A 60948-nucleotide genomic window follows, 5' to 3' on the forward strand; every position below is an offset into this window, starting at 1 on the left:
ATAACAATGAATTTGTTCTTAATGCACCAACGACGTTTTTGCTGCAAGGAGTTCCTGGCGAGGTGCTGTGGAGCGCTGCCAACCGCACGCGGGCGGAGAGAATCATCGTTTCCCGTTTTTGTAAACGCCCCCTACGTTCGGAAGTGAGCAGCCAAGCGGCGCCGTCTCTCTGCGCAATCGAACCTCGTAGGCGCACCCTTTACCAATGGCAGAGCCAGGGTTTTCAGGTAGGGGGGGGGGGGCAACCCCTCCAGCAATGAAAAATGATAGAGGAGTTGTTAGTAAGTAAGGACTTGTCCCTTGCTTTTTATTCGACGCGCGTGCGGCGATGGCGCAGCCATCGATCGAGGGTCGAATTCGAACCGCGTTGTGTGATCGGCATCGCGCTCGCTGAAGGTGTTTGCCTTCAGGGAAGTCGTGGACTGTAAACGCAACTGCGCACAATTCTGAGTCACTTATAACCGCTTTGCCGTTACTTATTGCCAATTATGGACTCAGTCTATTGTCCTATCATCTCATAGAGTCCCTGTTACGTAATAATATGCTACACAGTGGCAGTGGGGGTCGCAAAATACCGATTTATTACTAATAAACCCCAATGATCTTATCGAAATTAGGGATTTCGATTGGATCATTGGGGGGAAAGTACCACCCCCCCCCCCCCACTGGCTCCGTCAGTGCCCTTTACAAAGCTTCACCCTCTCCACGATATCTCTCATCAATTCCAGTTCGGAGTAGTGTTGCCTGATCTAAGGTACATAAAAACCGGGACATAGCTACGGGAAGAAGACTGCCTCGCAATCCTCGAAGATGGCAGCACTACGTGTGGAGTGGTGCGTCGTTACACAACTGACAAAGCCGGGAGATTAAATTATTAACGCCCCCGGAAAGACATGCTTCTCAGGGCAGCCGTCTCAACAAAAGGATAGTCCTGGGAAAATCGAGGCAGGTGGTGATGCTCACCTCCGATGAGCACGGTTGGCATCATACTGTGCGAAAGAAGTTCTACGTACGTACGTACACATACGACGCCTTAGTTCGAAGCCGGGGGACTGGGAGGCTCCGTAGCGTGATGCAATTGTGATGCGGTGGCGCGATTGTGATGCCGGCGTTTCCTCCGCAGCCTCCTCCATCCTGCACCCGGCCGAAGCGTCAGCGCGGCAAGAGCGTGCGCTTCGGCCAGGTGACGGTGTTCCACTTCCCGCGGCGCCAGGGCTTCACCAGCGTGCCCAGCCAGGGCGGCAGCACGCTGGGCATGGCGAGCCGCCACGACCACGTCGCCGTCTACTCGCTGGGCGAGTTTGCGCGCGAGCGCGAGAACGTGCACCAGCACGTGCTGCGCCAGCACCTCAAGGAGGAGAGGCCTCAACGCCCTCCGCACGCAGGTACGCGTGCGCCGCCGCCGGCACGTTGCGACTTATTTTCGCGCCGTACGTAGCCCACCGCACGGGTCGGAGGTGCCGGGGAAAGGCAACGGGCTGAACGCGCAAAAGCGGTTTTTAAGGAAATGAGTTTGTCGATGTTGATGATGTGAAAGTGCGCAACTCCAGTGGCTTCCTGACATCGGAAGAGCATTCCAGACGGGCCGCAGGAGCCTCGTCCGAAAGCGACCGTCGAGTGAGGCACTGGGAGCGGGCGGCACAAGGGGGGGGAGGGCGGGGGGGGAGGGCGGGGGGGGGGCGGGGGGGGAGGGCGAGGGGGGGGCGGGGGGGGGAGGGCGAGGGGGGGGGCGGGGGGGGAGGGCGAGGGGGGGGCGGCGGGGGGGGAGGGGCGAGGGGGGGGCGGGGGGGGAGGGCGAGGGGGGGGGCGGGGGGGGGGCGAGGGGTGGGGGCGAGGGGGGAGGGTGCGAGGGGGGGGGGCGAGGGGGGGGGGGGCTGAGGGGGGGGGAGGGCGAGGGGGGAGGGCGAGGGGGGAGGGCGAGGGGGGAGGGCGAGGGGGGGAGGGCGAGGGGGGAGGGCGAGGGGGGGGAGGGCGAGGGGGAGGCGAGGGGGGAGGGCGAGGGGCGGGCGAGGGGGGACGGCGAGGGGGGAGGGCTCAGGGGGGGGGGGGGCAGCAGCTGCTGCTGCTTTCGCTCGTCTCTTCACAAAACGATCTCGCCCACTCGGTGATCAGCACGAGAGATGCACAGGCACCGTTTTATTTTCTGTTTGTTTGTTTGCCAGGAAAGCCTCACTGAGTCTCGTGACTCTTGCTGAGCTTCTTAGCTCATCGGATTTCTCCATTATATTTCTTTGTCAGGAGGGTCCTGCCGAGTTTTAAAAAGCAAGGAGTGATGATTGCGACCGTATATTCGAATTGAGTAACGTGGTAATTAAAAAAAATAATAATTGCACCGTGGCGCTTGGGCACGCAGTGGCCTGCTCTTGTGAATCCCGTCACAGGATCGTTAACGTCCACAGCGTAGCAGACAGCGCGTAGCGTTTATAAGATTAATGCGCATCGCGGTATTACCCAGGGCGGCCGCTGGAATTCGAACCGTCGCGCTTGGGCAAGAACGACGAGCGGCGTCGCTTCGAGGGTGGCTCTTCAATGCGCCCGGGCGTACGGTGTTACAGTGTACGTGCGTTGAACTTTTTTTCGCGCCGTACGTGGCCAGCCGTGCTCATCGGAGGTGCGGGGGGGAGGGCAGGACGACGAACTAAACACACGGAGAAAAAAGAAATGAGGAAGTCGACACGAGCCGGGTGGGGTGCTGTGTGCCGCCCCTCCACTCCCGCATCGACGGGCAATGTGGGATCAACCAGAAAGGCGGATCGACGTAACTACACCGAGCGTGCGAATGAAGAGCCCGGCACGAGAGCGTGCTTCTTCGCATGGCAGAGAGAATGCCCCAAACACCGCGTGTGTGTGGCCAGGCAGCACAAGCGCTGCTCCGGCAGCAGCACAAGCGCACAGTGGAGACAGTCACATGGCAACAGCAGCTGACGGCGCGTAGGGGAAGGGGAGGTGGGAGGGAGGGGGGGAGGATCGGTCCGCAACTGCTCCACCCCATCCCTCCCTCCCTCCCTCCCCCCCTCCATCTCGGCCGAGTGTCACGACCTTCAACCCCAACCCGGCACCCCAAAGACAAAGGTCCCCCGTGTCGCCTCGACAGACTGTAGGGGCAAGTGCTGTTAGCGACCACCTGGGAAGGCCGGCATGGCACACGATGGGGTGGGTGGCCAGCACCACGCCCGGCCCGCCTTTGTCTCCCCAGTGGCGATGTATACACACCACACCAGGTACTTATTTAAAGCAGAGTCGACCTAGGGGAGGCCCAGGACCGTCACTGGTGTGGTCGCGAGTGTGAATCAGAATCTGAATCTTAATTTCGACTGCAGGAGGAATCCGATGAGCCATGAAGCTTTTTTGTCACAGATGCCCAGTGTGGGCGGGTCAACAAAACTGAATTGGGGTCACCGGTTTCGTAACGCAGAGCGTGCTCACCACTCCACTTCGTCACTGCCCCACCACTACCCCCACCCCCACCCCTACCCCCCACCACTACCCCCCACCCCCCACCCCTACCCCCACCCCTACCCCCCATCCCTGCCCCCCATCCCTGCCCCCCCACCCCTACCCCCACTCCTACCCCCCCACCCTACCCTCACCCCCATCCCTACCCCCCACCCCACCCCTACCCCCCACCCCAATCCTTACCCCCACCCCAATCCCCACCCTTACCCCCACATCCCCACCCCTACCCCCACCACACCCCCCCACCCCTACCCCCCACCCCCTACCCCCCACCCCTACCCCACACCCATACCCCCCACCCCTACCCCACACCCTTACCCCCACCCCTACCCCCCACCCCAATCCCTACCCCCACCCCAATCCCCACCCTTACCCCCATCCCCACCCCCACACCCCTACCCCCCACCCCTACCCCCCACACCCCTACCCCCTACCCCCTACACCCCTACCCCCTACCCCCCACCCCCGTGGGAGCAGCTGACGCAGAACGGCACGCAGGACTGCGACCGTGCCCGCGCCCTCACGGTGGAGGACATCGCGGACGAGGAGGTGGACGTGCGTGCCGTGCAGGTGGACGACTACTTCTTCCTGCAGCCGCTGCCCACCGCGCAAGCGGCGCGCCATGCTGCGCGCCTCGGGCGTGCGGCGCATCGACGGCGACGAGAAGCAGCAGCTGCGAGCGATCCGCGTGTCGCGCGAGGAGTGCGGATGCGACTGCCGCGCGTACTGCGACCCCGAGACGTGTCCGTGCAGCCAGGCCGGCATCTCCTGCCAGGTGATGCCCGCGCCCCCCATTAACCGCGCCAACGCCGGCGCCGCGATTCACCGCACCTGCTGTCCCCGTGCCGCGCTCCGATGAATCGCAGCCGCACCGCGCTGCGATGAGGCACGCGTGAACCGCGATGGGCCACGCCTGCAACACGCCATGCTTTGACGTGCGGCCAAAACAGCCTCTACGTGACTTTACCGAAAAAACCTAAGGGTATGAATCCTTGCAGTCACGAAAGCCTCAAATCTAGCCTCTAGGAGGCTCGTTTGGCTGGTTGTGGCGTGAGCAAGTGACAGCACGGCTGCTCCTTTACTTTTACCTTCAACACCGCACTCTGACGAGCTACACCACGAACCCACGCCAAACCAACGCCGCTCCCAGACAAACCGCGAAGGTGATGCATACATGGGTGCATTGTAGGATCGGGTTGGCAGATCGCACTGATTGCAAAAACACCCAAATCATCACCCTGGCCTGCTGCTCTTGCTCATGTAAGAACAGCAAGTGGGTTAATGAAGCGATCTGTGCAGACGTGTGGGTACTCTCCGAGCACAGAACTGGAGTGTATTGAAACTCGGCGAGATATTTACCGGATGACTAAATGACTTTGCTATAAAACACACCAGCACCACCACGTCCACAAGAAGCAACTGGCAAACGCGGCTTCCAGAGTGAGTGGCACCACTCGAGGCGCACTGAGCTACGTCGTTGACAGTCCCTGGCATCAGCGTGCTGCGCACAGCCACTCCGACCCACTCTGATCCACTCCCACCCACTCCGACCCACTCTGATCCACTCTGATCCACTCTGATCCACTCTGATCCACTCCGAGCCACGCCGAGCCCCAGACCCGCAGCTGCGCTTGCAGTCTAAACTAATAAATGTTGCATTGTGACCAGGGAAGGCCCACTGAGCTATGTAGCTCTCTTTCAGGAGGCATCTGGCCACAAATGACAGCTCAACAATTAATTGGGGACAAACGCGTGGCGACGTTGATTCCAAATGTGGAGGGAAAAACCACGCGAACACGGGGAGAACGCGCAAACTCCAAATATACAGGCGTCGGGGTCAAACCCCTTGACCCCATGTGTACCAGGTGAGGTAGTTAACATCTCGCCACGGTGGCACCCCAGTCGGGTGCAGCCGAGCCGTGCACGTGGCGCGTGGTACAGACCCGGGTGAGGTCCCGTCGGGACGGCGCGTGTGACGCACCGCGCGTCACGTGGCCAAGCTTACGCGCCGGTGCGGGTTTTTGGTAACGCCGGCAAGCGGGGCACGCGGCCTTCCACGCCGCACTGCCGAGTCCCGCAAGGTCGTTCCAAGGTGACCCGTCTCCGGCCATGAGAGGCCCGGTGACTACTAGACCCTCCTGGTGAAAAGCAAACCCCGAGGATAATAAACTGCGTACAACCCTCCCCCCCCGCCATGTCCGCTTCCTGCTCCCCCCACCTCTCCCCGCGCGCCCTCCCCCCCCCACCAATATATTCACCTTGCCGCGTCCCTCTCCCTCCGCAGGTGGACCGGCTGTCGTTCCCATGCGGTTGCACCAAGGACGGCTGTGGGAACCCCGGGGGGGCGCATCGAGTTCAACCCGGTGCGCGTGCGCACGCACTTCATCCACACCATCATGCGCCTGGAGCTCGAGCGCAAGCAGGCGGGCTGCGACGACGCGGGGGGCCCACTCGGGGGGCCCGGCGTCGACGGGGGCCTGGTGCACGGCGCGGTTGAGAGGGCCTGCGGCTCCTTCGGCGAATCCGTGCTCCCGCAAGACATGCTCGGGTGAGCGGCGTTCGCGAACCCGCCGGGCCGCTCGGTAGACCCCACGGGGCCTGGGTCTGTCCCGTGCGTACGTTGAACTTCTTTCGCACCGTACGTGGCCAAACCGCGCGAATCGGAGGTGCGGTGGGAAGGAGGACAAACTGAACGCTAAAAGCGGTTCTCAAGAAATGTGTTTGTCAATGTAGATGACGATGATGTAAAAGTGCATAGCTCCAGTGGTTTCCTAATATCGGAAGGAAGAGCGTTCCAGACGGCCACAGAGGCGCGTCTGAAAGCGCGCGAGGCGGTGACCCTCTTTGTTCGATGATCTCCTCCTGCCGGCGCAGCTTCCACGCTTCGCGTGAAATGCCTCGAAGTGCGCACATAGCCTGGCGCAAGCGCTGTGGTGACTTCACCTGTGCTTTGCGGCGTTGTCGCAGTGTGGGGAGCGGTGGCGCCGCGCTACGAACTCGGCAATCCGAGTTGCTAGGCCTGCCCCCTAGGTCAGTTCAGCCTTGAATGAGTAGCTGGTGCGATGTATACCCTCCTGCCCCAGCAGTCTGGGTGCAGCTTTGTCTTAGTGCATTCACTGTTGACAGCCCTGAACCAGTGGTGGAAGTTGAACATTTTGGAGGGTAGTCTCTACATAGAATCACCACTGTTGATGAACTTCATATGGTACCCACTTTATTGATTGATGATGAGAGGTTATCACAGCGCCTGCCAGATACGAACATCTCCGTGCCATTGTTTCCAAAGCAGTCGGGTTTTTGTGTGTGTGTGTGTTTATTGGAGTACGGTGTTTGTCCGGGATGTGGTACGCTGTGAGATCGCCATCGCGTCACGTCAAGCCTCTGCTCGCCGTCTGTCCCACCCCGTCCCAGCAGAATGTCGGGCAGAGATAACAGCCCCATGATGCAGCTATTTGCCGGCGACGTGATGAGCGGCGACGTGATGAGCGGGGAGGACGGAGACCCCGACAGCCCCAGCAGCGGGTTCGCCTCGACGCTCTGCTCGTCCGAAGATGGGGGAGACGGCACGACGGGCGTCGAGTACCGGATACCGTCGGCGCTGCACCTGGGCAGGGTGGAGGGAGAGCTTCACGTGAAGGGCGAGCGAGTCGGAGAGATGTCTTCCTACAGCCTCGACTCCTCGCTCTTCAGCTTCCCGTCGGACGACCTTCCGTCCATGTCCCTCTTCCCGAGCAACTCGTCCTCGGCCTCCTGCCTCTTCCACGGCGAGGAGTACGGCCTGAGCTGCGTGCCTCTGCACGGGGCCCAGGACGCGCCCACCCTGCAGGAGATGTCCCCCGCCGTCGACTGCGCGCACGACCGCCCCGGAGCGTCTCCGCTCGCCGCCCCCCTCCAGGATGCGCCGCCGGGCGTCGTGGCGCACGAGGAGACTCGCCCGGAGCTCGGCGCCGCGTGGCGGGACGGGCCCCCGCGGCCCGGCGCGTGCCGGGAGCAGGAGCCGCCGCTGCCGCGTCTCGCTCGCGAGCAGCGGGAGGCGCCGACGCGCCCCCGGCACGGAGCCGCCGTCGGCCCCTCGACGCGCGGCGACGTCGCGGACGGCGGCGGGGGCCCAGATCGCATCGTCTGCCGCGGCGAGGCGGCGTTCGAGGTCGAGGCGGAGGGCGACGCGGCCCTGGAGCGGCTGTCGGCCGGGCGCTCCCCGCCCGCGGATCGCTCCGACGGCGGCGGGGAGGCCGCGTCCCCGCCGACAAACGGTTCCGGCGCGAGCGCCGCGACGAGCGGCGGGCTCGTCGCCGGCGCCCGAGCCCCGGCGGACGCGGCGCCGCGAGCGCCGACGCGCGGGATCGAGGACGAGCGCGACGCCTGCCGCGACGCGCCGACGTATGGACTCGCGGGTCGGCAGCTTGCGCCCGACGCGCGCGTTTCAAAAGGAGCGCCGCACTCCTCCTTCGTCGCCAACGAACCTGAACGCGTCCCGCGCGATGTCGGGGCTGGCTGCGGCGCGAGCGGCACCGAGGGATCGCCGGCGGCGCCCGGCCCGGAGGCGCACGTGGAGGAGGAGAGACTTGAGACGGAGGAAGCCGTTAAAATGATTAAAATGGAGCAGAAGGATATCTGAGCCTGTCCCTCGCAACCCAAGAGCAATGTCGTTGAGCGATGGGGGGGGGGCTCTCCCCCGCCGCTGGCTGTGAATCAAAGGGAGCGCCGCGGAATCCCTCGCCGGGCGTCACGGCGTCGCCGGGGCTCGGGCGACGGCGCCGCTCCGAGAATTTCGACGGCCGCCTCGTTTTAACAAAAAAAAAAATCTCCTCCCACACCCCCATCCTTCGAGTGAAATGCAATTTCAAAGGCGTGGCTTCACGTGAATTTTAAGTGTCCCGTGTTTTAAGAGAAGTGTCGTGGCTCTGTCAGACGGCGCAGCCTCGTGTGTTGGTGTAAGTGAGCCGTGCGTAGTGATTTTAGAATGTACCATAATTGTTTGTGTGGCGTCAACGAGATGATGATGACTACAGGAGAAAGAAAAAAAAATCTAAACTCTCGTACCCGTCGACATTTCATTTAATGGTTTAATTTTTGTAATTTCAAATATATACCTTACAATTGTCGAATTAATGAAAAAAAAAAACCTGGAAAGCATTTATATTTATTTCACCGTTGTGTTTCATTGTTTTAGTTTTATATGACGCCGCTATTTATGATGATGATGATGATGACGACGACGACGCGGGTCTGTGCGTGTGCCCAGGTGGGCTCTAGCTGTAGCCGTGATCGACTCCTGTGACCGTGTTTGTGTGCGTGAAGCGAAAACACAGTGCAATGGCTCGGAGCGCGAGCGCTCGCTCGTCTCGAGCACGCCGCCTCGTCCCGCGCGCGGACGGGCAGCGAGCGGGCAGAGGGACACGCGTGTCCTCGCCAGGTTCGTGTTACCCTGGAGGCTGTCGTGACCAGCGGCCTCGGCTGGGGATATTCTTGTCAATAAAAAAAAATGTGAAAACACAACCACTCGTTTACCACTCATGTAGCTGCAGATGCCAGGTCGCGTCTTCGTTTACCGTTTTACCGGAACGAAACCATCGATGAGGCCTGCCTGCGCGGACAATCATCAATACGCAGCTGCGCATAGCATAACTCGTGCGGTATAGCTGCTCAGATGTACACATAGCATAACAGTTTAGCTGTTCGCATGTGCACAGAATAGCAGTATAGCTGCTTGTACACAGGATCACGTAGCAGAGTTGTTATGCTCACGCGATGGCTTCATCACAAAGACGACAGCTGACTCTCCCACACTTTCACAAACGGGGGAAGACGGCAAACCCCCCCTCCCACTCATCTCACGTTGACCACAGTGATGAAGTATGGTCAAACCATCATAGCCGACATTTTTCATCCATCACTGAATTGACAAAGGGACTGTGCAGTTGTATTTATTTGGGGGGGGGGGGGGGTAGAATCGATTGTTTCAATTGTTGATTAGGGCCCTCGCCATAACAATGTGGAACTTCCAACCACTTAAATTTCGATTTAAAGCTTTTGTGACTGCAGGGATTCATCTTCTTGGTTCTTTCGGTAAAGTCACGTAGAAGGGAAGTAATAAAATAATAAAAATAAAACATAATAAAATAATATAATAAAATGATATAATTACTTTATTATGTTCTATTTTTATTATTTTATTACTTCCCTTCTACGTGACTTTACCGAAAGAACCAAGAAGATGATTTCAACTGCTTGTGATTCAGAACCCACGAACTGGTGGTGGCATTCGAGTCCCCGTTTGGAACACGGGTGACGTCCGTAGCCACAGTCGCAGCAGCAGTGGCCAAAGCGTGTCACGATGCAGCGCCGAGTGTAACTCGGGTCTAATTACTGCAAGCTGTGAAAGTTGATCGTGAACTGCGACGGTGTCATCGGAATGCCGCTTTGCGCTTCACTGCTCGCGCCGCACGCAACGATCAAGGGGGGGGGGGGGGATGGGGGGGGTCGGCGAGTGTCTGGCACACGACGTTCTGTGCGCGATGTTGGAATTCGTGATGCGCCGTGCAATGCGTGAGGTTGCAATCACGGAGAGCGGATAACGTGTCAGAGGTGCGACTCCTTTTTTGATTCGTGACAATCTTTCTGCTGGAGTTGCCGCTTATCCACAACCGCGAGGATAGCGCGGCGTCTCGTGTGAATTCTAGATTCGAAGCTTTCGTGACTGCAAGGATTCATACTCTTAGTTTTTTTTTCGGTAAAGTCGCGTAGGTACAAAAATAATAATAATCAGACTAATAAAAATAATAGAAATAAAATAATAAATTACGACGCTTCGGAGGCAACACAAGTCTACGTCATCAGGTGGGACCGTCACAGCTAAATTTACTGTATTTCGTGTGAATGTTCACAGATCCCGCACCTCCGATTCGCACGGTTGGCTACGTACGGGTTCCAACGAAGGTGAACGGACGTGCGTGCCACGTGGGCGGTGGACGATTTCACCGTTAAAAGTCCTCTTCAAGGAGAATGGAATCGTGGCTCGCGTAGTCAAGTGCGCCTCCCTTCCACGATGTGGGCACCGCACGGCGATTGAGTGCGAACTGAATAGTAACGTTTACGGAAGAGTAACGCTCACAGAATAATACTGGTAGGAAACTCTGGTTACACCAGCCCACAGGGGATTATTGTGTCCGTCCGTCCGTCGTGCAGGGAGGGGCTGGGTGGGGAGGGAGGGGTGGGGCTGGGTGTGGAGGGGCTGGTCACCCCGTGGTGCCCTTATGAAACTCAACGTTTAACCTACTCACGCCGGCTTGTGCCCGCCCTCACAGCCGGGCATATTTGCGGAATACACCACGCCGCCGTTGACCCTGGCCATTGACCGAGCAACCCAACGTTCCTACCAGCTCCCTCCGCATGAATGTGTTAATGTTCACAGAATAGTAACTCTCACAGAATTATAACGTTTACGGAATAGTAACGCTCACATAATAGTAACGTTCACAGAATATTCACGCTCAGCACCGCCTGCACTTGGTCGGCCCAATTTGAACCGAGCGTTGGCGACATCCACAACAGCACGTGCGTAGTCCACGTCCCGCGCAAACGTGCGTGCAGTATGTTCTCGCCGGACTTCTTTCGCACCGTACGCAGCCAACTCCGCTGTAATCGGGAGGTGCGGGAAACACCCCTCCCCAACCACCCCAGCGCCGGCAATTCGCGACAAGCGTCACCGACACCCACCGAGATGCCCCCCCCATGGTGGCTACCGAGCGGCGTGATCACCTCCTTAAACGTCACCTTGACACGCGGCGGGTGAAGAAGACGGCTCAACAACAACAACCACAACTCCAGAGCAGCGCTCTTCTCCATGGGCAAGGCTCGCGGGCCACTGGCGGTCACCTGGTTTGTCTTTCAGTGCTGCCCCATGACAATACACAACATGGAAAAGACCCCCCCCCCCCACCCATCATCATCATCATCATCGTGCTGCTGTCAAACCCCCCCAATGCAGTGCCGGATTATCCTAGTAGCAAAAGTAGCTACATGTGTAGTAGCTACTACATATGTAGCTACTACATATGCAGCTACTACATATGCAGCTACTACATATGCAGCTACTACATATGTAGCTACTACATATGGAGCTACGGGCCCCGCACTTTCAAGAGCCCCGCGCTAAATGCTTTCAAGCTATCAATTCCGATTCAGTGATTCAGCATCTTGCTCTATTACTATAGTACTGTACTGCCTTCAACCGTTATGAACGACTGGGTGTTTAAGGTTAGCGATTTGTCGTATTATCTGGCTGTATAGAAAATGAAAAAATTACAATGACTTAACTGTGCAAGTTAAAAATGTGTGTTTTAATATCTCTGTGTGTTTTTTTTTATTTAGTGCCCCATTATAACATATGCTACAGGCCCCGCACTCGCTTAATCCGGCACTGCCCCAATGGTTTCAAATTTGTGTCGCGACCTCGCACCGCGATGACGTGATGTCGGCGAAAGTGGCTTCTTCACCTTTGAAAGTGGGTAAAGAACAACACCGCTCGATAAGTGCATTGCGGCAAAGCTTTCACTGTGGGCTGCGCTGCTCGACGCTCTGGCTACATCTGCAGGCCGAGCGTGGAAGTGGTGATGTCCACGCGACGCGGCTTATTCCCGTCGAGTGTCGATCGATAGGAAAATGTGATCACCGGTCTCTCCAAACAAGCGGTTGCCCTCAAGGCAATACGAGCGCAAGATGAGCGTATTGCCTCGGTTTGTAATGAACACGTTTTGTCAATGAATCAACGGCTGGTTGATTATTTAAATGCATCAGATTTATATTAAAAGATAAAATGACAAATCGGTCTCTTTTAGTTTGGCCCCGTGGTGTTGCGGCAAAGCTCTCAAATCACAAACGGAATGCCATGAGTTCAAATCCCAGACAGGGGTCGACTCGAGCCGTCAGCCTTGTAACATACTGTCCCACTTTGTGATTAGTCAATATCACACCTCCACTTAAGAGAATGGCTCCCGACACGGGAAGGCCAAAGATCTCCCAGGCTGCCTTGCGCTCACTTCAGTTTGAATCGTTGCTCGGTGAAGTTTTATCCAAGAATTCACAAAATAGGGAACACACGCAGGTCACGAGCACCATTGTGACCGTGAGGGCATCTGGGATTGGACAGAAACACGTCCTTAGAAGTCGAGAATAATGATGGGGCGTTCCAGAGGACGTCCTCAAAAGAGATTGGTGCCATGCGATCAGCTCGCGTGCAGGTGCCGGATGAATCGCCGCCGTGGTGAGATGTTAACTCCCTCGCCTGCTATGCAAATAGGTCGTCGGTTCGATCCAGACCCTGCTGTATATTTGGAGTTTGCGATGTCTCTCTCTCGTCTCCCCTCCACGTTTAGAATCGACATCACGCGTTCAGAGTATTTGGCTGCTATAAATTTCCACGCGATGCTGAGCCACTTCGTTGAGCTATCATTTGTGGCCAGGTCGCTTCTGAAAGACAGCTAGATAGTTCAGTGGGACTTACCTGGTAAAATAAAAAATAGTTTAGTTGATATCGTAGGATCGTGAGAGATGGCGACGCCTGTGTGCAAAGGCCTTCATGCAGCAGTGGATTGATCACGGTTGATGGCGTTTGCTAAAGGACCGGTGTTATACCATCTGTGTATGAATAGTATCATAGTACATTCATACCTTTCAAAATCATGAATTATAACATGGACGCATACCTGTCAACCCACCACACAGAGACCCATAGACTCACCACACAGAGACCCTCAGACTCACCACACAGAGACCCACAGACTCACCGCACAGAGACCCACGGACTTACCACACAGAGACCCACAGATTCACCGCACAGAGACCCACAGACTCACCACACAGAGAACCACAGGCTCACCAACACAAAAACCCAGACTCACCACACAGAGACCCACAGACTCACCACACAGAGACCCAGACTCACCACACAGAGACCCACAGACTCACCACACAAAGACCCAGACTCACCACACGGAGACTCACAGACTCACCACACAGAGACCCAGACTCACCGCACAGAGACCCACAGACTCACCACACAAAGACCCAGACTCACCACACAGAGACCCACAGACTCACCACACAGAGACCCACAGACTCACCCATATCTGTCAATCCACACGGTTCAGATTTCAGGTCCATCCGGCGTACAGCCGTTTCAATACTGACATTGTAGGATGAACGTTGCGATTTATAAGGGCACGGGGGTGACCAACAAGGTCTGAATTGGTCTGTAATAAGGTAGGGCACTGATAATGGCTTGCCGTATCATGTTCAGGCGGTTGCAGTACGTACTGTGGTAACCTAGTAAAACCCTCCACTCCCCCCTGTTGCAAGATGCTGTGTACTGCTCGTACAGCCCAAAGGGAATTTCGCCATGTCGTTCTCCAGCCAGACGCTGGAACATCGCGTTCCCCATAATAGAACATCGATACAGTATATATATCACGTACATATTTTACTCGACTGGGCCACTCTGCCGTGCTTGCTCTGCGCCCGCAGCTACACAGACACACATTTAAAAAAAAAATGTTCCCACCGCTGTCTTCCCTGCAAGCGTGTTGATGCCGTGAAATATTACATGTAATCAATTGCGAACGAATTAACCGAGACCTGTGATGCGCCGACTCAATTCATTATTAACGATTGTTATTTGATATGCGCGCGTGTTTCTGGCGTGCCGCGTGGTTGGTGTTCGATGGCGCTGGGTGCGCGCCCCGCGGTGCGGTGTTGATATTCGTCGTGAAGTTGCTGGGGATTGAGCTAATGGCACGCGTTGTTGAGTAACGACGTCTTCTGAATTCGTTACTGGACCACTGCGAATCCCACACGTGAGGGCACAAGCGAACTCACAACGCCTCCGATTAGCCACGGTTGGCTTACGTACGGTGCGAAAGAAGTTCAACGTACATACAAAGACTCCCCCCCCCCCCAGTATAGCCTGACTGTTGGGACAAGTGCTGTTAGCCAGCACGGCACACGAGGGGTGGGTGACCAACACCACGCCTGGGCCGCCTTTGTCTCCCTCGTGGCAATATTTGCTACACGCCGAACCAGGTACAGCACTCATTTGAGGCCGAGTCAACCTAGGGGAGGCCCAGAACCGGTTCAGATAATCGCTGCTGGTGTTGGCCGTGAGCGGCAATCGAACGGGGGTCGCCGGGTTCGTAGCGCAGCGCGAACTAATCGCTTGCACTACCGCTGCCCACGCTCATCCATACACAACACACTCAACAAACGTGACCATGCAGATGAGGCTCGCCACGTGGTTGTGGATGACCCTCATCACGGGGTGGAACATTGCGTGATGCGTCCGTGCCGTGGTGGCCCTGCCGAGCCACAGTGAAATGCCCGTTTGGTGTGGCTGTGATCACTCGGCTGGCGGAGGCGGCCGGATGGAAACCCTGAGCCAGAGCCGCTGAGATTCCGTGCAGCGGGAGACGCATTGCTCATGGAGATAGTTCCCGGGGGGAGGAGAAATCGTATTCGACCCTGTACATCGATTCTAGACCTCAGCTGGTTCTGCAGTAATGCGGGTGCATTGTCTCAGTCTGGTCACCGACCAACTGCATTCAGTTTGGTTCTTAATTCGCTATGCCGGCACTGAATATGTACAGCAGGGCAATTGAGATGCACCACCTAGCGTAGGCAAGAGGCAATTTGAAGGGGGCCACGGAAACAGCCGTGTTGTTTAAATTCCAGAGGTCGTTCTCGAAGACTGTATCACAGGGTATTGTGGCATCGCTCTGCGAGAGGTATGGGCGTGGAATGACGCCGATAGCACGAACATCGGAATACCGTACATGTGCGAAAACACAAATCAACTACGTCTAAGACACTCTGGCATCTGGTCGTGTATCGCGCAGTGATAAGACGATGGCTGCTGATCCAGCAGTGGATTGAGCATGGCTGCTGCCGCTGTTGCTGCTGCTGCTGCTGATGATGATGAAGCAATAAGAAGCGTACGACGTGGGCACACACGTCGCGTTCAAAGACGCAGCACAACATAACGGGCATGGTGCGTCACGGAGGCCATGATGATGATGAAGAAGAAAAATTCAGAAACTTAGCGGCTGGACCGACAGCAGGAAACGTGCCACCCCCCCTCGCCCGAGGCTGCCAATATTCAGCGACACGACAGCGTCGTTTTGAGTCACGGTGCAATAAGCCGGGCCTGTCATCTCCGCAATTATTGACGGACAAAACAAACAAACAGACAGAAGTGGCTGATGAATAAACATCGGGGGGGGGGCAGTGTTGGCGTGACGCGCTCCGGAGTGTCTGCCCCAGGATTGGACGCCGCGGATGCCCGCAAGCCGCGTGGGGGGGAGGAGAGGGGGGGGGCAGCTCCTCCTCGCCTCTCCACAAATGGTGCGGAGCTCGGGAGGGGAGCTCACTGACAGAAGCCCACCGCCACCCGCCCCCCCCTTCCGCAATCAGAGAGGTCAGAAAGAGAGAGAGGGGGGCGCGCGTGTTGCAAGCTCCTGACGAGCGCGCACCATTGCACGGTCGGCGCGACACGCGTGTCGAGAAACATCGGCGACTCGCCGTCGTCGTCGTCGTCTTCGTCGTCGTCTTCGTCACCGTCGTCGTCTCCGGCATCGTCACCATCACTCGCTGGCGAGTGACGCGAGACGCGACGCGGTTTTTTTTTTTCCGCGCAGCTCGGCTCGGCTCGGGAGGACAAAGGAGGCTCGAAGCGCGTCGCAGCCAAGCTGCCATCCTCTCCTGCACACGCTCCACCCCGAGGGAACCATCGGAGCAAGAAGGACGAATACAGAAAACCAGTAAGCTGCACCGGGCGGGCGCATCGTACACAACCAGCGGTAGCAGCAGCAGCAGCAGCGGCAGCGGTGACAGCAGCAGCAGCAGCGGCATCTGCTGTCCCTGCACAAGAGGGGGATGGAGTAACATCCCTCGCGCGTGGACCCAGCTCCTCGTCTTTGCCTTTAGCGATGTCACAGTGGGGTGGGGGAAGGAGGGCTCGGGAGGGATTGATCGATGAGATTGATTTGACCCCAGACGAGTGATCGCATTCGCGTCAGTCACGCACGAGGAGGAAGAGGGAGGGAGGGAGGAGGGAGTCAGTCGTTGCGTTTTGGCGCAGTGAGGTCCGGTCCGGTGCTGACCGATTTCGCTTCTAAACGTTTCCAATGTCGCGATCCCTCGGTCGCGTTACAGGGGCAGCTCTTTTTCAGACGCGGGTATTTTTGGAGGCCGCTCAAGTGTTCGCCGCCGCCGCCGCCGCTGCCGCTGTTTCTGTTGGCGCATCAGCGCGTGCCGGGGCTGTGGCTTGATTAATGTGCCCGTGTGGGTGGACAGATGGAAGCCAAGGCAGCGCTCACTTACAAGTTCGGGTTGAGGTCTGGTAACCGGAGCCGTTCCTTCGCGCCGCTCTACTTAAAACCGAACAAGGCAATGCCGCGCGCGAGCGCTCATCGCGCGTGTCTACGATGCGGCGATGCGTCGCGAGTGTGCGCGACAACGATCTTGCAAACATCCGCACGCGGCCCTCGGTCCGTGTCGGCGCAAGAGACGCAATTCAGAAAGCCGCACCGCAGAACGATGCAGCAGCGAGATGCCGCACAGCGCCCTCATTGCGGGTTCATGAATTTCTAAGGGTATCAATGTCATACCGGTCATACGTGGATGGCACGAGATTGGTCCTTCGGTAAACGTCATCATCAGCCGTGATCATTCCACTGCTGGACGAAGGCCTCCGCCGGGCGTTGGCCATCTCTCGGCGTTCCTGCGATGCGATAAAGCCACGCAGCACGTGCACGCGACTCGTCTCGTGCAGGGGGCACGACTCTCGGACGCACTCCGTTCCGTGGCTGTCAATCCGTCATTAGTCTCGACCATCGGGGCGTCATCCAGCCCTTCCAGCCGTCACGTGCCTTGTCCAAGTCCACATGCCTTTTCTGAACAGTTTGAACGATGATCGTTGTGATGGCATGTACAATAATTATTTATCACAGTATTCGTAATTCTACTACTACTACTCTGTATGGCGTTGCTGTAAAGAACGCGGCTGGACGGAGGGCACGAGGCGTTGGTGCTGTTGGCGATGGTCACGCCAAAATAGATTTGGGCCGCTCGTCCCGCAAGCGTTCCCTGCTGGGCTGTGTCGCGCCAACTTGCTATTTGGGAGATTTTATATATAAACACACACACACTTGTCTGGAAGCCAATTGAGTACGATGACGGGAGGTAATAACAATGGAAAGAATAAGAGTATTAAAATATCGAGGTGAAAATCAGCGGTTGGCTTTACTCGTGACGGGTACCCAATGCTAAGGGTGTTTCCTATGACCCAATCACCCTGAATGTGCCAGATCTTGTCAGATCGTGGAAGTTCAGCAGGATTTCAGCCTGGTTAGCACCAGATGTGGTTTCGGCTTGGGCTGCGAGGTGACCGGGAGATGGCAGTTACAGTCACTGATTGTGCGGCAAATTATTCTCGAATACGCCTGCGCAGATTGTTGAATGTTAACACGCCTTCATATGCGTGGGATTTCCCAGGGCACTCTGGTTTCAGCCCACGTGCCAAACACTCGTTATTTACCCAGCAGGAGCCTTTGCCTCGAGGCTTTCTTTCAGGAGGATCCTGCGTTGGAGATGATGGGCTGTTTTCATGAATGAGTATTTGCCATGTGGAAGGAAATCTGAGAACCTTGAGAAAAACCCAGGTTAACGCTCTCGTATACACGGAAGACATTTTAGTGAGCTACTGCGCACCAACCAACCACGCCACTGCTTGCCCTTTCTCACAAACTAATTGCATTTCCAGTCTTTGTCCGCTTTTAAATTTATGGTATTCACAGCGCCGCAAATAGCCAGACCGCGAGGTCAGCTGCTGCAGCGGCGCTCCACTCTGCCTGCCGCCGCCGCCGCTGCTGCCCCCTCGCTAACGAGGCCGCCGAGACCGCGTGACCCGGAGAAGCTCCCTCCCGCGAGAGGAATACACGCCATGGAACGTGGCCTGGAGCAGGAGGTGGTGGTGGTGGGCGACGGCGGCCGGACGGACGCCAGCGAGCGCTGCGAGCACGAGGAGGACGCGGCGACGCGCAGAGTGAGCACGGCGCGATAATGATTCACTCAGCCCAAGCCTCGACAGCTCCATCCGCAAACACAGCTGCGACTGTGAGCTTATGCGTCACGCCGCGGCGTTAGCGGTATCCCGAGCCGAGGCCTACGTGGACATCGAACCCACGATGTAACACATTCACAGCTCTAAGACGTTGCGTTTGCACAAGCAGATGTTGCTGAAACGGTAAAGTGCATTGGACGCAGCGAGGTCTATGGCAGATTTTTTTTTTAATTTAAAGCGTAAGCTTCGTACGAAAGCTCGTCATAACACACGGTGGTGTCACTTGCGAATTTCAACAGTTGAACGAAGACGCCGCAAGTTCCGAGCGACCAGAGGCAGCTGAGTGGCGCGAGCAGGCGGCTGCTGGGCAGGAAGACGTCGAGAAGACTCCGGCGACGGAGGGGAGGCACGACGACTCGGAGACGTTTCCACCGCGTGGAGACACTGAGCAAGGTCCCCAGCTTCGGCAGGCTGACACAACTCGGCACGCAGAGGAGGCCGAGGCAACTGACGATTCGCATCCACAGGAAACTCGAGGGCCGGAACCAGATCACACACGAGGAGGCATGGAGATCCAGCGAAACGGACAACTCGCCTCAAGTGGCGAGAATGACCGAGCTCCTGCACCGCAGCCCACAGAGGCTCCCGATGAGGCCCAAGGGGCTCAGTGCAGCACAGTCAGTTTACCGGCGATCTCAGATCAACAAGATCATACTGACGAGTCAAAGGATTCCAAACCAGCAGAAGCATCAGATGAAGCTCTTGAGAGTTTTCCGGCGATCTCAGATCAACAAGATCAAGCTGACAAGTCAGAGGATTCCAAACCAGCAGAAGCATCAGATGAAGCTCTTGAGCATCAGGGTGAGACACAAGACAGTAAAGAATTAGACGACGCTTGCGTTGAGAAGGCAGATGCCGCTCGTGACGAATCAAAGACAGGAGATTTAACGGATTCGCTGAAAGACATAGGAGGCACAGAACCAGCTGATAGTTTAGAAATACACATTCCGCAAATGGACGAAGCTGAGACACAAGAAAGCAAGGTCTTAGACGATGCTGACGTTGTGAAGGCCGGATACACTCGACATAAATCAGAGACGGAGAGCTCAGAGGGCAGTCTGAAGAATGTGAAAGATACTGTTCCAGCAACTGAGTCAGACATCCACCATCCGCAAGCGGGTGAAGAAAGAGAAGGGCAAGCCGAACCTAAGGACTCAAGTGTGGAGCAAGGATTTGAGGATCTCGAGCAGGAATTGAAGAATTTGCAATCAGACGAAGAGGCGATTCGAGTGCATGAGCATGAATTTGAGGACTTGGAGCAAGCAGAGGCACTGGAAAAAGTGGCGAATGCAGAAGAAAAAGAAGATGACGATAACACACCAGCAATACTCGCAGCACTGGAGCCAGCTGCTGAAGAGGAGCAACCCGAAATACTCTTGCCAGCTGACACTTTACGTCCAGATAAAGAGCAGGCATTTGAGGACCTTGAGCAAGAAATAGTATCTCTGCGATCCCGTGAAGAAAATGACCCGGTAGAGATTTCAGAAGATTTAACGACCTCCGAGTGTGAGCAGGGCGTAAAACGTGCAATGGAATTGGAGGAGCGTGGACCGTTCCCAGCAACCGAACAGGAGGAGTTTGATGAAGTGCGGGCAGCTGTGAATGTTGAGACAGCAGAGGAGCAGAAGGGCGCAGACATCGAGCATGGACCTGAAGAGAGACAGCTAACAGGAGAAGACATGGGTGATGTGCAGCCGAAGCACAACGTGAATGAAATCGAAACTGCGGACTCGGTCGCGGTAGATACTGAACATCGAGAAGAAACCAATGTCGCAGAGGAAGCAGGAGATGTAGAACAATCACGAAAGAGTTCATGCCCAGCAGTCCGAACCTCTACCGAATTGGAATATGGTGACGCTGGGATTGCCGTGTATGTCACCGAGGCAGATGATGAGAAAGAGGAAGACGCAATGGAGGAACTCGTACCGGTGGCACACTCACTAGAAGAAGAATTGCATCAAGGTGCGGATCAAGAATATGCGCAAGAGAAATCAAAGATCGCAGAACCCGATGGCGTGCCCGGAGACACCGCTGACCGAGAGTCAGTCGGCACGGTCGAAGATGTCGGAACAGTGACGCATTCCGAAGAAGTGAATCCAATTGAAATCCACAAATTGAACACGTGCCTGGATGCAGTCGACGATAAAGAACGAGGAGTGGAAACGAACGAAGCGATGGATGTAGAGCCACTCATGGGAACGCATGTTCACGAGCGAGAGCAGGTGACAGAAAATACAGGACCTGAAAAGCTTGTGCCATCACAAAGTACAGCAACAGAGCTGAGCCCGAATGAAGAGCCGCAGGATCAACACATGCAGAGGAGTGAACATGTTGGAATAGACAACCCACGGGAGGAGCAGCAGCAACAACTTATGACGTCTGAAATATCCGAAGCTCTGGCTCCAACCGAAAAACTGCAGTCTGCAGATCTATCGGTTAAAACCGGGGTAACTGAAGATGCTAGTAGCTTAAAGGACGTCAACATGAATCAACAGTATGAACCAAATAATCTTGAAAACACACAAAGCAATGATAATTTTGACATGCAGTTAGCACATGAGGATCTGGATCAGTTAAACACGATTGAATCAGAGGGCACAGGCGAAGCAGAAAACCAGCCCCAGGCATTGGTGCCACAAGCTACCAATGATTTAGACAAAACATTACCTCAAAGCCTAGACCCGTCTGAAGAGACACTGATTGGCTCAGTCGAGAGTCTTGAACCAACCGAAATATTAGACCAATACTTGCAGCAATTTGAGGAGAGCAACCTCGTGTGGAATTTAGAAATGGACAGCAATATGGGGCGAGCTGAGAATACGAAGCGACTGAATAAACTTGACGATTCGAATAGCGCAGAGAAGACCGATAATTTGCGGCACACTCAGAGAAACGATCCCCCTAGACAAAGAGAGATGCTCGTAAATGTCGAACCAGATGCCAACGAATGTGGAATGCACGCGATCACAGAAGTAGAAGAAGCAATGCAACTTGACGTTCTGGAACAAGATGTTAAGCTAGAAGTGGCAGAACATGAGAATAAATCCTCACAGCATGACAACTCGACGTACCAGGCTCGCGACGAGCAACCAGCTGACACGACGTCAGAGGATTCTCAACAAGCTGAACGTAACAAGTGGCCGAAGGAGCTAGACCAGCCTTCGCCGTTCGATCACAAAGGGTACACGGAAGGACCTCGTGAGGAAAGTGAACAGGCTGAGCACCTGCAGTCTGTGATGCCAACTACAAGCGAGCAGGAGGCGGTGGAGGAGGAGCCTACTGGGGTCTCAGAGATGTCTCGAGGGTTTGGACAAGACCAGCGCCTGCAACGAGGAGACCACGATGGTGCACCGGCGGTGATGCACCAGCAGCAGCAGCATTTAAGGTCAATCACAGACGATGATCTGGAGAAGCTCCAGTCTCCTGGGAATGCAGATGTTGAGCACGAGAAGGGCCAAGCTGAAGACCTGAAACAGGAAGACATCCAGCAAAGGGTAGGGCCCCAGAATCCAGTCACGGATGAGCGGTCGGAAACATCGCAGCCCTCTGAGATCATTGAAATGGCCGAGAAGCTGGAGAAGGAAGAGCGCCTGAGAGGAGAAGACGAGGGCGAGGAGAACACACGTAAGCCAGACGACCCGCCAGAGATGCCAGCGTCGACTGAGACCACCAAAATAGAAGATGACATCGCCGAGGCTGAACAATTGGAGCGAGACAAGAGCCAGGAGCGGGAGGACATGGAGCGCCTTCAGTCCCTGGCACCAACTGCGGACGACGAAGCACAAGTGGCGCAGTCCACAGAGATAACCCAAGCGGAGGTGTCACGCGCTGACGAGACTGTTTCAGGTTCGGCTGAAGCGGTCGATAAGGATCAGAGCGCACGACCGGTAGATAGCCAGGAACAAGCGGAGCCTTTAGAGTTGGAGACGTCGCGGCCGACGCAGATCACCGAGATAGCCAATGAGCTTGATGAGTGTGCGAACCTGCAAAATAAAGACGACGAGATGAAGGAGGAGGTGACACAAGTCGAGTTTTTAAAAGCCACCGGGGACGAACAACCAGAGACTGTGCAGGCCACGGAGATGAGGGACACGGCGAGAGGCGCCGGGAGGGAAGAAGCCATAAGCCAGGGGGTTAACGAGGGAGAAACGGACATCAAACGGTCTGCTGAGATAACAGAGGTGGAGGTGCCACATGGGACAGCGATAAGAGAAACGGACGGGAAGATGGATGAAGCGCAAGGGCCGGGGCAGGAAGGTCACCACGATAGGGTAGATCACGCACAGCCCCAATCGTCAAGTGCGTATACAGATGGCCAATCGGAGATGTCGCGCTCCACGGATGTTTCAGAGACGGTAACAAAAGCTGAGAAAGTTGAACACTCGGAAGAAGTAGCTGTTCAGGAAAGAGCAGATGCTGAGCGCCGTCAGCCGGAATATCCCGCGGCTGAGGAGACAGAGAAGACATCGCAGTGTGACGAGATTACAGAAGGGGAGATGGCAAAGTCTGCTGACGCCCTTGAGAAAGATCAACGCTGTCAAACAGAGGACAGCCGGGAACAACCTCTGCACATGACCACAGTAGGCCGCTTGCCACCAGAGGAACCAGAGTCTACAGAGAGCATGGAGACAGTGAAGGGGAATGATGATGCTGACGACCAGGATGCAACACAGGTGGCATTTAAGCCACCTCTGGAGTTGGTTATAGATGAACCCACAGAGATGCCACAGTTGACCGAGGTTATATTGACGAACGAAGACACGAATCATAAACAGGATGAACCAGGAGAGGGCACGGCGTCTCCTTCTTTGGGGCACGAGTGTGCTGTGCAGGGGGATGTGAGAAGCACGGATCAGCCCTTTGAAACCTCGTCAGGTCATCAGCCGGAACGAAAAGATCCAGAAATTACTGGGAAAAATATCAAGGATACTTTGCAGTCATTGATTCACTGCAACGTGGTGGAATCGTCTCATGGCATGATCCTGGAACCCAGCGAGAAAGGAAACATGCACATATCCAAATACAAGCTCATGAACCCAGACTCGCAGCCAGAGATTCAAAATGAGAAGACCATACATGGCGACATTGGAAGTATCCTCAACGAGCTGCTCACCCACAGGGAGCCCCAGAGGCAGGAGGTCGCAATTGAGAAGGAGGAGAGGGGCAACCTGAAGGAGATTCTGGACAAGTTGATGACGCAGTCAGGCACGTGTGAGGATGACAGAGAAGGCGACCGAGTTGACGGAACAGCGAGAGAATATCCCGACACTGACGCATCTGGGATTCAGAACGGAATCCTTATACAGGAGTGTCTCCAGGGCAGCGTCAAGATGACGGTCTACTCACTGCAAAACCAAGATGACAACGGCAGTGGCCAGAAAGAAGAAGTCATAGCCGGCAATGTTAAAGGGGCAAAGGAGAGCCTCTTGGCCTCTGCAGAGAAGCCAACGCCGAGAAAGCTCGAGCTGGATTACATCCGCAAGGGCAACGTGCGCTTCTACACAACGTGCATCAACAGCGGTGCCCTGGGCTACCTGCAGCTCCTGCAGGACCAGGGGGAGCAGCTTGAAGCGGCTGCATCCTGTGACGCGAGCCGTGCCGGTCCCGTGCTCGCAGACACGGAAGAGAGGGTGGACGTGAAGGCGATACGCAAGTCGTTTGAGGCAGCCTTAAAAGAGTCTGGAAATGAAAATGCCATCAAGGTTCCCGTTTGGCCACAGTACTGCGCTTCCAATATCAAGTCGGGGACGGTGAGTGAAAAAGCGCCCGGCGAAGCGGTGAATGCCACGCCCCGACGTCCGGAGACACCTGCAAGTGCTGACGGATGTGCTGCGAGCCAGGAGGCAGAGGGTCAGAGTGCAGCTCAAGCGAACGTAAGCGAGGCTCTGCTTGAAACACAGAGCACGCACACCCCAGAGCCGGGCCCTCTCACAGAGAGTCGGGTCCAATGCGAAGAAGTCGCGAAGGTGAACGTGAAAGACGCGCGCAGGAGTTTTGAAGAAGCCAAACAGCTGGTGAGAGAAGTACAACGGGAGGAAGTGATCAGGGGCAACGTGGAAGCCGCGAAGCAAAGTTTGATGGAATCGTTCAGTCGTGGGAAGGAGGTCGTGCGCCAGGTCGACATCGCAGAAGATCTGCAGACCCTTCAGCGGAATGCGCCACTGGTCCAGCACGCCGCCTCCGTGTACCACGATGGCCACCTCCTGGTCGAGGTGACCAACGATAACAACAATCGGACCTCTGGCGAGGAGGGCTCCAATGCGACGGAAGGAACCCCCCCTGATTTGAAGGCCAGTGATACACCGGAAAATGAAGAAATTGACGCAAACGCGCATCGAGAAACTCAGGATCCAACGCCTCGGCACACCGAGTGTCGTGGCGAAGTCCACAAAGACGCCCACAACACGGGAGGGAAGTTACAGGAGCGCAAGGCTCCTCAAGAAAGCGCAGAAACCAGTGGACAGTCATCTACGGAGAATACAAAGTCGCGTGCGTTTACTTGCGCGAACGAAAACACAACGGGGCCGCGAGATGAGAGTGAGAAGGGCCTCCCGAAGCAGGCTGCAGGGGAGCCGCGTTTTCAAATTCCTCCACCGGAGCCGGCGGCCCAGGCTAAGCACGTGAACCTTCACGAGGAGCTTCCCCTGCCCGCTCCTCCATTCGAATGCGAGCTCGAGGGTTCACTGCCACCTCCGCCGCCCGAAGTCCTCGCCGCGGTCGTTGCAGAAGATCTGCCACTGCCACCCCCGCCACCTCCGGACACGCTCAAGGACGACTCCAGGCCGCCGTCGTACCCCTCGTCTCCGACGCACGCGAGCCAGCATGGCCAGGAACCAATGAGCGTCCGCAAGCTGCCCTTTCGAGTGAGGACGTTGGACATGCCAGGTCCACCGATATCTTCGTACGCCCCCATTCCGTTTAGGAAAAAGGCTGCGGACGCTCAGCCGTCGCAAGACAAAGCTCAGCGCGACGCGTCCGTGCCCAGGCAAAATGACGATGCCGACGTGGCCAATGCCTCTCCGAACAAGTTGAAGCAACATTTGAAAAACCAGGAGTCATCGGCTGCTGTCACATTGCGGGACATAAACGCCATCAACAAATACCTGGAATCAAACGTAGAGAATTTTCACATTACGTCTGGCCCAATAGTGCGTCCGGTCGTATTCAAACCCGACAAATCCAATCCGCTCGAGACGTCCGTGATCAGCCCGCAACGCACGAGCCCCCAGAAGAAGCCAAAACCGGTCGCGAAGAGAGCATTCAAGACCCCGCTGATGATCGCCGAGGAAAACTTCAAGCGACAGCAAGCCGAGAAACAGAAAGACAAGATTGCCGGCTTGGCGACGAGCACGCAGTGGAGGGACGCGCACAAAGGCCAAGACGATGACGCCGACCGCACTTTGTCAAACGAGGCCGCGTACCCGCACGACAACCCACTGTGTGACGAGAGGACGAGTTCTGCCCACACGGGCGCCCTGATCGCCACTGAGGGCACAGCGCAGTGCGTTATTTTCACCAACAAAGCGCTCACGAATAATCAGCAGCTCAATCAAAATCCGCAGCGTCCCACAGAGGCGGCAGCGACAACCCCGTGGCATTTGGAGGCAGGGACGCAGCCCATGTCGACGCAGGCGCACGTGGAGCAGCGGTCTGCCTGCGTCGTTCGGCGCACGGCGACGGAGGAATGCACTCAACAGCAGAGCAGCGAGTTCAGTCGCCTGCGGTGCGAGTCGAGCGTTCGAGGAGGCAAGGGCGCTGCTGGTGCGGAGCCACAAGGTGAGTGTCTCGCGGCGAGGAGAGACGACCATGCTGGCGCGCGCGGTCATTGTGACAAGCGCCAGCTGCGGGCGTGCGATTCGAAGGATTCGGTTGCGCAGCGCGTCGCGACGGCGCCAAAGCCGCCGGCGATTCGCGAGGACGCACGCACCGCTGGGGCACGCGGCGCGGGCACCACGCAGCCGGCGCTTGCCGCTCGCGGCGAGGACAGCCGCGGAGAGTCGGCTGGCGAGATGAACTCCTCAGCAAAAGCGAACGTGGCACGAGGGGCTAGGGAACGGTGTCGGCAACAGACGTCGTGGCGGTCGCCGACCTTCATTGAGATTAGATCCGTTGCGAGAAAACCGAGGGAAATTGTCAGAGAGGTCCCACCTCTTCCTCGCACATTATTGGTTTCGTTGCCCCTGCTGGGAGATTTCTCCCGCAGGACGCGCGCACAGTCGCCTCGTCCGCCGCCACGACCGCCGCACGACACGCACGACCCACGCTCTTCGCCAACCGCGTGTCGAGCGGGGGGAGGAGGAGGAGGCACCGCACCGAGCCTGGGTGATGAGCGCCAAAGCAGCTCATCTCGCATGGCCTGCAACCCGCCCGTGGGTCCCGTCGCCGCAAAACGATCTGCGGCGGTCTCGGCGCCGCTAACGCTCAGGAGACAGCTCAATATTCACTCCACGATCTCCACAGCCAGTGCCAGGACAGTGGACGCAAAGAGAATGAACAAAGAGCAGTCGCTGCCAATTCTGTTGAAGCTTAGGAACGGCAAGGACGACAATATAGCGGAAAAGAGAGCGGTGTGGAGGGGCAAAGACGCGATGGGCGTTCAAGGGAGTCCGACACCCAAGAGAAATGTTTCAAAGCAAGTCTGGATCACTTCCTGCGATCCATATAAAGAGAATGTCCCGACTAACAACGCGTCTTTAACGAGCAGCATGGATGAGGATCTCGTCCTCCTGGAGCAGAGCCTGCGAGAGACAGAGCAGCTGCTGCAAAGCATGCGTGAGAGTTCCCAACAGAAGGCGTCCCTAGCCACCGGGGCCCAACAGCGCAAGGCTTCCTCGGCGCCAGGTCTGTGCCGCTGGGATGGGGGCAGCCCCTCGCCGCATTCGGCGAGCAGGTTCGCGTGAGACGCACAGCTGAGCAGCATGCGCGTCATTTGGCTGGGAATGAGCTCCGAGCTTCACGCCTTTCGGAAACGTCCTCGGCTGGCTGCAGTGAGCACGAAGCACGCAAGGCCGCCCCCCCCCCCCCGCCTGCTCTTTGCAGTTGATGCGCACGCTGTGGCTTTTGCTGCGACGCACCTGCAATTGCTCTATCGTGGGCTTGCTGCAGTGTCCCGTAATGGCAGAGCAGCGGTGTGGCCGGATGCTTTCCATCTGTTCGCTGCACTTTGTGTGTCGTCGGTGAGCGACAGACGACGGCATTTTAAAAGCAATCTGCGGCTGCTTTTACACACGTTGTGTGGGTATGACGTGAATTAACACATGCTTTAGTGGAAGCAATAATTGTGATGAGTATTAATTTCAAATCCATGCTTAAGTTCTTTCGAAAATCCATTACTGTTGGGGAAACAAATTTGCGGGCAGCTTCTACAACATACGAGGGAGTTATTTCATCAGCGGAGCTACGCCGATGAAAATTATGTTTACTAAGTAATTCAGCGCCGCTGTGGGAAATCAAAAGACTGACTTCACTCTAACAGTTTTACATCGCCGCACGATGTCAACTTTCAAACGTAACCCCTGACAAACATTTACAAACATTCACAGTTTGTCAGGATTCCGTTTTCAGACGCAGACAATAACCTTCACGGTCCGAGACAGCAGCAGCAGAAGCAGCTGTTTTAAAAATACATGCTAAAAATAAACAACATTCCCATCTATTTTTCATAACTCAGCACCACGAAAGCCCTCCATCCACTGTGCTTCTCTGCCACCCTCCCAACTCCCCTGCCACAAAACTAATCCCACCGCTGTGGCCTGCCTACAGTTGTTAAAATAATACCCTTTGGAATGACTTAAGTGCAGAAGACTTGGGCCGGACAGCAGAAGGCAACTTTGGAGGACATTTCCCCCCCGAGTTTCGTATGGAAATAAATGGAAATTATGGGAAGTAAATGTTCACTTCGGTTGTTTAATGCAACCTGCCCCGAGTTCTTCTTGGCAGACAATTTCCCAGATGGGTCAGCGGTAGAGCGAGCGGCTCGCAATCAGAAGGTCGCCAGTTCAAATTCTTGTTTGGGGGTTGAATCAGCACATCATACCTCCCAGGGTCGATACAATACGTACCACTGGGTGGAGGAATTAACAGTGGTTATCCGACAAATTAAACTCGCCCCCCACCCCGCTTTGGGAATATGAAAAATCCCCCACTATCCCTGGAGAGCTGTAAACAGAGAGCTGATCACCACCTCAATGCTCATTTGAGCAGCAGGAGATCATTTTGACTGCACTTGACAGTTTGCCAATGTCTTCCTAACGTTGAATTCCATGCGTCGCTGATGGGGGTGGGGTGGGAGCAGGATCGTGTTCGAGCCACGGGGCGGCCCTGGGCGGCCAGGGGAGGGAGGGCGACTCGGCCGGACCGGGTCCCGCGAGCTTCCCATAGCGGCGTCACTGCAGGAAGGTGAGTCACCCTCCATGACCCCTCCGTGTGCTGCTCGTGGTAGGGGGGCGTCCATAAATGACGTCACGCACCTAGGGGGGGGGGGTCAGACATTTGTAACGATGTGTGACCAGGGGGTGGGGGGGGGGTTGAGAAATGTGACGTCACATAAAAATGCGCAACTTTTAATAAATATAAACAATTAATTAAATATACTTTTTAATAAATGTTTTCTCCTACAACATCAGAGTGCAGCGCCACATTAAATACGCACTACAACGACATGTGTTTTTTTTTTTGGGGGGGGGGGGCAGAGCTTTGTGACGTCATTTTTGAGGGCGGATCTGACTTTGTGACGTCGTGTGACGATGTGGCGGGGGGGTCGAAAATCGTCCAAAATCGCGTGACGTCATTTATGGACGGACCCCAAGGCGACGCGTCACACACACACACACACCACGTGCAGCGGTGCACAACACGTGATATTCCTCACTTGTAAACCCGCGTGCTGCAGAGTGCGGAATCAACGACAGGCTCGAACGCTCGCGACGCGAGTCGTACCTGAAAGCCCGCTCGGTAATCGGTGGCGGCTCGTGACATGTCCACCAGATGGGGCTGTTGTGAGTGACCTCTGAAAAGACGGTGTTCTCATTAAGAAAAACCTCGTCGTGTTTTTGGCCTTCCCGCGAAAGTGATAAAACCGTATTTTCTACCAACGGTAGGCATTTATAAACAATACGAAACAAAACAACAACGCACTCAAATGCTGTGCCCATGACCCTCAAGTCCTCACTACGCAACCCCTTTGACGCTGCCAAAAGCCGTAACCTGCTCTATGTATTTGCACAGTGCACAGTAAACGGAACATGCCAATGTTACGGGACAAACCTTACTAATTGGCTGTGTCGGGTGGTGGCGGGTTTAACGACACATTTACATATTTCCGCGATCTAAACCAAAAAAAACATGTATTATGGATGATATTGGTCGAGAAAGCCTACGCGTTAAACTGACCATCTCTTACATATGTCGCGGCTAAATGTCGCTATGCACAGATCTCCAGCTGACACGCACCCAACTTCGTTTCGATTTCAGGATGAAGGCGGTGGTGGCTGAGGCGAGCCTGGACACACACCTGACTGCAAGGGAAGCCTCCTCCTCCTCCTCCCTCGAGAGTCTGGACATCAAATCGTCCAGCTGACACAAGACGCATCACATTCACAACTGCTCCACATCACATTCTAGGACGCAGCAAATTGCGCTGATCTAGCAAACAACCAAACGCTGATCAGAACCTTCCACGGACCTGTCGACAATGCATTCGGCCGCACGCCACATTCTCCGTCGCCATAATACTTGAAATATTGTTACCAAGGGGATTATACCGTACGTCCGTGTACAACACAAGCATGTACTGGGACTACATTTAGAATTTTCATGCGTCCTGAGAAGCAGGTAGGTCACGTGGGTGAGCTGGGCAGGTGTAGCAGAGACTATTAGAGTGCGAAAGCAATGGCAGCTTAAGTTTCTCATTTTTTTTCATTTGAGTTTACCTTACGTAAGGGCATAGTGGTGTCCGGCAACTGCGCTCTGAACCCGGGGGGCCTCGAGTTCAACCCCCTTACCCCCGTCACCGCGGACACGAGCAGCGAGTGCCAATGTGACATGTCCGTCCGGGTGTCCTCCCTCCCCTCCCTCCGAATCACCGACCTACGCCGACCAACGCGGTTAGGCTTGTGGTCAAACAACCTCATCGATGTGACACCGCGTGCGGCGGAGGAGGAGGCCTTCGCGAGGGCGGCGGCGGATCGACGACGAGTCGACGAGTTGCCGCTTCGTTGATTCTTTTTTTTTTGCAGGGAAACACGCGGGAGCCGCGTGCCCCCTTTGTGACGCGCAAAAGCCACGTGACCGATGGGGCATCCGGTGCGCGTGTGAAGAGAGATATCGTAGAACCCGTGCCATACGTCGTAGAACCCTTGTGCCATCGCGATTCATTGCTGACAATGTCAGTGTGGTGTAGGAAATCATCGATGATGATGATGATGAAGCTAATACAAAATACTCGATTGCCTTGATGGTAGTAACACGGGAGGTAGTGATGCGTGGCTGATGGGGAAGCAGGGCAGTGATTCTGCCACTCCAGTGACCGGCAGTGCGGCGGCGTGACGCCCACGCAGCCAGGACGTTGAAGTCCATGGGCCAAACCAGTATCCAGCACCAACACAGCTGACATTTAGTGATACTAATTTATCTATGTATGTATGTTGAACTTCTTTCGCACCGCACCTAGCCAGCCGTGCCAATCGGAGGTGTGGGGGGGGGATGGGGGAAGGACAGCAATCTAAACACAAAAAGGAGTTCTGAAGACATGAGTTCGCAACTTCGATTTAAAAGTGCATCGCTCCTGTGGCTTCACAATAAGAGTGGATTACATGACAAGGCAAGGCTACCGCACGGGCTACTTTTAATCACGACGTAAAGAGCTTGCTGTCGGGTGGCATCAACAAGTAAAAAAAAAACGTTTGTGTCCCACGGGCTAAATGCCGCTTTGCTCATTTCGCCCGTGGGCCACGAATGTCGCGCGAACGGCAGCTTCGAGCTGGGATCTGTACCTCGACGCAGCGCTCGCTCGACATACCCCCAGGCAGGGCGATCCACTTGTAGACCCCCCCCACAGAAGTCCTTTCGCGACCCAGTTGCTTCTCCACAGACGCAAGGGGAGGTAGGGTGGGTGGCCCCCAAAACGTTGCAGAGGATTTTCGTCAGCGTGCATTGGGAGATTGGCGGGGAGGCTTTGGAGCCAACACGCGCTTTCTCCATAGTCTCCGATTTGTATTTCGAGCTGACCGTCTCTGAATGGATCGCCGTGTTTGATTAAGGGTGCGCTCTCACGATCTCGTTGCTTAAGATCCGCGTGTCCTGTCTGTTATTCCGCTAAGGAAAGTACATGGGGGTGGGGGGGGGGTAGGATTTTTATTTTAAAGGCATGGCGGTCGTGGCATGCAGCACGAATGACGACGATAGCTCTGATGAGTCGTCAGCACGCCGACGGACAATGCGGCCAATGTATCCCCGTGTCGTGGTATGGGGGCCATCCATTGAGTACGTACGCACGCGGGGAGGGGGATGGTTAACCCAAATGCGTACGCTAGCGTATAGGGGGTCTACTGACAATGTGCGTATGCATGGGAAACGTGGGGGGGGGGGTGAAGCCTCGCTAATAATTTGTCTACATTGGCCTTCAAATGAGCCACAGTTCAGTGTCTCCAGCTGTCAGGCAACAAGGACTGCCGGGAGAAGTGGGACTGTGGGAGAGGTGTCACTTCGTGTGCCACCGTGCCCCTGACTGCAGCTATCACGCAGCTCGGCAACATCAGTGGCCAAGGTACGCAACTTAAGTCTTCAATGCAGCCGGCGGTGGCCTATTTGTTTGCTTAAACACGTTAATATTATTAATCCTTTATCGTTTCTGCGTGGATTAAATATCGGCCGTTCTATAGGATTCGGAGGGGGGGGGGGGGTGCGTCAGGCGTACGTTCGCAGGTGGGGGGGGGGGTAGAGAGTCCGCGTGCCTACAGGGAGGGGTTAAGTTCTGACAGATCGTCTGCGTAACCTACTCAATGGGTGGCACCTATGGCTGCTGTGTTCCGCTGCCAGAGGTGTTCGGCATGTTACCGAGTGCTCTTCGATGCGGTGTCCGACGTTTTTCTTCAGTTCCTGAAGAAGGCCTCCCTCCCCCCGCCCCGAGAAGCGAAATCGTCGGGGCGTCGCGCCGAATAGCGCGCGGTCGGACACCACCATCATCTCCACCATCATCATCACCACTACCACCGTCACCACCATCACCACCATCACCGTCACCACCGTCACCACGACCATCACCACCACCACCATCACCACCATCACCATCACCACCATCACCACCATCATCACCACCATCATCATCACCACCATCACCACCACCACCATCAGCACCACCACCACCACCATCAGCACCACCATCACCACCACCACCATCACCACCATCACCATCATCACCACCACCATCACCACCACCATCACCACCGTCACCACCACCATCACCACCACCATCACCACCACCACTATCACCACCACCATCACCACCATCACCACCACCATCACCACCATCACCACCACCATCACCACCATCACCACCACCATCACCACCATCACCACCACCATCACCACCATCACCACCATCGGGGGAAGCTACATTACACCATTCAGCACTGATCCCGTAGTTGCTTGTGCTACTAGGAACAAGCAGGCGATGTAGCTTGTTACTAAACTCGGTCGTTCAAGGCGGCGACCTCCACGAGGGCTCCAAGTCGATCGTGCGACGACGACCGCTACGATATGTCCATCGGGTCGCGAGTAGATTTGCAATATCTAACCGTTTGTATTTACGATTTTACAACAACAACAACAATATAAGGGATGGGGAGGGGGCTTATTTATATGTGATAACAATTACTTATCGTATTTAGTCAATTGCAGTTACTCTAAGTGGACTTTACGGTCCAAACACAACACGTGTCCCCAACGGGGGTCGCGTCGTCGTGGAACACGGCAGGTGAGTTTCGCTTCACACAACCATCGCTCCCTGCCCTGAGCGTTCATTCCGCTGCAGGCAGCATTGGCCGGGGAAGGCTGCGCTGGGACATTCGAGATTTAATCAATAATCTTAATAATCTTAATAATAATAATAACAATAATAATAACGATTGTGCCGTGGGGCTGAATACCGCCCGTTGTGACGGGGGCATGCACCAGGTGTGTAGACTGCCGCAAACATTTAATGGAATGCCGGGAGCTAATAGATTGTGGGTTTTCCTATATTGTAGAGCTACAATTAACTCGTTTGTATAATTTATATGGTTTGGTGAACGTATTTTTTTTTTGTTCGGAATAATAAACGAAAAAGTAGAGCTTCTGTTTAACACGAAGGCGTTTGTAATGGTACTTTAGATTTTAACGTTAAAATACTTCGCTGCTGGAAATCTCAAGATTCGCAATCGCCTGCTCCGAGGAGGCCCAGCGAAGCAGATTGTGTCAGCTGACACACCCCACGTGCTTGCACAACTCGCAGTTTACTTGGATCCGAGATGATTCGTGTTTCGAAATTACTTCAGCTACAGAACTTTGAGCATGTATTTTGTATCGCAGCTAGAATGATAAGCATTAAAACTTTGAAACTCAGTCCCCCGTACTGTGATCTTTTAACATGTTAAGCGTGTTTTCACCCCCCGATTAGCACGGTTGGCTACGTACGACGCGAAAGAAGTTCAACATCCGTACAAAGTCAAGTGTCTTCGGATTGCATCAATGTCCAGTGGGCAAACCTTGAGCTGAAATGTAGAAATCTCAACTCGTAACCAAGCCTCATATTCTCACAACCTCTTCATCTCTCCCCTTACATCTTCATCACCACGTGCTCCTGTTCACCCATTCTGGACCTCACAAGCACCATCTCCACGTGGTCCTCTGAGAACCCTCCGATAAATTCTTCGTGGAGTACCTGCTCAAGGATGGAGTTGTCATGAGGATGGAGTTGTGATGATGACGGCAGATCTGTATCGGTGGAGTTGTGATGAGGGGTTAGGTCAGGGGTCTGCAACCTTTAAGACATAAAGAGCCACTTGGACCCGTTTCCGAAGGAAAAAATAAACTGGGAGCCGCAAAACCATTGCAACATTTAAAACAAATATAACACTGCATATATTGTTTCTTACCTTATTGCTATATACAGGATCGTGCAGTCAGCTGTCAATCTGAATAAAAAAGGACTTTTTCACTTAACAATGTAAAATATATTTTTGCAAATTAATAGCTAAATTACCTGGTTAATGGGATTTTTGCTCCTGAACCTCAGTGCACAGTGTCTGCACATCAGGGCTGTAAGACGTCACCTTCATTTTCACACAGGCTTGCAAGCTGTCATCTGTGAGGCGTGATCGATGTTTGTTTTTAATATAGTTCATGTTGGAGAAGACCTGCTCACATACATATGTGGAGCCGAAGATCGACAGGACTCCAAATGCATACTTTTTCATGTTTATATAAGTGTTGGGGATGGCATTCCATGTTTCGAATACAAGTTTGTCCTGTTTGGGAAGGTTTTCAATATCACTCCATTTATGATTCTGAGCCAGAATGGCCTTCTGACGGGCAACATCCTCAAGAGTAGCGGTCAAGCATTTGAACTTGGACACCCATATATCTTTGTCGGCTATATCGGCCAGTTCCATCTCAAGATCAGGTTGACTTACACCTGCAAATGCAGTCATATTCAATAGGGATGGATCGATCGCCAGGGGAGTGACAGGGAAGGATAATGTCGTTTTTTCCTCTCTGAACTCACAGAATCGTTTCCCAAACGAACTTTGCATTGTGGTGATTGCAGACTTGAAATATTCCAAATTTATCGTATCATGACTTTGTTTGAACTCTCTCAAAGAGGGAAAGTGAGACAGTGTACCTCTCTGTAAATCTTTGACAAACACTGTCAACTTGCGCTCGAATGCCAAAACCTCCTCCAGCATGTGCAGGGCTGTGCCTCCTTTCCCCTGAAGGGTTGTATTTAGCGTGTTTAGATGTGCTGTCATGTCTACCATAAAATGTAATTTTTCCAGCCACTCTGGCTGTTCCAGCTCAGCAAAGGTGAGCTCTTTGCTGCCCAGGAAGGTTTTTACTTCTTCCAAACATGTGACAAAGCAACGGCAACGTTATTGCCTGTCACCGGGCGGGCAGTGTGGAGCGGAGCGGCGACCTGTCAGCAGCGGCAACGCCAGAGCAGGTGTCACAGTGCGCCTCCTCCCCTCGCTAGCATCCGCCCCGGAGCCGCGGTCAAGGTTCAAAAGAGCCGCATGCGGCTCCGGAGCCGCAGGTTGCCGACCCCTGGGTTAGGTTGTGACCGAGTGTGGAACAGTGACGAGGATATATCACGAATACCGCAGACAAAGATCCCCCGCATAGCCCTAACAGACTGTAGGGGCAAGTGCTGTTAGCGAGTAGCACCTATGAAGGCCGGAACGGCACACGAGGGGGTGGGTGGCCAGCACCACGCCCGGCCGCCTTTGTCTCCCCAGTGGTGATGTTTGCACATCGCAACAGGTACCCATTTAGGGCTGAGTTCACCTAGGAGAGGCCCAGGACCAGTTCAGATATAATCGTCACTGGTGTTGATCACGAGTGAGACTCGCACTCGGATCGCCTGGATTCGTAGCGCAGCGCGCTAATCGCTTCACTGCTTCCCACCATATCACTACAAACACCACCGTATCACAACAAACAAGAGCACACATCTCCACCATGTCACTACAACACCACGCAAGCGCCACACGGGAGGGGAGCCCAGACTCAACAAAGCGTGGCTGCCCACAGGGGGAGTTGAGAGTAGCACTGTGAGTTGCTCTGCCTTGTGATAGGCACCACCAGTCCATCCGCGGTATTCACGAATACAACAAACATTGTTTAAACGTCAAACCGGTCCTTCAGGTTTGAGACATGCGGCGAAAAATGTGACAATGTTTGAAATAAACTGAGGAACGTAAGAAGGCTCAGGTCCATCTCAGAGCACATCCAGTAAGCACTACAAACCTGGCTTTTACTGGTAGGAACCCACTGGTTCCACCAACCCACAGGGGATTATTGTGTCCGTCCGTCCGTCGTGCAGGGAGGGGCTGGGTGGGGAGGGTGGGGCTGGGTGGGGGGTGGGAGGGGCTGGTCACCCCGTGGTGTCCTTATAAAACTCAACGTTTAACCTACTCACGCCGGCTTGTGCCCACCCTCACAGTTGGGCATATTTTCGGAATACACCACGCCGCCGTTGACCCTGGCCATTGACCGAGCAATCCTACCAGCTCCCTCCGCAGGAATGTGTTAACCCAGGTTCCGAGAGCACACCAGGAACTCCACGTGCAGTGAGCTGGAAAGTCCCAGCCCTGTATCCGGCTATGAGCGAGCCTAAATTCGAGGGAAAATGGAAGCTAGACGAATACTTCTAACAGAGTTAGCAGGGCTGTGCAGTGTTGGTATGAAAGGGTTCCCACCTGATATGGCAGTGGCGTCACCTTACATGTTCTCACTGAAGTGCTGAGAACTTCTGAAAATCGGTCACTCACGTAATGACCAATGTTTCCATGCATAGACACACATGCATGCGTCACACCACCGTGTTGGATATGAAGATACTTTTGAAGTGTGAATAATAAAGAGCAATTGACAACGATTGCCATCGCTGCCCCTTGCCTCTGAAAGTACCGTCTCATTACGGAAAACATACTGAATGTGAATCAACGAATGACGATTCCAGCCGTGTTCGATTCACTTTAAGTTGACTTTATTAATACTTATGTATCAATTATAATCACACTAGAACACATTTTTCCTTTATCCCTTTATTTGTTATTTCGGCGGAGTAACTGCATGAAAATATGCAACAAAAAAGATACCCTAAACAATTTCTTAAGCGCAACGACAAAAATAAACACCCGCACTGCATTCAGCACACGTCCCGTACCTCTTGCCAAGCTTGCAAGAGCTTCGGCCAATTGTAATGCCTTAAAACAAGACTATTCTGTGTGAAACGGATGTGTGCATCAGATAAAACATGCTGGAGCACATTCTTTTTTCAACCACCAAAAAAAAGTCTAAGTACAACAACTTCTTCCTCGTTGGACAAAATCGAGACATTGAGATGAAGTTGCTGAACGATGTGCAAATGGCAACAGGTGGTGGGTGTACTGTCCACCGCTTTATCATTCACTTCGTCTTCAGCCATGACCAATCCATTGCTGGATGAAGGCCACCACACTCTCGTGGCAATGTGGGCTGAAGGCAGTGAGCTAATTCCCGAGGGTGAGGGAGTGCAGTACGACATCGTGCTGCCCACAATGTAGCCTTGCAGCCTTGAAACTCCTCGTATGCATGGTGGTCATCTAAGCATTATTCACAAGAGAGGGAGGGACCAAGATCTGTTCCGATGTCACTCGCCACCAATTTTAGCCGTGACCACAAATCACAATTCAGCCCGCAGGGGGGGGTTGCAGCACGGCGTGCGAACCACTGCGCTTACAATCACTGCCCCGCACGTCCGACTGCACCAGCCAGTGTGTATATATATCAACAATAATACACCAAATCGTCATATTGGCAACGTATGCAGAAACTGTAAAATTATTTTTGTCACAAGACATTCGCCTCCACGTAACTACGAAGTGTGCGGCGAGCGTGCCCGTTGCTTGCTGCTCCCAAGCGATGGTTGCGGTGGTTGGTTGCTATGCCCAAGCGGTGGTTGCTTGCTGTGATCAAGCGGTGGTAGGTTGCTGTTCCCAAGAGGTGGTTGGTAGCTGTTCCCATGCGGTGGTTGCTTGCTGTCACCAAGTGGTGGTTGGTTGCTGTGACCATGCGGTGGTTGGTTGCTATGCCCAAGTGGTGGTTGGTTGCTATGCCCATGCAGTGGTTGCTTGCTGTCACCAAGTGGTGGTTGGTTGCTGTTCTCATGCGGTGGTTGGTTGCTGTCACCAAGTGGTGGTTGGTTGCTGTTCCCATGCGGTGGTTGCTTGCTGTGACCAAGAGGTGGTTGGTCGGGCGACGGCAGAAGCACGTTGTAGTGTCGGTCGTCCTCGGTGACGATTGCCACCTCCGGTCGCTCTACCGCGCCCCCCCCACCACGTGCAGGTTCACTCTCCGGGTAGCACACCTGAAATTCCTCCGTGCCAAACATGTACAGCCGAAAGGCACGGATGGTGATGCCCAGAGTGTAGCCCAGGAGGCACATCTCCACCTGCGAACAAGTGTACGCGCACCGCAAAGGCAGGTGTGAACGCAGCGACAAAAGCAAGTGTGAACCCTGGTCCATACGTAGCAATTTTTTGTTAAAGCGATAACATTGGGCTGTTGCCAAACATTGTTGCCCGAGTCAGTCTGTGAAGGCTGATGAACTGCTGTTTCGAATTATATTTCAAGGTAGGGTCTGGCATGGGCCAATCAGTTATGATCATGTATAGCACGCTTGATGCCACACGAGACAACCGTGCAATCGTTTCAGGAGGGGTCACGTAAAGTGACATCGCATCACTTTAAATACCCAACGATTCTCTATTCTCGCAGAGATTCGCCGGTTCAAACAGGTGAACCATTACGCGGGCGTTGCTTTGTGTTGCCCGGTAAGAATCGCGACACGTAGGCCAGGCCAGGCCGAGGATGGAGATGGCTGGACTTGCATCGCCGCAGGCTCAACCTCGTCGCCAGGCGCCCCGCGCTCACGCACGCGGCGCAAGGTTCGTCCATCTCACGCGTCGCATGTGCGCCAACCACAATCTCACCTGTTCCAGGCCGCCGGAGCTGCCCACGTGGTTGAGGTGATTGAGCAGGAAAGAGTGGGGGTTGACCGACGTCTCGCGCGCAAACATGAGCGTGGCAAAGAGCGGCACGTCCTCCCCACGCTGCTGCATTTCAAAGAGGTCCATCGCCTTCCACAGCATGAGCAGCTTCACAGCCTCATAAAGGCGCCACTCAGTCACGCCCAGCTGGTTGAAGAGATCTTTACAACAGTTCTCTGCATCGGCTGGCTCAAATGTGCATGCCTTCAGCCACTGCAGGTCATCATTGTGCACAAACGAAGGGTAATATGAGAAAACACATCAACTGCTTTAATCATATAACGAGCCTAAACTGCTTAATGGAAATGAATTCACACGTGTAAATGTCACTAGCTTGTGTATACTTCAATAATTCGATGTTATTAACAGAAAAAACAAAATATATCTCAACATAGATTTAACAAAAACTCCAAAGATTGTATACAGTGTCAAAGTGAAAGGGATTGTCGTGATCCCTACCTCATTCTTTAGGTTTTGCAAGCAGATAAGCAAGCTCGCCTGGTTGCACCTGCCCTTGACTTCACGATTAGCGAAGGTCCAATTTTCAATGAGCTCTTTATTTCTCCGATATAATACATTTGGAAGCTGAAAAAACAAAACCACACGGCATTCAGACTGGGGTTTTGGATAGACACGAAACGATGTCCACTGCAGGGCACGTGCGCAAGTTTTACCCACCTCGGTTATCTGCACCGTGGAGTCAAATATATGAATTTGTTTACAAAAAGCCTGAAAGAGCGTGGCCCTCAGCCCACAGTAGTTGTCTCCCCTCACTCTCCGTATGTCAAAGTAGCCTTTGCTGGACAGTTCCAGGTACGCCTGCATGGGTGAGAAACATCACGACACTGGGATGTAATTACAGGACTTGTCTGAAAGACTTCAACTAAAACTCATAAATCGGAGAGGAAAATGAGCATGTGCCATCTGCGTCCGTGCGTGCACCTTTTTAATCTTTTTGGTTTTAGCCGTGGACCCTTTCCATTCCTGACACGAATAATCAACCAATTCTCTCCTTTCTCCAATCGGTATTTTGTCTGGGGGATAATTCATGTTAATGTGATTAAAACAACAGTGCATGTTCCAGCATACACCAAGCGACACAATCAATGCACATGTTTGGGTTGCTAGCAGAATATCTCTGCGAGGAAATGTTTCACAGAGACTGCAAACAAATGCCCCTCGGCTTCTTGGGACGCATTGGGATCATTCACAATAAACAGCATAATCATCCTCTCCGATGGGGATGGCGCACCCATCAATGACCCTGCCTCGGAGACAGCGGCACAAGCGGCGCAGCACGGCAATGAGGGATCAGTAGCGGCCCAAGTAATTCACCGATTTAACTTTGTACCAGAATCACTCGGCAGAAGTCAGCTTTGCGTGCATAGATGGGTGGCAGAAATAGTTTAAACCATTATTTACCAACCCTCGTTTTACCATTGTTTTGAAGTACCTCCAACAATACAATAGGTACATTGCTAAAAACAATCCTTCAATTAAACTGGTAATGAGGATGGCAATTACCTATTGTACCTTCACTCCGATACATATCTTCCTCCCTTCAAGAAACGTAAAACACAGCAACATTAAAACAATTAAAAAGCACAACATATTTTAATAAGGCAATACAAAATAATCAACAGGCCATTGTCAACTCACTTCTGGATTAAGGGCTCCCAATGCCACATCGATTATCGGGATTGTTTTACTAAGCTTCATCATGCTGGTCAGTGCAGGGATGGTAAAGGTGGCCCACACCAGTTCATACATCACTTGCTTTGATATTGGCCATAGCTGGGAGCCAAACTCGCCACTCTACACGTTCCAAATAATTTAGTTGGGGATGTTTTAATTGAATCATGTGATTACAAAATAAACAAATAAACTGTTTGGGGATTGTACTTTACAATCAAGTCAATCTCATTACGAATTTCACCATTTGGGCTTTGTCACATCTATATACAATATTCCTTCTGTTGAAAAGGGTAGTCAATATTTTCATGCCTTTGCTGGCTGTGAATTCTCAAAGGGACTCTCATCTCTAATTCCTCATGAACGACAAACTAACCAATCTTATCGCCTCTGCATATTTTATTGGCGTTTGTATTAGACACCCATTACGATGTTATAATTCACTTTATCTTAATTTAGTAGGGGATACTTTATGTATACATTTCGCGTATGTTATCATCATATCATTGTCCCAACAAATTCAAAGACTACCTGAAAATAACAAAGGTTAAAATGTCTTCGATAAGCAAACCCGATGAAATGAATGTCACCACTTTCATGGTAGCCTAATAATGTAATAGATAGCATACTGGCATATCAATGTCATTGACTGTGCATTGAAAGTAGTGGGAAAGGTTGAAAATCAGAAAAAGAGTCATACGCTGAAAAGTTTGCAATAAAAACATGTATACGCATGCTTGAAATTACCGTGAGAGATAGAAAGAGGGACAGATGGGTGAGAAAAATATGCTGCGTGAGACAAAGTGATTGCCAAGTAAAGTCGGAAGCGATGATGACCGGCGGTGGAGCTTAATGACGGAGTGACAGCCAAAGGTGAGGAACGCACTCAAGAGTACGGTAACCACGGAGAAAACAAGAATGAAATCGGCTCTTGTGCAGCTGCTATATAGACGATTACATTGAAGGTTCGTGGGTGATGGCACACATTCATAGTCAGAGACAGAGTTCACAACTCACTGGTGGGAGAGGCTCTGAACCAAACCATAACTCTCGTCTTGGTGGTCGGTGTGAGGCCTGTTTCCCCCGCCCTGCTGCGGCCTGCCAGTGGGGCCTTTCCACTCTTCCGGAAAGTCCTGTCTTTCCCTCTTCTTAAGATAATCTTCCTTGGAATCCAAGTCTTTGTGGCCTTTGGCAGCATTGCCCATGTGGTGGAGTTCACCCTTGCCACCCTTTTTTCCAGTCTCGCCTTCACCGCTGTGGTCAATATGTTTTGTATTAAAATACAATTATATTGTTGGTACCTTATATTTTTTTTTTATATCACCTTGTGCTTATGCACCACTTCCAATGCAATTAATTATAATTGTTGTTGATGGAAAATATTGCTGCTTTTTTTAAATACCTTTAAAAGAAAAGGTGTAATGAGTGAGATTCTGTGATAACAAATTAAAGTTTGGATACACAAATTCAATGAAATGAGAGATGAGCAGGGGGGATACTTTGAGAACAGCATGTACTTGATTACATCAGTAATAATGCGTTCAATGCTGAGCAATGTTTTGCCTCTGTTGATATGTAAACTCTGACTTTAATATAGCCACTTCCGTGACCAGTTACATGCTAATTCCTCACATTTACATCATGCTAATCCCCCAGTTACATGCTAATTTCTGACTTTAACATCCTGCTAATTCTCTCACGTTAACACAGCTTATTCAATGCTAAATTCTTCTGTTGATATGTAAACTCCTTTGTCAAGGCGCTCTTCTCCTCCCACCCAGCTTAAAATACGCTGCCAAGCTGAGCAGTGTTCATTGGAGGGTTGTCTTTCAGCTAGCTCTGTCTTCACCTGAGGACGGCTGCTTGTGTTGTGGCCGAAACGTCACGAGAATTTTATTATGTTTAATTTTTATTATTTCTCTTCTACGTGACTTTACCGAAAGAACCAAGAAGATGAATCCCTGCAGTCACGAAAGCTTTAAATCGAAATGTAATGTTTTGATTGTTATTCCAATGTAATAAGTAGCGCATCTTAAAGAGTGTTAAATCATTTGGGCCTATCATATTAAACAATAAATCACGTTGAATATGCAACATCTCCCGGTTACGGCTCCAAAACACACACAAAGCATCTCAGACGTCCGTCTGCTCAGCGATTGAAATTAAAGAAAGTGAAATTGTTTCTAACAATAACGGTACGAGGGTGTATGTAAGGTGTTTGTTTTTACCTTTGGCGGAATGTTTCGAGATCGTGGCGAAAACCTTTGCTCCCAATGCAGCCAGTTAACGACTGACCCATCTCCGACTCTCCTGCCGCCTCAGCCGAATGCTCAGTGCTCAAGTCGTGTGTGCCTGCGTCTCCTTTCAAATGGCTCTCTTCGGGTGGACTTTCAGAGGCAATATTCTCATTGCTGTTAGCGTAACTCTTGCTCTCAGCGAGTCGGCGCTGCTGTCCCGAGTCTTGGGGGGTAAGGTCGCCCTGTTCCTTTACCGTGCCACAGAGTTTACAGGGAATGCTCAGCCTGCCAGAATGGCTGTTGCCAACAGCTGTGTCACTTAAATCATCAACATCTGACTTGTTGGTGTCAACTTCCGAGCTAGCAAAGTCCTTCCTGGCCCCAACCTTGCCTCCGAGGCTGGAGTTTTCATCAACACTTGCCATTACTTGAGTCACCACCTGCAGCCAAAAGACACACATCAGTGATACTGAACCAAAGTGATTGTAATTTAATCTACTCAGCTCTACCCGTCACCTGTGTCAGACAAGTGAATGGCTCCTTTATTTCAGTAAAATCGCCAACACATCTTTATCCCTCAATGAAGTTAAAAGGTTTGACAGAACTATGAAAATGATTGGACGTATTGAGCAACATGTGTAAAACTGAGCGCATTCAGAAATATATTCACAGACATCAGAGGATATTCGTGAATTTTAGAACGATGACAACGTTCACATTGGCACCATAGCCACGACTACAACTCCACCTCACCCGTGAACACAAAGCTGACCCCAGATGTTTGTTCACTACAGCACTCACGCACCCTTACACAGGAATAACATGTGTTCACTACAGCACTCACGCACCCTTACACACGAATAACATGTGTTCACTAAAGCACTCACTCACCCTTACACACGAATAACATGTGTTCACTACAGCACTCACTCACCCTTACACACGAATAACATGTGTTGACTACGGCACTCACCCTTACACACGAATAACATGTGTTCACTACAGCACTCACTCACTCACCATTACACACGAATAGCATGTGTTCACTACAGCAATCGCCCCCTATTACCTATGATCACGACAGCACTCAGCCCTATTACCTGTGATCACTACAACACTCAGCCCTATTACGTGTGATACTACAGCACTCATCCCTATTACCTGTGATCACGAAAACACTCGCCCTATTACCTGTGATCACGAAAACACTCGCCCTATTACCTGTGATCACTACAACACTCACCATCCCCTATTACCTGTGATCACTACAACACTCAGCCCTATTACCTGTGATCACTACAACACTCAGCCCTATTACCTGTGATACTACAACACTCACCATCCCCTATGACCTGTGATCACAACATCACTCGCCCCTATTACCTGTGATCACTACAACACTCAGCCCTATTACCTGTGATCACTACAACACTCACCATCCCCTATTACCTGTGATCACAACATCACTCGCACCTATTACCTGTGATACTAAAACACTCGCCCCTACTACCTGTGATCACAACATCACTCGCCCCTATTACCTGTGATACTACAACACTCGCCCCTATTACCTGTGATCACAACAGCGGCCTAGTCGGGGACGAGGAAGGAAACTCGCCCTGATGTTCAGGCCCTCGGGGATGAGAATTGTTGAGGGCGACGGAGGGCAAGTGTAGGGAGGGCAGTGCAGAGGAGCGAGGGGGGGGGGGGTCGAGGGCGCAGTTCAGAAGGACAGGGGGGGGGGCAGGCAAGGGCAGCAAGGGCAGCCGCGAGAGCGCGCGGGTGTCGGCCTTGCAGCTCGTAGACGATTCAACGAGGGCGTAGGGTCGGGGGGCAGTGGGTGAGGCACGGATAGGCGACACGAGTGAGGAGGGTGATGGGGCGAGCAGTCGAGGGGGGTAGCGAGGGGGTAGCGATGGGGGCAGCAATGGGGGCAGTGATGGAGGCAGTGATGGGGGCAGCGATGGGGCAGCGTCACTCACCGCCAGGAAATCATCGCGACGACGACGACGCCGCCACCTCCTCCTCCTCCTCTCACCCGGAAGCAGTGGGCGCCAGCGGTCACGTGGCGCGCGTTACGCGGTGACGTCACGGCGGCCCGGCACGAGGGAGGCGTGAATCCGATGAGCTGCGAAGCTCTTTCCTCGTTGAGTTTGTCTCTCCTTCACAGACGTGGGCCACACACACCAACACCACCACTACCACCGTCTTCAGGCGCTCATGCAAAGTGTCATTTGCTTATTTGTCCAGCAAGAAGGCTCGCTGATTCGTTACTAATTTTTTTTTCTTTTATTTTTTTTTTAAATGTCCGGGCAATGAATGACGAGTGGTGTTTATTGTACCACGTGGGAAGGGGGGACCCGGAGGGAAACACTCCATCCCCGTACCGATGGGCACAGATGGAGATGAGTCCACTTTGCTGCACCGCCTTCTCTTGGCGAGCCAGGGGCAAAGGGCACCTCCTCGGCGCCTACGGGAAGGGAGTTTGGCAAGATCTGTGCGTGGTCCACCAACCCCCTCGTTGCCTCCACAGTGCTGGGTTACAGGCCGCGTGCGGCATAGCCAACCCCTGCTTGGCTTGCTAATGAGAGAGAGAGAGAGAAATAATGACTTTCAAATCATGTCCTCGAATGCGCTGCAGCTGCAAAACTCCGCAACCACTTTTCAATATCGCGAGCGAACGCGTTGCCCTCGTTCAAAATCACAAGCGGAACTTCACATTGGTGTTGGACGGCCCAGGATACACTGCCCAATACACACAGCTATATATAAAGGAGCGTAATAGCTCATCGGATTCCTCCAGAATAAATAAATTCATATGATTGATTCTGTTCAGTTGGTCTGCCGGTGCAGACTTTCGATGGCGAAATGGCTTCACAGGACACCATTCATGTCGAATAGAGGAGACCGCATCACGACGCCACTCCTCACGACATCAGAGCCTTTTCCAAGGCTCAACGGGGGGGGGGGGACGACGACGACACACACGCGGCGATCCGTAATCCCCTCCATCCCTCAGCCAGCCCCATCCCCACTCGTCTCCAGCAGCAGCAGCAGTAGTGGAGTAACTCAATGCACACACACCGCTGCCAAAGCCCGCGCCGCTATTCACAACACCCACGACGCCTGCTCTGCCATTGATGTGTTCCATCACCCACGGACCTTCGATGTGACCGTCTGTCTAGCAGCTGCACTAGAGCCGATTTCATTCTTGTTTTCTCCGTGGTTACTGTACTCTCGAGCGCGTTTTTCCACCTTTGGCTGTCACTCCGTCATTGAGCTCCACCGCCGGTCGTCATCGCTTACAACTTTACTTGGCAATCACTTTGTCTCACGCAGAAATTTTTTCTCACCCATCTGTCCCTCTTTCTGTCTCTCACGCTAATTTCAAGCACGCGTACACATGCTTTATTTTTTTTTTATTGCGCACGAATCGACAACGAACACGAGACGTTTTATAACCGGTGACAACATTCATTTACTTCGGGACAGACACGAGCCTTTCAAAGCAGGAACTCTTGGAAGCTTTATTATCGTTTGAAATCTTTAAAAACACACACACGCGCACACGCAAAAAAAAGTTGCGTTGGGGAAAACAACAGCGGTGGAATTTCCGGCAAAAATCGCGCGGAACTCCGGTGTGGTTTTCACACCTGATGACGATTGCTTGTGTTGCAATCGAAACGTCGTGATAATTTTATTGTTGTATTTTTATTATTTTATTATTTCCCTTCCTCGTGACTTTACCGAAAGAACCAAGAATAGGAATCCCTGCAGTCACGAAAGCTTTAATCCGTAAGGATTTTAGCTCGCCACTCGCCAAGGGTGCGGAGACACTGACCCCCTGCGGATTGTTGGTCGGTGAACATCGTCTAGTTCTACAACGCTTCTTTAGCACGCTGCCACGTGGCCACACCTTACGGGGGGCAGAGGTTGTTTTGACCATACTTCGCCGCGCTGGTCACTGCGGGTTGGTGAAGGCGGGGAGCATAGACGAAGGGGGCGGGGGGGGGTGCACGTACAGTACAACAATCAACTGTCCTCTGCTGCCCAGCCTATAACGCCTGTTACACACGCTGTTCGCTCAGCCAAGCACTGTCCAGGCCCCAGCCTGCTTAGCCCTCGGAGATTTGGCAAGATCCGGCCTGTTCCCGGTGAATTGGTGACATTAATTCAATGGAATCTGTATGTTCAGTGTTATACACACACACTAATTTCATGTATTTATTTTCAGAGACTTGCTTACCTTTTCACTACATCGCACGCGTTTAATACATTGTGTATTCGCTGTAACTGTCTGTGAAAAACAGATCTTCATAGCTCATCGGATTCCTCCCGGATAAATGAATATTCTAATTCTGCTGTGATGATTGCAATCCGCGGGGAAGGGCGTTATAAAGGTGAAGCGGGGAGAGCTGTCAACCGCTCGACCGCAGGGGTTACGTCACTAAGCCGGCACCGCTGAAAGCTGTATTCAAATCTGGGGTTCAGTCCCTCGCCTTGTGAATACAGTGCACCGGAGTTTCCACGGTCAAGCGAGTCGATGGACGGACGCCTCATCACAAACGACCGCGCTCAACGAGAAGACGCCGCCCTCCCACCCCCATCCCGTTCGGTGGTTCGCTTGACGTGGTGGCAACAACAATAACAACAACAACAACAAATTCCAACCACGTCGGTGCGACGATAATTCTGTACGGGCGGCGGTGGCAAGTGCAGCGGCCTCCCCCCCCCCGCCCCAATGTGAATGTGTCGGCTACTTGCAGGGGGTGATCGCAGAAGCAGGATTGTGACATCACCTCCTTGAGCGGACCGTCCTACAAACGCAGGCTACAACGCGCTGCTTTGCGAAAGATCCGAACGACCAGCGTCAGTGACATCACGCCGCAAATAAATGTTTTTATTTTTTTTGTTTTATACGATCACAAACCGGTGGACGTGGCCTGCAGGGTGGGTGGGTGGGCGCTCACGCGGGGAGGGGAGAGGTGGTGCAGTCGCTGTCCGCCGGCGTGGGGGTGCTGAATACTCGACCGAGCTGGCCACCACACGCAGCGAACGCGGGTGACTGTCGGGCGAGCCGTCAGAGCCGTGGGCCCAGCGGCAACACCTTCAGCGTTACGCGCTGCAGTCACGACGCCGGTGTTTTGTCAGGTGAGCGAGTCATGATTTCAACAATTTGTTTGCGAACGCCACGGCCACCGTTGTTTGTTGTTGTCGATGTTGAACACAACACGAGGGGTATCGAACATGAGAGCGTGCGGCAAGGGATGCGTGCATGTGCACTCGTGCTGCCTGCGTGCACGCGCGCGCGCGTGTGTGTGTGTGTCTATTATGCTTTAAGCCGTTCGCAAGCCTGCGTGCCAAGACGCTGCTGTTGCTGGGGTCCGGTGCGCTGTGCTTTTGCTCCGGCTAATGGAGCCGCAGCCCGAGCTCGTGATTACCCCCTTACGATAGTGCTGCTGTTGCCCGCGCGGCTCGGCCGTCCATTGCGCAGCACCGAGAAAGGGGCGAGGGGAGGGTGGGTAAGGGGGGGGGGACCCGCCTCGGACGGCCCCTGTGCTGGCCAGCAAGCCCATCGGCTCCCCCTTCTCATCTTGCTCCTCAACGCTCACCCCCCCCCCCCCCGGCTCCTCCGTTCAGGACGCGAGAGGGAGGGAGCGGCCGTGAGTCGGCGAGCGCAGGGAGATGGAGGCTGAAGGATTCTGATTTGGGGCTGGGCGGAGGGAGGCGCAGCCGCGAGGTGAGGGGAAGAGAGGAGGGGACGGACGGGGAGAGCGAAGGGGCTCTTCGCCGGCGCAGGCGGGAGGAGGACTGCGCGGAGAGCACGCACAGAGACGCCCCCGAAGGAGCGCGGCGGTACGTGTGGGGCTGTACGTGTGGGGCTGTACGTGTGGGGCTGTACGTGTGGGGCTGTACGTGTGGGGTTGTACTTGTGGGGTTGTACGTGTGGGGCGGTCGGTGTGGGGTTGTACGTGTGGGGTGGTCGGTGTGGGCGACTCGTGGAGGGAAATGGAGGCTGTGTTTGGCCATCGCGTCGGTTGTCGGAGTGCGTCGGCCGTGTCGGGCTTGTTCTATGATATATACGAACTCGGCTCGCCTTGATGCCTTCGTCTCTCGTTCTCAGTTCCGCCCTCGGGGCAGGGATCTGAATATGTGCTCTGGGGAGTGGGTGGGTGGAGGGTGGCTCATATGCGTAGGGGTCAAATGCATAAGGCCGATGGAAATTAAATCTCGGCGCGAGAGACCCGGCAAGGGAGCCGAGATGATGAATTGCGATGCGTTCCCGCAGAGGACGGCCGCTCGGGCAGCGTGCGCGCCTCCTTTGCGTTTCGCCGTGCGTGCACCCGCCCACGTACGACACGGACATCATCGTCGGACTTCCGTGCGGTTGCCGGATGACGTTTAATTCAATATCGTGCCTCGCAAAGGCATCCATCATGTGCCGTGATGCGTAAGGAGGGGGTTGGGGTCACGGGGCCCCTGCCTCCATTTTGCTGGTCCTCTCTGCGAGTCTCTCTCCTGGCCACGAATGACGCCGCCAAACTCACCTGGGTTCAAGCCCCGCGCGTGGTCGTATCCCGGTTTTTTACCGTGGGACGCTGCTCGTGCCCAACGGTGGCTGAGCGACGCTTATCACGCCGCCGTCCACCATGAGCTGCGACAGATTGCATTTCGCTCCGCCCGCTCTCTCGCTACAGGGGGCAATCTCGTCACGACCGAGCAGCCAAGGAGCACGCCGTTTCGTTTGCTCGGCAGCGTGCGTGCGAGCCGGTGGCGAGCAGGTGCACGTCCCACGATAGTCGCTCGAGAGCGCTTTCAATTAGTGCGCTTTGTTTCCTCGAGGAATGCGGCAGTAATGAGCACGGGCACCTTACGCCCACCGTGCACTCAGGAGCGCTGTAAACACATGCGTGGGTGGGGGCCACACGAATGTAATGGATTCGAACGAAAACACCAGCCTAGAAATAACACAAAAAAACCCCATCTGGCGATCGCCGGTTGCGATGTTTTAACTGCTCTGATGATTTATTATCAACATTGGTTTGATGAGCAGCCTCAATTGGCTGTCAAAACAACACCGGCTTCTGTGCACGCGGCCCCCCAGCACTGCTCAGATTTCAGATTCTGTCTCCAGACGTTTAGTACGCTTTACACTCTCATGTATCTTTACGTAGAAGGTTGGCATAGACGGGGAACTAAATCATGTGTATATGAGACAGGATGAGAGGAGTTGCTGTATATAAGATTGAATTATCTGCTCATTCTTGCAGTGAAACACGGCAATCATGGTGTGATCGTCAGGTTCACTCACTTCACGATATTATACAGCGGCTCAACCCAACACGCCATACCCCGAGGGTACACGCGTTAATTTAAATGCGTGCATCGAGGAAACGGGCGAGGAAGTGATTGGTGTAGGATTTCATTCGGCTGATGCTCTGTGTGCCTGGCTAGTGGGAGGGGGAGGGGCAGCGTTTGTCCTGCATCGTGATGGGGTCAGCTGATTGCCTGCCCCTGCGAGAGACGGCACCGTGCGCGCTGTGTCACAAAGCACCGGTGTTCTGACGTCGGATTGCGGTGTAGGCACAGAGCTGTTCGAGGCTGCTGTCGTGTCGTGGTCGTTATGGATTTAATAATGTCCGGTTGGGAGACCGTGAAACGGAATCCCACCCCCATCGCCTTTATTTTTGCGTAGCTCCAGTGGAGAATGACTAACATTGTCCTGCTGCGAGATGGAAAGAATGGGCGATAATGCGAAGATAAGGCGGCACAAGACACACTTGTGACAGGCTTTCACTCAATGTGAGCCAAACAAACAAATAAAGCAATCTGCTTATACAAATACAACTGATTAATGCAGCATGTGTTTTTTTTACCAATAACTCAATACGCTTTCACCAGGACTGTGCCTCTTATGTATTGGTTCCATTAGCATTCATCAGTATTCATCAATAATGGAATTTTAAACTATATTCCCGTGAAATTTCACACTGGGAGCAGTGCTTCGTGCATGAACACGCGGCTGCTGCTGCTGCGTGCGTGCACTTTACCCAAAGTACAAACTAACAAATGTAACACTTGTACTGAGCTCATGCATCCTTTACCCGCCCATTGAACCAACCTTACCGCTGGCAGTGTGTTTAAATATTAAATCCTAAACCGACAAACACAATAATTCTACGCAGTTTTAACGACCCATCCTTCATTCACCCCGTATCACATTGCTCTAAGTAATCCGCAGTGTGAACTGCGGTAAGGTGTGAAGGTTTCACTCCCCGTGTGTTATAATCTCAGACCGGTATTGATTTGATTAAAAGGGGTAAAGATGCGGCCCTGCAATCTACGCGCACGTGCCACTGCTCGTATAAGGGCCACCACAAAGAGGGGGCTCAAGGGAGCCCCTATGGGTGGTATTTGGCCTACTCTTCCATGCTGGCCTCTTCGAAGAGTCTTGAGTATCCACACTTTACTCCATCACGCATCTACGATTATCACGGTTGGCTACGTACGCTGCGAAATAAATTCAGCGTACATACATACAACATACGCCGACCTATCGATCCACCGTCGTGTATCCATTTATACCGCTGGATAGACAGAGGAGAGGGGATTTAAGAAACCTCGTCGCCGTTGCCTTGACTGCCGCGCCGGAAGATCGACTCCGACCGGCGACTAGCGTCGCTAAACGAAATAAAAAATATCTTCTTGGTTCTTTCAGTAAAGTCACGTAGAATGGAAATAATAAATAATAAAAATAAAACATTATAAAATAATTCGGTAAAGTCACGTAGAATGGAAATAATAAAAATAAAACATTATAAAATAATTCGTGAGAATTATTTTATTATGTTTTATTTTTATTATTTATTATTTCCATTCTACGTGACTTTACCGAAAGAACCAAGAAAATATGTTTTATTTCGTTTAATGTTTCTACCTACGTGACTTTACCGAAAGAACCAAAGAGTTAAGGTTCAACGTACACACGTACATGCAATCACGTAACGTGCCCTGTTGTCTCGACAGCCGGGCACACATGCAGGCCAGTCCCGCGACCGTGGCAGGGGCCGAGGCCGGAGCCGGGGTGGTGCGACGCGCCCCGAGGGACGCGCAGGAGACGGTGCGGGCCTCTCTCATCCTCGCCTCCGTCAAGGAACAGGTGCGGGACCCCTCGCGCGCGTTGCGACCCCAGTGGGTGTGCCGACTCGTGAGTCGGAGCGCAACTTGTTGTTGTTGTGTTTGTTGTGGCTAAAGCGCAGCAAGTTGGTACAGTAGGGGGCACAGGTGGTGCATCAGCCAGTCATCTCGGTCATCTCGGTCAGTCGACCCGTGGCACCTGCTGGGTCTCTCCCGTGACCTCCTGCCAGCGGGCGTTCGACACTTCACGTGGCCTCAAGGTGCACTTGGCCTGGCACAAGCGTCGTGGTGATGTCACCGCCACTTAGTGGCGAATGGCGGTTGTTGTTGTTGTTGTTGTGTGCACGGGCGTGGTGCTGGCCACCCACCCCATCGTGTGCGATGCCGGACTTCATAGGTGCTCGCTAAGGCTATACGGGGCATCTTTGTCTTGTTGTGTGTGTGTGTGTGGCGGGTGCAGCCTGTGATTGCGTCTACGTTGTGTGTTTTGTACGGCTTGGGAGCTGCTGCTGTGTGTAGTGTGTGTTGTGTCTTATTAAATGCTGTGTGTAGTGTGTGTTGTGTGTGCACCCTATGTGTGTGTGTGTTGTGTGTTATAAGTGGTATCGTGTACTTTGTGTTTTTGTGTGTGTGCGTTATGTACGGCGTGGGCGCAGCCTGTGTATGTGTGTGTGTTGTGTATGTGCTGTGTACAACTTGTGGGTTGTGCCTTTTGCCGCCTGCGTCTGTCACCGTCTCCCTTCTCATGCCAGCTCATTGAAGGCGACATCACACCGCGCCTGGGCCGTGGTGCATGTCCAATGTGATTATTTGATGATCGTTATTAGCCCCCGACGGAATGAGAGCGCCACACATCAACGATCCATCAGACCATGCAGACGAGCCTCCGAATTGCTTCTAGAGCTCAACCTACCCATGGCATTACATTTATTGCAAAAATATTGGCTTTTGGGTTGTTGTTTTGTTACTCAGTTGCAGGGCACCGGGTGCACGGCTCGAAAAACGCCAAGTTGCCAGCAACAAGCAGCACTGTTAAGAGATGTGATGGATAAGAGCTTCCACTTTTCGGTTTGCGCAAACTCATTCGAGTTTGGGAAAACAGACAATGTAAAGAATGTTCCAAAGTCGATAAGGGCGAGGAAAGAAGCAGAAAGAGAAGTGGTGTGACCAGCAGGGTGGTGAGTGAGTTAAGAGGTGAGTGAGTGAGTTGTTGTTGAGACCTGCAGTGTGGTGAGTGAGTTAAGAGGCGAGTTAGTGAGTTGTTGTTGTTGTGACCAGCAGGGTGGTGAGTGAGTTAAGAGGCGAGTTAGTGAGTTGTTGTTGTTGTGACCTGCAGTGTGGTGAGTGAGTTAAGAGGTGAGTGAGTGAGTGAGTTGTTGAGACCTGCAGTGTGGTGAGTGAGTTAAGAGGTGAGTGAGTGAGTTGTTGTTGTTGTGACCTGCAGTGTGGTGAGTGAGTTAAGAGGTGAGTGAGTGAGTTGTTGTTGTTGTGACCTGCAGTGTGGTGAGTGAGTTAAGAGGTGAGTGAGTGAGTTGTTGTTGTGACCTGCAGGGTGGTGAGTGAGTTAAGAGGTGAGTGAGTTGTTGTTGTTGTGACCTGCAGTGTGGTGAGTGAGTTAAGAGGTGAGTGAGTGAGTTGTTGTTGTGACCTGCAGGGTGGTGAGTGAGTTAAGAGGTGAGTGAGTTGTTGTTGTTGTGACCTGCAGTGTGGTGAGTGAGTTAAGAGGTGAGTGAGTGAGTTGTTGTTGTTGTTGTGACATGCAGTGTGGTGAGTGAGTTAAGAGGTGAGTGAGTTGTTGTTGTTGTGACCTGCAGGGTGGTGAGTGAGTTAAGAGGTGAGTGAGTGAGTTGTTGTTGTGACCTGCAGTGTGGTGAGTGAGTTAAGAGGTGAGTGAGTGAGTTGTTGTTGAGACCTGCAGTGTGGTGAGTGAGTTAAGAGGTGAGTGAGTTGTTGTTGTGACCTGCAGGGTGGTGAGTGAGTTAAGAGGTGAGTGAGTGAGTTGTTGTTGTTGAGACCTGCAGGGTGGTGAGTGAGTTAAGAGGTGAGTGAGTGAGTTGTTGTTATGACCTGCAGTGTGGTGAGTGAGTTAAGTGGTGAGTGAGTGAGTTGTTGTTGTTGAGACCTGCAGGGTGGTGAGTGAGTTAAGAGGTGAGTTAGTGAGTTGTTGTTGTTGTGACCTGCAGTGTGGTGAGTGAGTTAAGAGGTGAGTTCGTGAGTTGTTGTTGTGACCTGCAGTGTGGTGAGTGAGTTAAGAGGTGGGTGAGTGAGTTGTTGTTGTGACCTGCAGGGTGGTGAGTGAGTTAAGAGGTGAGTGAGTTAGTGAGTGAGTTGCTGTGACCTACAGTGTGGTGAGTTAAGAGGTGAGTGAGTGAGTTGCTGTGACCTGCAATGCGATGGTTGAACATTGTGGATGAAACAAAACAGTGAGTTTAGTCGACCGAGTCTCCAACATGGGTGAAGGAACAGCGAGTGAAGTTCACAAGAACAAATTGCAGTAGCGATAGAAGAGTGATAAGGGGTCGACTGACCACCGGTGAGCGAGTGATCGGTGTGAATCACTGGGTGCTGTAACACCAATCAACCGGCTTTACATTGAATGTTCTCAATGGGTGCTGTAACACCAATCAACCGGCTTTACATTGAATGTTCACAATGGGTGCTGTAACACCAATCAACCGGCTTTACATTGAATGTTCACAATGGATGCTGTATCACCAATCAACCGGCTTTACATTGAATGTTCTCAATGGATGCTGTATCACCAATCAACCGGCTTTACATTGAATGTTCACAATGGATGCTGTATCACCAATCAACCGGCTTTACATTGAATGTTCTCAATGGGTGCTGTAACACCAATCAACCGGCTTTACATTGAATGTTCTCAATGGGTGCTGTAACACCAATCAACCGGCTTTACATTGAATGTCCTCAATGGGTGCTGTAACACCAATCAACCGGCTTTACATTGAATGTTCTCAATGGGTGCTGTATCACCAATCAACCGGCTTTACATTGAATGTTCTCAATGGATGCTGTAACACCAATCAACCGGCTTTACATTGAATGTTCTCAATGGGTGCTGTAACACCAATCAACCGGCTTTACATTGAATGTTCACAATGGGTGCTGTAACACCAATCAACCGGCTTTACATTGAATGTTCACAATGGGTGCTGTAACACCAATCAACCGGCTTTACATTGAATGTTCTCAATGGGTGCTGTAACACCAATCAACCGGCTTTACATTGAATGTTCTCAATGGGTGCTGTATCACCAATCAACCGGCTTTACATTGAATGTTCTCAATGGGTGCTGTATCACCAATCAACCGGCTTTACATTGAATGTTCACAATGGATGCTGTATCACCAATCAACCGGCTTTACATTGAATGTTCACAATGGATGCTGTATCACCAATCAACCGGCTTTACATTGAATGTTCACAATGGGTGCTGTATCACCAATCAACCGGCTTTACATTGAATGTTCACAATGGATGCTGTATCACCAATCAACCGGCTTTACATTGAATGTTCACAATGGATGCTGTATCACCAATCAACCGGCTTTACATTGAATGTTCTCAATGGGTGCTGTAACACCAATCAACCGGCTTTACATTGAATGTTCTCAATGGGTGCTGTATCACCAATCAGCCGGCTTTACATTGAATGTTCTCAATGGGTGCTGTAACACCAATCAACCGGCTTTACATTGAATGTTCACAATGGATGCTGTATCACCAATCAACCGGCTTTACATTGAATGTTCACAATGGATGCTGTATCACCAATCAACCGGCTTTACATTGAATGTTCTCAATGGGTGCTGTAACACCAATCAACCGGCTTTACATTGAATGTTCTCAATGGGTGCTGTAACACCAATCAACCGGCTTTACATTGAATGTTCTCAATGGGTGCTGTAACACCAATCAACCGGCTTTACATTGAATGTTCTCAATGGGTGCTGTAACACCAATCAACCGGCTTTACATTGAATGTCCTCAATGGGTGCTGTAACACCAATCAACCGGCTTTACATTGAATGTTCTCAATGGGTGCTGTAACATCAATCAACCGGCTTTACATTGAATGTTCTCAATGGGTGCTGTAACACCAATCAACCGGCTTTACATTGAATGTTCTCAATGGGTACTGTAACACCAATCAACCGGCTTTACATTGAATGTTCTCAATGGGTGCTGTAACACCAATCAACCGGCTTTACATTGAATGTTCTCAATGGGTACTGTAACACCAATCAACCGGCTTTACATTGAATGTTCTCAATGGGTGCTGTAACACCAATCAACCGGCTTTACATTGAATGTTCTCAATGGGTGCTGTAACACCAATCAACCGGCTTTACATTGAATGTTCACAATGGATGCTGTATCACCAATCAACCGGCTTTACATTGAATGTTCTCAATGGGTGCTGTAACACCAATCAACCGGCTTTACATTGAATGTTCACAATGGATGCTGTATCACCAATCAACCGGCTTTACATTGAATGTTCACAATGGATGCTGTAACACCAATCAACCGGCTTTACATTGAATGTTCTCAATGGATGCTGTATCACCAATCAACCGGCTTTACATTGAATGTTCTCAATGGGTGCTGTAACACCAATCAACCGGCTTTACATTGAATGTTCTCAATGGATGCTGTATCACCAATCAACCGGCTTTACATTGAATGTTCACAATGGATGCTGTATCACCAATCAACCGGCTTTACATTGAATGTTCACAATGGATGCTGTATCACCAATCAACCGGCTTTACATTGAATGTTCTCAATGGGTGCTGTAACACCAATCAACCGGCTTTACATTGAATGTTCTCAATGGGTGCTGTAACACCAATCAGCCGGCTTTACATTGAATGTTCACAATGGGTGCTGTAACACCAATCAACCGGCTTTACATTGAATGTTCTCAAGTGCAGCGAGGTGGGAGCTGAGTGCTCCAGCCCAGCTGTGATATCGCCGCAATGTGCGCTTCGTACGGCAGCAGCAGCAGCAGCAATAATTGTTCAGAGTTCAAGACAAAGGCTGTGACACGAAGATAGATGAGTGAAACAGCCATTGCTCGGCACGAGTAATGTAGCCCCCGTTCCATTGTTGTTTGAACGTTTGAATCTCCAACTTGTTCGGCTCTTAGATTAACGAGACCTATCGAGTCACACCGGGCGACCGCGGCCTTAGGGGCCGTCCATAAATGACGTCACGCGATTTTGGACGAATTTTTGACCCCCCCCCTCGTCACAAAAAGTCAGACCCCCCCCCCCACAAATATGACGTCACAAAGCTCGCCCCCCCCCCCCCCAAAAAAAAATATTTCCATTTTTAAAATAAAACATGCTTCAAATCGCTTTAAACTATTGTCATTGTAGTGCGTATTTAATGTGGCGCTGCACTCCGATGTTGTAGGAGTGTTGTTATAACATTTAGTGTTGTTATAACAATTCTATATTTATTTAAAGTCGCGCATTTTGATGTGACGTCACATTTCTCAAACACCCCCCACCCGCTCGTCACACATCGTCACAAATGTCTGACCCCCCCCCCCCCGCCTAAGTGCGTGACGTCATTTATGGACGGCCCCTTAGCTCACGTCTCAGGAAGGCTTCTGGTGCTGCCGTGAGCGCCACGAGTGTTAACGCGGATCGCGAGTCGAGGAGTCGGGTAACAGCTTGTGCACGGTGTTAGTGTACACGCGGACGCATAAGTAAGTCGCGCTAGTGATGGGGACGAAGCATAGCGTGCTGATGTGCCTGAAGAAACACATTTGAATCGGTGTGTTGCTCCCGGCTGCGGCACATGGCTCACAAACGCCGTGGTCGTGAGTGCAAAAATATGCAACAATAACTGAAAAGTGCACGAGGAACCGTGGAGAGACGCGCGCTTGGCATGACACTGGGAGCCAGAGGAGTGCACGGACGAGATAGCATGCACAGGCAAGCACATGAACAGCGGCAGCCAACGAATGGACTATCCGAGAAGGAGCGTCCACCGAGGAGATGGAACGATGGAATGAGTTTCTGTGCCCGAGTTGGAGAGATCTTTGCACCTTATTTTCACCTACGGGTTTCGTAGGTGAATAGAAGTTAAGAAGTTCAACATACGTTTGCCGCTTGCATCATTGCATGGTTAGCAACTCTTGGGCTTCATGTAGAAATCTCACGTCATAACCAATCTCCTCTTATTCTTGGGTTTTTTCGGTAAAGTCACGTAGGTAAAAAAATAAAAATTAATAAAAGTAAAACAAAAATAAAATCACGACGTTTCGGAGGCAACACAAGCTTCCGTCTTCAGGTGGAACCGTCACAGCACGCTCGCTGTATCAAGTAAATTAGAAATTCCAAGAGATCCGACCCCGTATATATACTGGTTGAGGGGGGAGGAGCCAGGACAGGCCCCCTTTGTATTATTATGGTAAGGTTGGTGCGGCTGAGGATACGGCTAGTCTACATAACAAAAGTCCTTTGTTATGTAGACTACGTCGTGATTTTATTTTAATTTTACTTTTATTAATTTTAATTTTTTTACCTACGTGACTTTACCGAAAAAACCCAAGAATAAGAATCCTTGCAGTCACGAAAGCTTCAAATCTAGAATCAATCTCCTCTTCTCACCACCTCTACGTGCACACGCGTACAAGGTCGTGAGACGTGGCCGCAGCTTTGGGGAGGCACTCACCCTGTCGTGGTGGTGGTGACGACGAAGAAGATGGCCTCTCGCACGCAACGGCGGATCGAAGCGTGGATCTCCTTTTGCAAATTGACCGGCGCGAAGGATGAGAGCGCCCGCTCGCCGACGCGGCGTGCGCGTGGCCTCGTTCGCCCGCGTTGTCCGCGAGCCCTGCTCGGAACGTCTGCCGCTGCTGTGGTGAAGCTGCCATCGTTGAGCACTGCCAATCATCAAATGCGTGGGCAGGGTTCCATGCTGGGACCTTCGTCGTGAGCTTGCGGCCGTGGCCACTGGCTCCGAATGATGTGCTGCTCACAACGAGCGAAACGGTAAAACCGCGGCCTGCCGGACTAAGAGTGCTGACTCCCTGGTCTGGATGTCTATAACTGCAATACCTGTCAGTACGAGTCTACAGGACAATTCCGCTCCAATGAGCACTACCGAGGCACTGAGGCAATGCTCATTTCCCATTTACAACTCTGGCCAAGTGGTGACAATTCCACATTCTTATGGCGGTGGGGAATCAGTCAATCCCATGGGATAACCACCGTTGACTTCCCCACCCGTGCTTTGTTGACCCCGGAGGGATGATGGTGTTCCGAGTCAGCCCCGCACCAAAGATTTTGAACCCGCAACCTTCCCAGTGCGGGCCGTTCGCTCTGCCACTGCGCCACGTGGCCGGTGGGCCACTCACTCGACGAGGGTTGCCGCGAGTTCCCGCCACGAGCAGTCTCGTCTGATCCTTCCCCACAGTGCAAGCCGAGCGACGGCAATGTCACTGGCGGAGGCGTCCCTAGGGTACACGGCGACTCGGGGCGACCGGCCCGGGCCCCGCGCTTTGGGGGGGCCGGGTGGGGGATAGGTGGGGAGGAGGACCGCGCGTTTTGACGTCACGGTGGTGTCAGATGTAATTTTTCCACCGCACCTACTGACGTCCCTGGCAATTGGAGTAACGGGCAGTGGGACATAGAGAGAGAAAGAGAGGCTGCAAGGTGTCAGCAGCAATCAATCGCTCGCCGCATTACAAAGGCGCGAAGGGCGACACTCGCGACACGCGAGGTGGCACCTGGCGGAGGAGAGGTGAGCGCTCGCTCAGCTGTGCTGCCGCTCTCTTGATGCAGCGTGCACGCGCCTGGAGCGCAGCGAGATCGGGCACGCCGATGCATGCAGCCGATTTGTCAACATCAACAACAACAAGAACCTTCTTGGTTCTTTCGGTAAAGTCACGTAGAATGGAAATAATAAAAGAATAAAAATAAAACATAATAAAATACAATTCTCACGACGTTTCGGCCACAACGCAGGACGGCTGCTTGCGTTGTGGCCGAAACGTCGTGAGAATTGTATTTTATTATGTTTTATTTTTATTATTTTATGATTTCCCTTCTACGTGACTTTACCGAAAGAACCAAGAAGATGAATCCCTGCTGCAGTCACGAAAGCTTTACATCGAAATCTACTCCACGGAGTTGAGCAGCAGCGTTCCCTCTCGTGCAGTGCGCGCCGTTGGACTGCTGACTTTCTTAAACGGCACCAGGACTAATGTGTACACTCACGCGCCTGATGTCCAGTGAAATCGATCGCTTCTGTCCTCGTCCTGGAGCCCAGGATTCGCGGAGTCTTCCCCCCCGCCGCCAAGCGAACAGGGTGGACGCTGGTGCCAATTAAACAGCGCGGAGCAGCCTCCGGGAACGCAGCATTCGCCTCATTGACCGCAGCTCGTGGTGCTGCAGGGATGACCTCGCATTCTAGATTTGAAGC

General features: G+C 52.9%; 3 protein-coding genes across 6 annotated transcripts in view; 2 read left to right on the forward strand and 1 right to left on the reverse strand.

The window, feature by feature from the left end:
- LOC144724281 (uncharacterized) overlaps nt 1–8955 on the forward strand; it is an 18138-nt gene extending 9183 nt beyond the window's left edge. The window contains 8 exon segments of the mRNA XM_078603310.1: nt 1124–1137; nt 1139–1363; nt 1365–1385; nt 3934–4062; nt 4064–4231; nt 5741–5791; nt 5793–6004; nt 6868–8955. Coding sequence (XP_078459436.1) covers nt 1124–1137; nt 1139–1363; nt 1365–1385; nt 3934–4062; nt 4064–4231; nt 5741–5791; nt 5793–6004; nt 6868–8074 — 2027 coding nt within the window. The 3' untranslated portion in view covers nt 8075–8955.
- Nucleotides 8956–12677: 3722 nt separating this feature from the next.
- On the forward strand, nt 12678–32174 carry LOC144723088 (uncharacterized). The gene is made up of 7 exons (XM_078601679.1): nt 12678–12698; nt 16143–16265; nt 16801–16846; nt 18303–18550; nt 18868–26404; nt 28923–29026; nt 30101–32174. The coding sequence occupies exons 1-6, from the start codon at nt 12678–12680 to the stop codon at nt 29006–29008; spliced, it is 8061 nt and encodes a 2686-aa protein (XP_078457805.1). The 3' UTR covers nt 29009–29026; nt 30101–32174.
- Nucleotides 32175–37353: 5179 nt separating this feature from the next.
- On the reverse strand, nt 37354–45416 carry OTULIN (OTU deubiquitinase with linear linkage specificity). Of its 4 annotated transcripts, none has more exons than XM_078603441.1 (9): nt 45326–45410; nt 43335–43783; nt 42124–42360; nt 40939–40973; nt 40357–40448; nt 40093–40233; nt 39874–39999; nt 39358–39627; nt 37354–38816 (listed from the first exon to the last, which is right to left on the reverse strand). In XM_078603441.1, the coding sequence occupies exons 2-9, from the start codon at nt 43766–43768 to the stop codon at nt 38241–38243; spliced, it is 1911 nt and encodes a 636-aa protein (XP_078459567.1). In that variant the 5' UTR covers nt 43769–43783; nt 45326–45410; the 3' UTR covers nt 37354–38240. The 4 variants fall into 4 exon arrangements, with proteins under 4 accessions (XP_078459567.1, XP_078459652.1, XP_078459813.1 ...); XM_078603526.1 differs by lacking the exon at nt 45326–45410 and adding an exon at nt 44915–45020; XM_078603687.1 differs by lacking the exon at nt 40939–40973 and having other exon boundaries at nt 45326–45416.
- Between the last annotated feature and the right edge of the window lie 15532 nt (nt 45417–60948).

Source organism: Lampetra planeri, chromosome 1 (assembly GCF_965212315.1).
Source record: "Lampetra planeri chromosome 1, kcLamPlan1.2.h2, whole genome shotgun sequence".
Classification (NCBI taxonomy): domain Eukaryota; kingdom Metazoa; phylum Chordata; class Hyperoartia; order Petromyzontiformes; family Petromyzontidae; genus Lampetra; species Lampetra planeri.

Excerpts from the sequence above, each read along its gene's own strand:
- LOC144723088 (XM_078601679.1), top strand. The coding sequence starts at position 12,678 with ATGCGATCAGCTCGCGTGCAG. Across the intron at positions 12,699-16,142 it reads TGCGATCAGCTCGCGTGCAG|CTCGGCTCGGCTCGGGAGGA; the intron begins GTGCCGGATGAA and ends TTTTCCGCGCAG. Across the intron at positions 16,266-16,800 it reads AGGACGAATACAGAAAACCA|ATGGAAGCCAAGGCAGCGCT; the intron begins GTAAGCTGCACC and ends GTGGGTGGACAG.
- OTULIN (XM_078603441.1), bottom strand. The coding sequence starts at position 43,768 with ATGGCAAGTGTTGATGAAAACTCCAGCCTCGGAGGCAAGGTTGGGGCC. Across the intron at positions 40,000-40,092 it reads CCACGGTGCAGATAACCGAG|CTTCCAAATGTATTATATCG; the intron begins GTGGGTAAAACT and ends TTGTTTTTTCAG. Across the intron at positions 38,817-39,357 it reads GCTCCGGCGGCCTGGAACAG|GTGGAGATGTGCCTCCTGGG; the intron begins GTGAGATTGTGG and ends ACTTGTTCGCAG.